General features: G+C 46.3%; 2 protein-coding genes across 6 annotated transcripts; both read right to left on the reverse strand.

Moving 5' to 3' along the window:
- Window positions 1–2,298: 2,298 nt before the first annotated feature.
- tet3 (tet methylcytosine dioxygenase 3) lies at window positions 2,299–35,399 on the reverse strand. Of its 4 annotated transcripts, XM_076151138.1 has the most exons (11): window positions 35,185–35,399; window positions 34,468–34,527; window positions 18,587–21,494; window positions 15,634–15,724; window positions 13,051–13,144; window positions 11,045–11,253; window positions 10,757–10,907; window positions 10,516–10,605; window positions 10,133–10,270; window positions 9,656–10,007; window positions 2,299–9,108 (listed from the first exon to the last, which is right to left on the reverse strand). In XM_076151138.1, exons 3-11 carry the CDS (start codon window positions 21,444–21,446, stop codon window positions 7,370–7,372), a joined length of 5,724 nt encoding a protein of 1,907 aa, XP_076007253.1. In that variant the 5' UTR covers window positions 21,447–21,494; window positions 34,468–34,527; window positions 35,185–35,399; the 3' UTR covers window positions 2,299–7,369. The 4 variants fall into 4 exon arrangements, with proteins under 4 accessions (XP_076007253.1, XP_076007250.1, XP_076007251.1 ...); XM_076151135.1 differs by lacking the exons at window positions 34,468–34,527; window positions 35,185–35,399 and adding an exon at window positions 28,613–28,794; XM_076151136.1 differs by lacking the exons at window positions 34,468–34,527; window positions 35,185–35,399 and adding an exon at window positions 24,819–25,401.
- A 12,307-nt stretch (window positions 35,400–47,706) lies between these two features.
- ap3m2 (adaptor related protein complex 3 subunit mu 2) lies at window positions 47,707–53,390 on the reverse strand. 2 transcript variants are annotated; one of them, XM_076151003.1, is made up of 9 exons: window positions 53,299–53,390; window positions 51,301–51,585; window positions 50,777–50,948; window positions 50,234–50,371; window positions 49,613–49,698; window positions 49,305–49,438; window positions 48,977–49,184; window positions 48,688–48,832; window positions 47,707–48,142 (listed from the first exon to the last, which is right to left on the reverse strand). In XM_076151003.1, the coding sequence occupies exons 2-9, from the start codon at window positions 51,571–51,573 to the stop codon at window positions 48,042–48,044; spliced, it is 1,257 nt and encodes a 418-aa protein (XP_076007118.1). In that variant the 5' UTR covers window positions 51,574–51,585; window positions 53,299–53,390; the 3' UTR covers window positions 47,707–48,041. The 2 variants fall into 2 exon arrangements, with proteins under 2 accessions (XP_076007118.1, XP_076007119.1); XM_076151004.1 differs by having other exon boundaries at window positions 53,288–53,390.
- Between the last annotated feature and the right edge of the window lie 284 nt (window positions 53,391–53,674).

Consider the following 53,674-nt stretch of genomic DNA (forward strand, 5'->3'; position numbering starts at 1 on the left):
ACAAAACCCATTGCTTATAGAAGAAGAATAGAAATCATTTTTCAAACTGAATTTTATGGATTTTAACAAAACGCATACATTTTTGTGAAAATAAAGTCCTAAATCTTAGACGGTAAAAATGTTCACCCTTTCAAAAAATTACTTTGGACAGAACAGAAGTCGCCATGGAAACGTTGATGGCATGATGCTCTTTGGACCCTTATGCCCTAATTAACCACACAACCCTCACTTACTGCTTGGGTCACATTTGTCCCTTTTTAACTTTTCAAATTGGTAAATACACTCTAAAAGACATTCTGTGAGCCTAAATGTTTAACATTTTATAACCCAAATTACACACAAAAAAAAGTATCCAAATTAAAATTCCAATCAAGCAATAACGCTGGAGAGCAGAATGAACCCTGCCCGTTCCCAAGCAATATGTAGACTGACTACCTGAATGGCAAAAATCACAATGTCACAAAATTAAATTAAGTACAATTGTATCATGAAGTAACAAAGTAGGCCAGTCTGTTCCACTTGCAGTCACAGCACTGATGAGACTTGTGCCACAATCTGTCACTATTATCATTACAATTGGCTGAAATGGTGCGATATAACTCTCGCTCTATTGATTGAGAGATTTCAAACACAACCAGTGACACGGCCTAAAAATAGAAACAACTTGGCCTCTCTTCACTGAACTAAGACGAGCACCTTGTTAACTCATCGTATAAACACTGGCAAAATACAGAAAGATAATTAAAATAATGTTCCAACAAATACACCCTTAACTCGCAGCATAACAAGTGACAGTAATATGGACCTTCATGCTGTGTCTCTCTGCAGGGTGCTTGCAGCAAACAAGACAAGAGAAGGTAAGGTTATCCTAAACATACAGTACATGCATGTTTTAATCATTGCACAAGGGTACAACTGCATTATTCTGTGGCATTATGCATATGGTTCAGTATTGAACTGTATTGCACATAGGGTGTCATTATGTAATTTCTGCACGAATAGATATTGATGCTGTTGTTGGGGATATTGATAATAATGCGTTTAAGGAGTGTAAAGTTTTCTTACAGTTGCTGGGCAGCGGTTGCCACTCATTAGTAGCTGTTAGAGCGAATTTATCATAGACTAAATGAAATGTTAAGTGGGTAGTTAGGATGTCCCCAGCTTACCTCAAGGAAATGACCCTGGAAATAAAATGCTGCAGTCAGTTTGTGTGACATCTCCATGTTCACAGAGCACAAAAAATGTATTTAAGTCAAGCCTCAGTGTTTCTATTAAGGCGCCATTAAACCCAAAGAGAAGGAATTTCATGCCTCATCTTGCGAGAAACACTTTAAGCCATCTTGTGGCTCTCAGGGGAATTAATCATCAAATGTCTCCGTCTCTCACAAGAATGGACGACGTTCCCCCTAAATTTGGAATAGACAACAAATTACAACCTGGACATCAAAAACTACACATAACCTATATCTGTTTACGTTACTGTCAAGCAGAAAGCAAACAGGAGCCGCATGAAGATGTTATTTTTCCTTTTACATTTTTCAAACTTCAGTTTTCTTCCTCAACTCAAACGCTAAAATGTTTGCAGCAAAGACCAATAAAGGCCAGGCTCCTGTTGCACAATGGTGACAGGTCTTGGTTCTGGTCTCTTTATTTCTCTTTCTCCCTGTCCTCTTTGTATGTCAGTGTGTGTGTGTGTTTTTGTGTGTGGGCGTCTTATATGAGATTGTATGAACAGCTCATACAGTAGTTATGGAAACAAAGTGCAGTGAGGAAACCATGGAGGTGAAATCCAAGTAGAGAAAGCTTTTATTGTGAGTTTAAACTTAAAACTTTGAGCTGTTTAAACATATATCTCCACTTACACAAGGCCTGAACATCCGTCTATCACATTGCATTTACCTTTAGTTTGACACAAATGCCATGATTGGCTGTTTTTAAAGATCTTCTGCTTTTCAATACAAAAGTGTTACATCTCATCAAAGGGGTCAACTACGGTCAACAACCGTGGCCGAGCCTAAACTCTAAAGGCTTGTTTGGATTTGGTGGCAGTGGCTGAATGAAATCATGCAGCTGATTGAATGAAAGGTTGCGTTGACTCGCCGGGAGACAAACCTGATGATTTGTCTGCCACAGCTGATTGGAGGTGAGTTGAAGGAGGACAGACAGCTGCTCCTCCGTGTCTCTGCTGATTGTCGGCCTTCTTTCAAGGCAGCAGGTGAGTGACGTGAGTGGAACTTTAGTTTACGCTTACAGCTCCACAAGAGAAAGGAGAAATAAGAAGTGGAGCCAATGAGCAGATTTCACTTCAACATTTTTATTTATCGCGAAACATAAAACAATATTGTGGGTCTTTGCCACATACACTATGTATTCACATAATACACCATACAGCTACAAAGAGAGAGAGAGAGACTGAACAAAAACACTTTTTACATACTGCATACTTGACATGAAAAATAAAGAACCAAGAACAATCCTAAAACTCAAAGAGGAATGTAGCTGCCAGTCGTGTGGGTGTGTTTTCATGTGAGCCAGCGTCCGAGTTTGAGGAAAGAAACCGAATCAGATGTCACGTCGTCCACTTCTAAAGTGGGCCGGAGAGTGAGAGACGCACGTGTGTGTGTGTGTATGTTTGTGTGTGTTTGCGCCTGAGGGACAAGATCTACAGGGTGATTAAGGTACAGAAGAGGGAGGCAGTACACACTTCTCCAATCGTTTCAGCATCTTGGCATCCCGTGAGCGTGAAAACAAACATTTCAGTAAGATTCGGTACTTGAAGCACCAAAACCCAAACCCGGATAACAGTCTTCATATAATATGACGCTATCGCAGTCCAGGTAAGAATAAAATACCTTTTCACGTACAATATGGAATGAATATTTGTAGAGAATGTGTTCTACTGTTTGAGCGTAGAGCCCCCAACCCCCAACCCCCCCCGTGAAACGAGATGATGGTTTTTGTAGCGTCGTAACAAAAAGACTTCAGCACCAGGCAGCTTCACCTCACGCCAAACTGCTTGCATCCTAATGCACAATTCTCTAACATTCTCAGAAAAATATTTGTGTTTTCCACAGTGACCTGAAGGTGTCGCATCGTCGCATCGTAGCATCATAGCACCAGCGTACCGACCGCCCCCGTTTTCACTGTGTGTACAATGTATGCTTAGCATCCTTTCTTAGGTACATGTGTGTGTTTGTGTATGTGGCTCCTCGAAAATCGACTAAACCGGGACCTGTTTGACCACACGGTACCAGTCCGACCCCCCTGCAACGGTCAACCTTAGGCCGGCTGGCACGTGTGTGTCAAAGACGCAACCGTTAAAGTAAATAACCGCCGCCCTCCAGCGGGGCGCCGTAATTCTGCTGCCAAGTACAAACTTCCTACTGTGATAACTAGAGTACATAATATTGATAGATACATTTAAACAAGCAGGGAGGCAATCTCTTACCTGATAGTCTAGCACAACTGACAAAGATTGCAGGGCTATTCCTCGTTAAACTCTGCCTGCCGGAGAACGCCTCAGACTGATTCCAAGATTGTCAGAATGTTCCGACGCGTCCCCCCGCGCACATGCTTAACGGTCGGTTAAGCTTTCAAGTGCAACTCTACTGATTAACATTATCGTACAGTATATACCACGTTTATGGCCTTTAAATTTGTCCGCAGCTTACTCACTAATTTTTCTGCTGTTGTCCGAGAACCACATAACTACTATGTTGGTGAATGAACTGAAATGTTGCGTTGTCCTTTCAGAGATCGATTTATCTGAAGCTTTCTCCATATGAAAGTCCAGCTGTTCTGATATTTGCTGCCAATTTTTAGTGTCTGAATTATCTGCAGTTGTTGGATAATTTGGTGCATGGATATGAGGGCAGATCCTGGACCAGATCATTTCACTTCAGGATGAGGTCAAATCAACCTATCAAACCCAGAAATGGGGACGTTGGAAAGTTTGAAAATCTCCAGCAGATGTACAAAATGATTCCAAAATGCTAACTTGAACATCTGAGCGTGTAAAAACATCTGAGGATTCTGGATTATTCCTACAGAAGGCAGAAAGAACCACAGCGCTTCAGGATCCAGCAGGCCGAGCCGGAGCGCCGCTGTAATCTGTCAAGGGAAGTTGAAGTGCAATCACTGGACTGGAATATCAGCCTGATGATGCAATGATGTTTATCCGAAAAGTCACAAAAACATCAAAACATCTTGGTTCTGATATTCCAAACTAGTGATTGCACTTCAGCTTCTCCTAGCTGACTCCCTACTACACACACGTTCACCTGGAGCTCAAAAATGAACTCTTGCTCGAGCTTTGGATGAGTTTGGGGTTTTCTTTTGAGTGAAAAGACGATCATAGGTTCATCAAGAATCTCTTCTAATGCCTGAATGGACCCTGAGCATCAAACAGAAAATTCTCTGACATTCCCCAAATTTGGAAAACGTTTAGTAGTTATGTGGTTTCGGAGGAATGGCCAGCTCTAGCGAGTCACAAAGTGTGTCTGACGAGTGTAGCTTTGTTGGGGAGATCACTTTGTGTTAGCAGGTGACCGGTGTCTGTGTGTCTGTGTGTCTGTGTCTATGTCTGTGCGTGTCAGTTACACACTGACAGTGGGGGTACAGTACTTCTAAAAGCAAAACAGCAGTGTTACTAAGCACACATTTACACACAACACATTGAGACCACGTGTTGTTTACTGTTTGTTAAGGGCCGTCAGAGACTTCAAAATACCCCCCCAGTCATTCATGATTTTGTTAATATCCCTCACAAGTTAAATAATCTTACCTAAATATTTTAATATTTACATTTTTTATCTCTCTCGTGAGAAAAAAAAAAAAAAACTAAGCTTCAAGTTGTCAATAATCGGCTCTCTTTTTGACATTAAAATCAAGATTAAAAGTGCTTTTATAAATCTTTTCTTCTATGTACAATTTGTATTAACTATATCAAACAGAAGATGAAAAAACAATCATTATCATCACCACATAGTAATAAATAAGAGTAAAAAAGCAGGTTAAAATGAGTGTGGAGAACTAGAGCACACAAATGGACATATGCATGATTCTCTGCCCTCAGTAGCAAGTTGTGATCGTGACCAGTGTCTCTACAGCGTGAGGTAGAGAGCTGGAGACCCTCCCTACAGGTTACAGGGTCTTTCACAGACGACCAGGGCTTCGATCCAAACCACCACCCAGCAGCCGGGATCCAGTTCTGGAATTTGGAAGTAAAACCATGACACCGAATGTTTGCAGTCAGTGGTTGGTTGGTGGAGAGTGAAAGGTAAAGTCACAGGACTCCAGCCGGGCTACGGAGGAATCGCTCTCTCTTTGGTCTTTCTTTGCTCACACACTGTTCCGTCGTTTAGAAAAAAGAAAAAAGAAACGACACACACGCACGCCCAGTGAGAGAGAGAGAAAGAGAGAGAGAGCTTGTTCAATGCAAGCTGCTTCTCCTCTCAGTGTGCAGTTGTCTGTGTACTTACAAGAACTTGGCTCCAACAATGCATTGAGCAACTGCATGGGTGGTAAGATGTCTCAGCCCTGTACAGTGTACTTTGATTAGGACAACGTTGCCACAATAACTGCAAAAAACACCTCTGACTGAACCAGTTCTCCTGCTTAGCGGCGGTGGTTGTTGTTGACATGCCGCCACTTACGCCCTCAGGTGGCAATTTTTGATTTTGCTGGCTCTGTAGTGACGAGGTGTTTGGTGTGAAGGACACGCCTCGCTCTGCTTAAAGATGACAGCACCATGCAGAAAAAGGAGTGGGCCCTTCACAGTAAATCAAGTGTTAAGGGAGAGCACCAGGATGTGTGTAGGAGATCAATGTTGTTACACCACCGTCTCCACCGTCACCCTCTCATCCCAAAGCACCTTCAGACTTTGCACGTTTCTGTGCCGTTCACTCACAGTTGGACCAACATGGACTCTGCCTTGAGCTGCTTTGGTGAGACCCATCGACGGGCTGTAAACAGGGTACAAGCCCGTCCTCTACTGGCTTAATGGAGCTCAAGTGCTTGTAGGCTTGTGTGTGTACATCTCTAGAAAAGGCGGTCACTGCCGCCCTCTAGAGTGTACACAGGGAAGTGCTCTCCACTGTTTTGAAGTAGGAAGCTGACGAGTGCCACCCGTTCCTCTGTATTAAAAGCAGATCTGGGTCAAAAGGCATTTGCAATTGTTTTTGAGCTTTCTAAAGCGTTGGAGAAGTTCTACAAATGCACCAGTTTGCTACACAGGAAGATGGAATTCATAAAAGCGAGAAACGTCCTGCCTACTTTTTGGATCGAGTTGATGTAACTAAATCCAAATATTCCGGTACTGCACCGAGGTGAAACCAACACGTTCACTTGCAAAGACCACTTGAGCCAGATTTGACTTCGAGCACCCAAGTACAGCATCAAGTGCCATGAAGAGTAGCGGAATGAAAATTGATCAGAGCTGGAAGTTGAGCACCAGTCAAAAGCTGGAGGGGTGTAGAGGAGGAGGAGGAGCGCATATCTCCGCACCACAAGAAAGGGATTTGAACCTGCAACTTGTTCTGCTCCTGTTTGCCATCATTTGGTTGTTTTCATAATTTAGAGTTTAGATCTGTTTGTTTGTCTGTCCAATCGTAAAGGAAGTAGAAGTTAATTTCATGTCTAATGTGACCATCCTATATTGTTCATATCATATTTATTTATTGCAATCTACCACAAATCAAACACAACAGATTGGAGTCAGGGCAGGTTAACTATGATTGGAGCCTTAATGAGTGTTTGTATAAAATGAGATTTAAGATTCTTAGTTGTTCTCTTGTGAGGTAGATGTGTGCTCCTCCTCTAAGTACAAGACTGACAAAAAAAACAAAAAAACAAACAAAACAAAACAAAAAAGAACAAAGGTTAAACATTTTCCAAACATGGAAAAAGCAATCATCTGAGTCTGATCGACTCCTGATTTCAAAATATAGATAACCTAAAAAAAACAATCACATCATTAATAACATTAATGAAAACAACAATAAAAAACCCAACAAGTCTTCATTATAATACCTGTAATAACAAGATTGACAGTAACGATAGCGATCATAATAATATTGATAATAGCAATAATAATAATAATAGCAATAATAATAGCATTAAAATTCTATAAACAAGGAAAAGCAATGGAGTTCCTCTCAAGGGAGGAGAGAGGAAGAGCACCACAAGCAGTGTGTCTGTTGGCATAAATCCCAAACCACTGCCTGACATGAGGTAAAAACAATAAAAATCTCGCCTCCTCCAAGTGGACTGCGGAGGAGGCGAGATGCCAGACTGAGGGACGGCTGAGAGACATTCACCCTCCTCATCCCTCTCTCCAGCCCTCCACTGCACCACTGTGTAGCTAAAGGTCTCAGACAGACACTCGGTAGGGCCCGGTGAGGTTGGTGAAGGCATAGGGAGATACAGTAACAACAGAGTTGGTGTGGAATGTGGGGGCTAGTCGAGTCGCCGGCCCCTCCCTCTTGTCTATAGATTGTCCGGGTCCTGGACTAGCCCCGGCCAACGCCCCCCACTTGCGTTTCTTACTCAGGGCCTTGATCTCCTCCTGGGAGAGGCCGAAAGCGCTGGCCTCCTGCTGCCTCTTGAGGGCTCGCTCGGCCAGCAGCTTCATCTTGGCCTCCCACAGAGCCAGGCCGTGCATGGGCTGGTTGAGGTTCTTGTGCTGGTAGAAGACCAGGGAGATGCGGGAGGGGTGGGAGCGGTCGGGCCTTTTGAGCGGCGTGGTGGCATGTAGTTCCCGCTTAGCGCATTCGATCAGGATCGAGCCGTGGGCGGGCGCAACTGCTACTCCGCCGATATTGGGATCCAAGAAGTTGTGCTCGCTGTCTGACCACACCTCGTCCTCGTCCCGACTCCTGATGCTCTCTGCGTTGCTCATCCCTTGGCTCGGGTCCCAGCAGGCCTGATCCGACTGCTGCAGGGCATCGGGGAACAGGCGGCCTTCGGGAGCGGGGGATGGGGTATTTCCTGCCACTGAACCTCCACAAGACCTCCAGGCCTTCTCGTTGAGCCCAAGGGGAGTAGAACACCGACTTTCACCAGTTTTGGACCACATCTTGTCAGGGTAGGCTCCTGCAGGATTGCTGTGCTTCAAAACAGGACTATAACATGCAGGCACCATGCCCCAGGGATTGGGCTGTGGACTCGGAGCAGGGCTGGCCCAGTGCCTCGGGGTGCCTGGGCCTGGGGTGCCTGGACCGGGTGTGACAGGCCGTGGTGTACCTGGATGAGGGGAGCTGGAGCGTGGGGTGCCTTGGTGTATGCTACCTGGGAGCATGGTTCCTATATTTGGGGATGGACAGGGGGAGGGATGTCCCTGCAGCGACGGTGACGGTGCAGGCGAAGCAATGCGGCCATCTGAGCCAGGGTAGGACGTCCACTGCTGGCGGTAAGGAGAAGGCTGCTGCCGAGAATGCTGGTGGAACTGCTGCTTATCTGGATTCAGAGATGAGCCTTCAGAAGTTGGTTTTGGGTTCACTTGCCCGTCCCAACCCGTAGGCACAATACAGCCATTGTGTTTGTGCCCTGGCCAGGGAGCAGGCTGTGGTGTGGTGCAAGGTGTGTTGCCGCCACTGTGGCTCGGCGCCACGCCTTCGTTGATCGCCATGTCCATCGGCTCCTGTTTGATGACCGGGGTGCCCCTGTTGGACGTCTCAGAGGACACGGAGGAGGGCCGTGACTGGCTGTAGTCTGGATGGGAGTAAGCGCTGTGTTGCTCAGGGTGCTCGTGATAAGCATGCGCCAGTCTGGCCTGAAGGTTCTGAACGTCAGGCTTCCTGTCTACCTCAACCTTGCAGCCTGCTTTGGACAAAGCACCATTTCGACCCTCGTAGGTCTTCAGCTTCGGTGGGAAAAGTGCATTGGGGGGGTAGTTGTAGTAGCCATAGGGCAGAGTGGGCAGATTGTGGTGGTATCCATTTACTGGGCCTGGAGCAGAGGGCTGGCCAGGTGGGGGGAGGCCTCCCCTTGCATAGTAAGCAGGGTGGGTATACATGTTGAACGGGTCTGCTGTTTGCATGGGGTAGCCATCCACTGATCCATTAAAGGGCTCCTTCTTAATGTTGGGCTTCACTTCCTGTTTTACAATAGCTAAGTGTTTGAAACAGAGGAAAAAGAATCGTTAGAAACAAGCCTGTGTGCAGTAATGTTACCTAATCAAAATTCGATACTCGTGTATTGAAATTTAATAGAAAAATAAAAGCCGGGCGGTTTGTAATCCACTCATATGTTCGTCCATTCACTCCTCACATCCTAACACCCATTAGCGCCTTCACATGGAGGGTTCAGTCATTACAAGTTATGGTTCCATTCATGTGACCTCATCTTTTTAATGGTGGATTTAGATAAAACAATCGATACAAGTGAAAAATTAATTGACGTTTTCCTTACATACATAATATAATATATGACTTCTATGTTTTGGATTTTGAAAGTGCAGTGACAGCAGAATATAGCAAGCCTTATGTGCTTTATAAAGGTTGTTGGCCACTTTTATTGTCCACTTTCCCGCCTCTTTTGTATGAACACGCCGCTGAAGCTTTTCATTGACTACAAGCAATTTAAGACTTATTTGAATCGATATGCATCAGCTGAACACAAACAGTTGTGTGACTCACTAAGCTGGACACACACTCACCTTTATTGCCTTGGGGTTGAGGTGAACCTGTGACACAGACCTCAGCTTTCACCACCACTTTCTCTGGGGTCTCTTCCGTCTGATTAAGTTTAGTTTTCTTCTTATCTGTAGCCGCCTTCTTGGCGTCCCGGCGGCGTTGCCGGCAAGACTTGGCGGGCTCAGGCAACTTGCGCACCTCGCGTCGGAAAGCCTGAAGCACCTGGATAGCTCCCGTCTGCATCTTGAGGCGCTGGCCCTCCTCGCTGCCAAACTCATCAGTGACGGAGACCTTGTAAAGAGGCAACACGTGGAGCTGCTCATCCTCAGGAAGTTCGCCCACCGCGCGGTTGTCCTCCTTAGTCAGAGTACACACCTGGGAGAGGGAGGGGGGTTAGCAGGTTGTGCAATAAGCACAATTTGTAAGAATGATTAAGTTTAGTTGAGTTTGCATTTCTGATATTTCGGCGCGTTTGAAGCGGCGGCGGCATCTCTTCTTACCACAGTGCAGCCGTTGTGGAGGTTGTGTTGGTCCTTGTGAGCGTGAGCACAGAAGTCCATGCAGGCGGTGACGCCAGAAAATGGCCGACCCTCCTTCAAGCCCAGACGGCACTCTGGAGCTTTCGACTCCGTCTGGCACTGAGAGAGGAAACCGACATGGAATTAAAGCAGTTGGAACATAGATATCATTTCATTCATTGGAGACACACATAATATTGCCTTAATCACAGAACAGACAATAGACATTTTAACCAAACCACAATTGTAAACCCTCCCAAACTGTTTAGGACACATTTGACTTCATTCCTTGAGAGCTGTATGGACTGCACTTCTAAAGCGTTTTGTGTATGTTTGCATGTATATTTATGTGAGTGTGTACTAACCTGGTTACTGTAGGCCTGCGGGGCCAAACGCTTGTACAGGGGAGCCACCTCAGTTGCCAGTTCCTGGAAGTTATCCCTGAGTTTATCCTCCTGACATAGAAAACACAGGTCAAAGTCAGAACAGAACCCAGAGATAGCAGCTCAGCCTCAACATCCATTATAACAGCTCATATCTGCTTTAGGCCGAGCCAAGAAACCAACAAACTCCTCAGCATCATTAAAACCACAGCGCCCCCTGTACCTCTTCAGGTCGATCTCCTTGGAGCCTGAACTTTCGCGGGATTTTGCTGCGGGCGTACTTGCAGCCGTTGAAGTACATGCTCCAAGAGCAGCCGAAGGAGAAGGACGCGCCGCAGCTGTCGGGGTCCTTTCCCTGACAAGCACAGGTACGACTGCAGGGGGAGACAGCGAGCATGTTCTTACAGACGTGTAGACTCACAAAGAGGTTTGTGTGTTGCAGCATCAGTTTGTTTGTGTTTTCTTTCACATTTGTCTTTTTTTTGGTGTGACGCTGGGATGTGTGACTCACTCGTCGTTGAGGCCGCAGCGCCGGCTGGTGGGGTTTCCGAACTTGGTGAGTGTGTCGCTGACTTCGCGGTACAGCTTGTCGGCCAGCGCCTTGGGCACACCTTCCCAGGCCATGATGAGGATGATGATGACAGCATTGGCGCAGTGGTGGCCGGCTCGATGGCGCACCAAACACAGCAGCTTCTCCGTGTCGCTACCGCGACGGATCACCTGACAGAGAACAACAAGGCTCATCGTTATTTAAGCTTCACTCCGCGGGAAGCTGCTTTCATCCAGCCGTGATGTTTCACACAAAGCCACCACTTATTTGTTAGGAATTACGATCTTCAAACTTTATGTGGCACACACACACACACACACACACACACACACACACACACACACACACACACACAGGCTCTCTCTCTCTCTCTCTCTTCCTCACACACACACACACAAACACACTGCACTTGAGCTTTTAGAATGATGACATAATGCTTAAAAAAGCTTTTCAGTGCGATATTTCATCTGTGCTGATGCTGAAATTTGATCTCTTGATGACTTGACACCAAGTTTCCAAACCTTTCTGGATAAACTTTGTTGTTTTGGTCTTAAAGGGAAAATCCATTTATTCTATACAACATTCTCACATTTTCACCTCTCCTTATTGTTTATTGTAACACATTTTCCTGTAACTGTATACCTGAATGAACTATGTGCATTGGTCCAATGGTCTCCATGGTTACACCTTAAACCTATGTTAAATTACTCCTGTTCCTGTTGTTGTCATTGTGATTAATTTTCTCGCCATGTTCGCCTATTATTATTGGTCCAATATCATTCTCTATCAGCTATGTTGTCAAGCAGGAACAGAAAACACTTTGAGCTGCAGTTGTGTTAAGGCTGTGCACAGTTAATGTTTGTTTAATTGATACTGTTATATATTCCTCACATTCATTTGAGTAGAGAGATTACACCTCAAACACACACACATACACATACACACACACACCTGCATACTCATAACCAAGGTCAAAGTCTGAGGGGTCAAATCAGGTGAGATGGTTGGTGCTGAATGAGGAAAACACAATCATGGCAGGCAGCCAGCCATGATCACACACTTGTTATCCTCGTTTCTTCATCTTGCACAACTCACAGAACCACGAGTCACAAAAATACACAAATACAATAGGGTGTACTCTGTGAACTCATCTAAGTAGTATAGTATCAACAGTGTGTAAAAACAACCTCTTCTGGAATCTGCACTAATTTAGCGTTTGTGATGTTGCGAGCTGAGGACACTCCAGCTTACATACAGTGGGTTCACCTCACAAACTACTCAGTAAAAAGAAGTTTTTATTACTACTACTTTTGGATCCAGCACCTTTGGAACCTGTGATCTGCATTGATTTTCCAGATGGCAATTCAACCATCAATCAGCCTCAATCCCAAAAGTAAAAATCGCTAATTAATAATAATAGTGATAAATTAATTTGAATAATCATAATCAAACTCAGGGTCTCAGGTTTGGACCCCAATAATCAGGACTCACAGCCCATATGCTCACATCCTTACACATGGGGCTCAGAATTTATCAATCACCCATCTGTCTCCTTTTGCTTTGTGGCCCATTTAACATCTTTGTCATTTGTTGCCCTCCCTTACACACTCACTTTCTCTCTCTGTCACACACACCCACAGCTAACGACTTTATGGATTCAGAACAGCCAGTGTGTGGGGGTGAAGAGGGAGGGGGAGACCTCCTGCTGTTTTACTCACTGTGGGTGAGAAAGTTTGGTAGGAGTCTCCACATCAACCCTCGTTACCAAAATACACACACACACACACAGGGCATAAATCAGTGGCTGATTGGCTGTCACTGTCGTCAGGTAGGACAGAGGCCCAATCAGGCATCTCCCTGGCCTCCCTCCTGCTAACTTGCCTTCCTCCTGCTCCCTCGTGTGAGCAAAACAGGTATTTGACTGAAACAATGTCAAACTACAGACTGAAGCTCCAGGTGTGACTCACCCATTTGGCGATGGGACATCCCTGTGCGCTCTTTCCTTCTCGGCCCGTGTACACCACCTTCTCGATCCGGACGGCTTCGCCCTTCTCTCCATACCTGCACAGAGGGACAGAGTGTAAACCACACAGCAACTCCACACTCACCAGTTTTTGTTTCAGAGGAGGAAATACACAACAGAAGGTAAACGGACCATGAATCTCAATTGAACCTCACAAATGACCATATTAGAACAAGAGGGAGCGCTGCTCTTGTTGAAACCAAATGTTATCTAACTTATCGTGGGACATTCCACAGTGTAAAAGGGGCAGATAATGCCGATTTCCATGTTAGGGTCCGTTTTGGAACCTTTATCTGTACACCCAAACATGGATCCACTTCTTGTCTCCTTTGTACACTGAACACACTACAGCCTGATATATATTTGATTGTGTGACTATTGAACTACTACACACATGTAAGTATAATAATTGAGACCACAACCACTTTGTGTTGTAACTTTCATGTTTGAGTCCAGAAATGGCACAAATTCTCACTTGTGACTCTTTCAAATCACACTGTTGATATGGACAATTGTTAGCACATTAATGGAATACATGTTTGTGACAGTCGTATAGGTCAACTTCAGTGGTCTAAGCTGCTGGAGTGTTAACAAGGCGCAGCTGAGATTCACACACACACACACACACACGCGGCAGATGAACCAGCTACCGGGGGTTTATTTACATGTGTGCGTCAACAAGTCCCGACTTATTTTGTGGACACATTTCGGTTTGTTTGGTGTGCACATCTGTGTATGCCTGCTCGTGTTTGCAGATAATTAAAGAGTGTGTGTTTGCGTGTGTGTTTTCCTACAAGTCCAGACTGGGAGAGCATATAGGAGGAGGGTGGGATTAGAGTGCGTGACTGAGTGATGGGGTGAGGGGTCCTGGGTTTGTCAAATGTCCTCTCACGCCTCACGTCAGGCTTGGTAACCTGCCTTTGTGAGACCCTCAGCCCTGAGCAGATTTGGCGTGGTGGCGAACACACGTGGATCCTGCTGAATAGGAGCACCCCTAAGGTAGCTGAGAAAGTGGGAGGGGAGTGGGCTCCTTCACCACAGGGTGGCCGGGCCAGGGTCAGAGGTGAGTCAAAGGTTAGCTAAGAGCTACAGGGTCCTTACATCTTACGTCATCTCTCGAACAACAAAAAGTAGGCTCTGGCCTAACAACCCTGCCCCCAACTCAACCCCTGGTCTCCGGGGGACAGATGACTCATTGATCCTTTAGAAACCCAGCACCCCCCAGTGAACAACAGCTACAACACAGGACTGACAGCCTGTATGTGAACACACTGATTACTGTGTGGATTCCTGCCGTCACCATGAGGATGAGCGCTCTGACCGTCATGGCCGCCTCCACTAAGCCCGTCGTGTTTGTGCTCCTGTTTGTTTGTCTGCAGCAGGATCACCAAAAAAGTATTTCAAGGAAACTGTGGGCAGTTTGGACAGGTTCTAGGGAAAAACCTGTTAAATGTAGGTAGTAGTCAGCCTCATGGTGGCACTACAACAACAACAGCTAACCTAACATGGTGGAATCAAAGGTTTGTTGATTTGTCTCAATTTGTTGTTAAATTTTAAATCTTAAAGAGACATGACTCGGCCTCACATTACCCCTTCATGTTTAAAGCTCAGGGCCGTTCCTGCACTGACGCAGGTATTTCAGCTTCTTCACATTCAGGCTATTACACACAGTGCAGGTGAGCACGCTTTGCTTCTGTGAAACTTAACACAGGAAAAGACAGAGGAAGGGAGACAAAGATAAAGACAGAAAGACGCAGACAGGGAAAATCTGTTGACTACGCAAGACTCTCTCTCTCTCTCTTTAATAATATTTCTGCGTAAATTGAACAAACATTCAGTCCACGATGAGACTGTAAAGACTGATCTATCTCTTTATCAATAAGTGATGATGATCCTGATGCAATGCAGAATGAATTTGCATTTCTGTTCATTCTATTGAATTGGCACCGTATGCATTAATCACCAATATGCAGGCGGCTTATTAAAACGATTTGCTGATGCTGTCGGACGCTTTGTCATGGTAAATCCCATCTATCATATTGACTTTGAGATTATTTATCATTTTAATTATCAGCAAAGGCAAGATTGAAGACTTAAATACAAGTGACTCAGTTTGTTGTCCTTTAATTGCGAATAAAATCATTCAATCCCGCATTTGTTAACAGAAATAATTTATTTTGATCTCAGTGCACAAACCGGCACCATTTAAGGTTAACATCCGACTCAGATTTGAATTCCTCTCTTCCCCCCCTTTTCTCTTTCTCCATCTCTGTGATTCGATCTCCATCCCTTCTTCTTCCTCTCACTCTCACCATTGTCTGCTGCTATCCCTCTGCTTTTTGTTGTGCCTCTGATATGCTGACGATGCCAATATTTCCTGTTCCTCCAACTGGATTCTAGGTCACAAATTCCCTCAGGATAGAATGTGAGGAGGGGGGAAGGGGGGTGAGGAGGGACAGAAGGAAAATGCAAGGATATGGAGAGGGGAGAGTAGGAGGAGGAGGAAGGGGTAAGAGAAGTGTCACACCTCGTCTCCATCAGGTCTCGTATGGAGGCCACATTGGGTCCTGATCCCAGGTGATTGTAGTAGGGTCCTTCATCTTTCTCCAGGATTTGTTCTGGAAATGGAAAAATTGGAGCATGAGAACCCAGAACATCACAGATCCTCAATCTTATCATTTCCAATAATTCATTTCAGCAAAAACAACATGACGAATGAGCCAGTTTACTCACTGCATAAACACACAACATGAACTGTGTCCTTTGTCATCATGTGTGTCATTATGAGCTAATACGAGCATTAATACAGCACTGCATCAGCATTAGGATTAATTCCCAGACTCATACGCTTATCTACAGGATGTGAGGTGTTGACTTAGCATGGCTGATTCTATTTGATTTGGTTTTGATCGCATCTAATTATCATTGCTGCTTCTTTTTGTCTGACATCGTTTCTCAGAGATCAGAAATTATGTCAGCAGCAGATTATTTGTGGTTTTGACCTGCAATGAACTTACTAATGTACTATACTTAACTTCTGGTGCAGCTACAGAGACACGGTTGCAGCAACAAGTATTTTGTCCAATGTTGGAACCAGCAGCAGTTATACGATAAACTTATTGTTGGGAAACTTCAATGTATATTTTGGAATTGTAATTAACATATTGTATATGTTATATTTTGAAAGCAACTATGCTTTAATGTGCATAAACACATTGATCCGTTTCTATCTCCCTTGCTGTAGCACCACTTTGCATGATGGGTTGACATGTTGACCATGTGCACGTAAACGACGAATCAGAAGTTCATAGAGACGACTAAAAACGCAGAACCCACTGTCAGAAAGCTACAACCTTCTAACTTTTTAAACTTGTGACAGCTGCAAAGACCAACCAGATGTTGATTTCTGTGTGATGAGGGATTCTGAGCATTTTATATGCTTGGAGAAGCTATACCCATTAATCGCAAACGTAAACAAACAACTTGTGGAGAGTTATGAACCCTCATAATTATCTGTGCCTGAATTTCCGCCAAGATTGTTGGTTTATACAGAACACTGTGACGTTGAGGTTCTCTGCCAGTGGTGGCTCTAATCCTGCTTGAATGACTACATACTGTATATTCCACAGGGATCTGCCGTCTATGCCACCAGCACAGCAGGTACTGTCTCTCTTTAAGGCCGCCTTAATACAAAACTCTGCTCTGCTGTGATTGGCTGGCTGCTTCATGCATGAACTGGTGACAGCAGAACAGACTGAAAGAGATTCTGTCCAGACACTGTGTTATGGGGTAGTAGGCGGGTAAATTAACGTGTTGATGTTGATGTCAACATGTTACTGGACCAATCAAAAATAAAGCGCCCAGAGCCTTTCGGGACCTATGGGTTTATTTATTCAGTGTTTGTCTATAGGCACACATGGCATCTACCACTCTGTATTTGCTAGACCACAGTGGATTTCCCATGATTACACTGTGTCAATTAAAATGTGTTTGAGCGTCATGGTTACAGCTGCTTTAGGACAAATGAGAAGAGTTCCTCTCTGTAAATGATCAGCAGAAAAACATTCATGGTAAGCACAACTACATGCAGGTTATTGCAACATCAAACTGACACAGAAAACCACTCAATACACACACACACACACCCGAGTATGAATGTAGGGTGTGGTGAGCGTATGAAGTCACCAAAGGAGAAGGATTTTGAGGGAGTGATGAATGAGTCAGGATGTGTGGAGGATTAAAGCTGTTGGTGCACTGTGTGTAGATCTGTGTTTATGTTGTGTTTGTGCAAGTGTGTGCGTGGGTCTGGATTTGGATCCATTGTGGACAAGTCTGTGTTACAAATCATGATTCTGTGCAGCTAAATGTCCATTAAATGTTGACGCACTGCAAATGTTTACATTTTGACAACTAAATTTGTTAAGTGTAGTATGGAAAATAATCAAAAGAATAATCTGTAGCCGGTGTGGATGTATACAATACAACTTTCCTCATTTCCACAAGTACATTTGCTTTGTGTTGTAAGTGGAAATATTGAAAACTGTCAGCTGATGCTCCAAAGAGTGTATGTGTGAGAGTGTGTGTCTTTGTGGTTTAGAGGCAATATGAGGTCACATTCCCATGTTGGTGTAGGGAGGAACCAGGGCGTGGCTGAGGGCAGGAAGTGGAGAAGTCAGACCAAATTCTTGTGTGGGAACTATTTGTGTGAGAGTGTGTACGTGTGAGTATGTGGTTAGGTGAGTGTGTTCATGATGTGCTATGTGAACAGTATTTAAAGGGATGTTTTTCAGGGCAGTTTAATGAAATTACTTCCACATTCATGGATATCTGTTGCCGCTTTAGTTCAGCCTGCAGCTTAGAAACACAACTACAGCACAAATCCACTTTTGTAAAGCAGAAGTTCTAATATAGAAGTGGTTCTTCCTATAGTAACAAATAAAGGGAGTGTCTGACCAAAAAAAGACTGAAGCCTTTTCTGTCTGACAAAGAGTTGCCCGGGTGTACTGTTCAATTTTGCTTCCCCGCCAGACCCCAAAATCAGCACAAAGGCTCCTTCTGCCACCATCACTATTGTTCCTGCCGGCTTGTGTGCAGTGCCTCTCACTGTAGCAGACTGCATTGGATGTCTTGGCCACACACCCCGGCAACACACAAATTCTCTGACACACTCAACAGGCGCCCAGACAGAGGAGTTGGAGCAGAGGGAGACTGATAGTGGTCCTGTGTAGCTTAGTAAGTGGAGTAAAAGCCCTAACGCTGATAATGTCATGTATCATTACTGTTTTATCTCACTAGATAGAGCACCACACTACAACAAAGCGTTGATTCCCAAAGTAGACTGGTACAAACTATTCTACTCGACTGGAATATATGAAAACGCATCTTATTCAATCTACATGCAGTGTAGGCACTTGGAGATGAATGGCGATATTGTATGTGTTTGAACAATACTGAATATGAATTCCAGCATTCTGACTTACCCACACAGTCGCAGGTGGGAAATTCTGCCTGAAGGTCCTTAGACGGAGTATCCAGCAGGTTCTTGGTTGGGGTGTCAAGGTAGCGGAGAGGAGACTCCAGGAAGCCTCTGAGAGATGGAGAGGATGGAAGACTGTCCTTAGTAGGCGTGTCCTCCTCAGAATAACACGTGGTAGAAAGCACCGCCAAGCCCCCTGACGTCTCGATCTTCATGCGTTTAGGAAACGGTGAGCACGGTACGCTGAAAGGATCTTCCAGTATACCCGGCTGTTGCTGCTGCTGCTGCTGCTGGGCCAGGGGGTGTTCCTGACGCAGGGAAACATAAAGGGGAACCTCACTCTGTTCCTCCAATGAGCTCCCACAGGAAGTCTGGTTCATGGGTCCACCATTTTTTCTCTCTAACTGACCATCCTTATTGACATCAGTGCTCTGATTGACTGGAGCAGAAGTGGAGCTGGAGCTTTGAATGGTAGACGTTACAGGAGCTGTAGTGGTAGATGATGTGGGGCTGCTGTCCTGAGGACTGAGCAGGGATCCATTCACTGGCTGAAGTGCTGTGGGGGTCTCCCTCGTGGGCTGATTAACAGGTAGGTCTGGGGGTAAGTCCCCAAATTCTGCCTCAAACTGGCGGATCAATTCTTCATACTTTGGATCCACATTGACAAGGCTCTGTATCTGTGAGGTGCTAGATGGAGATGTGGAGGTTAGAGGTGTGGTGGTGCTGGTGTTGCTGGATGCCAGATTGACTGCTCCCTCTGAGTTAGCATGGGCTACAGGCACAAAAGGTCGGTGCTGAGTGCCCACGTGGAATGGAGTGTTTTCTGACAAGGCCGGAGTAGTGGAAGAGGGAGTCGTTGAGGAGTTTGACATGGATACCTGAGATTGGGCTGGGACAGGGAGGCCTGCAGCAGCAGCCTGAGTGGAGTTACTGAGGAGGGGCAGAGGAGGGAGAGGGAGAGAACCTGGTTGCATGCTGGCCAGGGCTGGAGCTCTGTCCATTATGAGGGCTGATGGTTTCTGTAAGCTGATCTGAGACTGAGGCAGGAAGGTTGGCATGGAGGCTTTCTGCTTAGGCTTCTTGATGACTATCTGTTTGGGTTTGGGCAGGGGAGGGCCTACTAACATCCCACTCAGAGTTTTGATGGCAGGAGAACCCTGACTGCTTTTCCTCTTCTTGGGTTCCTTGGGCTCCTGCTTGATGGCCAGAAGTGGCATGCCTTCCGCTTCCATCTGTGGCCACCATTTCTTCAAATTTTGGCAAACCATGGGTGCACGGAGGCCTGGTGATCCAAAACCAGAAGAGTTGTTAGAAAAGAGGTTCCTCTTGTAGTGAAGGTGCTGTTGCAGAGCTGCCTGAGTGGAGTGACTGATGGCTGCTTGGCCTGGAGACAAGGGAGTGCCAAGATAGTGCTGACCCTGCTGCTGACCATTGGCCATGCCGTAAGCGTGCAGGTAGTGCTCTGCAGAGTCTGGCTCCTGCTTTATCCTGGCCAACGGTAGGTTGTCCTGGGCCTGGATACCTCCATTCTGATTCAAGCCGAGATGCTGCTGGCCCGGTATTTTGAATGGAGCATTACTGAACTTTCCACTGGTATCCCCCAGAAGCTGTTTGAGCTCCGACATGGGGTCTGAGCTATTGCGAGTCGGAGCAGGACTGTGAGACTGGGACTCAGACTTAATACACTTCAGCCACTGGTTTCTCTGGTCAGAGCCTCCACCTGCGACCTGATGCCACTGCTGGGAATGGGGCCCAGTGCCTGAAGGTTTCCCCCTGCCTGGAAAGGGAGAGGTAGGGGACGGGAGAGGGGAAGCGTGAGGTGGCTGGCCCTGGGACTGAGGCCTGTGATGCTCACAGGACACTGGGGCCTGCTGGCCAGTGTGTAATCCTGGAGGGACGGATTGTGAGCGTATTGAAGATGAGTGGGGACTGGGTGAGGACGGGATCATGCAAGTGCCATTTGGGGCTGGAGGGGGAAAATTCTGGACATGTTGATGGTGATGGAGGTTACTGTTGTAGAGGGGCTGGCCTTGGGAGCCCACAGCCTGGGGACCAGTACCAGATAGCTGGGTCAGGGCTTCTATGGCAATAGCTGTCTGCAGGCTTATATTCTTCTCCTTGGCTATGGAAAGCACCTGGGGAGAGCAGGGGATCGGGGGCTTGGAACAGGACACTTTCTCTGTGTGAGGATTTTGAGATCCCTGGTATGGAGTAGACAGACAATGACCACCATTCACCTGTGGGTAGGACTGAGACGGTTGTTGCAAATGGGGCTGCTGAATTTGTGGCTGTAATTGCAAGGCAGGATCAGCCATCTTGCAGCCAGCCGGATCCCCACTGGCTGCCAACTTAATCTTCTTCTCTAGCCACTCAAGGTAGTCTGGACAGTCAGGCCCATCACAGTTACAGTTGGGAGGCTTGTGTCCATGCTTAGCTTGGCTAAGTGCTGTCTGTAGGGTGTTGAGATCTTCTGGAGGTTGGCAGCGTCCCACAGCAACGTCTGCAGAGCGTCTGGCCTGAGTTTCCTCAGCACCCGTCTCCAGGGTGAACTTTTCATAAAGCTGGGCTGTATTAGGCTGCACCTGGATGCAGGCGGAGGAGGAAGTAGGGGGCAAGGAGCCAGCGATTGCAGAAAAAGCCACCAAATTGTGGGCATCTTCCATGTCTGCGTGGTGGACAGCGTGTTGGGTGTCACTGACCTTGACTTGGCCTGGCACCCAACACTGCCTTGGAGGAACACTTCCTGCCCTCTGCTGCTCTGTTTCCATAGATGCCTCCTCATCACTATGGTAGCGGTTCACCCCATTGGCCAGTTCCCGGCTCAGGGCGCCTTCCTGGAGGCGGTCTTGTGACCCAATTTCCATCTGACCTCCTCTTCTGGGGCCATCCACTGGTCCGACTTCCAAAACAGTCTGAAAGAGAAACACAGAAATTGATTAATAAACGCAAGACTAATAAGCAAAGCTACAGTGTCCAATGTGCATTAAGAATGATCTCACAGGGATGCTCCAGAATATTCATGTGAACACATGTGAGTCAGCACTGCTCCTTGTAGGTACTATATTCCATTAACACTGACATTTACTCTGAAACGTAGATAAAAACAATTCAAGAAATTCCAGAATCCATTCCATTCTTCCCCACTCTCAACCAGGTTTCTCTTACACCCTTCTGACACACTGAACATACACACTGAACATACACACTGCTGCAGAGTCAGGTCAGGAGCACCCCAGATAACTCGATCAACTATTGCTTCAGTGGAGTGATTTTACAAAAATAAAATGTACTTGAAGTCACAAGTGTATATCCAACTGGTGTATTAATATGTATACTCAGTAAAACAATACACAAATCTGAGTGTAAGCCAAAAAACTGTTGTCCTGGGTTTATGAGCCTGGCTCATTTCTCTTTACTTAAATCACTATCATTCAAATAGAAATACACAATAGTAGGCTATCATTTAGTAGTATATCGCCTATATTACTATTATTAAATTGCTCTCATCTTTCTTCTACTAGTGCAGACACCAACTTAATATAGGTGACTTCCTGTTGCTCTTTGTAAAGGGCATGGGGGACAAAGTGTTCTCAGTATGCTGAAAAACGTCTTCAGCAGCAAAATGCAGCTGAAATGAAGGTTTCTAAAGATGCAGCACAATGTTCTTTGGAGATATTTTCCATAAAGTAAGCAACTTTCATCCAAAACAAGACCTAAAGTGACACCATAAACATTAAGACATATGCTTGTGAGAATGGAACAAAGTGCACCCTAAACCTGGTAAGTAAAGTTATAGCCAGATGAGGATTAGCAAACTGTGGCCTTAATGGGGGAGAGAGAGCGCCGCAGACTTGGCCAATTACCTTTTGAACTGGTGAGTTCATATTCTGCCACAGCTACAGAAAAGAATGTTCACATTGATTTTGCGGCTATGTCAATGAATGACACCACCTCGCAGCAACATTTGCATTTGTCATGGAGTTATGGGAGTAGCTGATCACAAATCTGCTTAAATAGCCAGTAATCCAGAATTGCATATGATGAAACATTTGAGACATAGAAGATCCATTCTCAAACATCACAAGACACTGTCTGGGATGACTCGATGCAAAAGTGTGTAGAACAGAGAAGCCCATATTGAGGATGTATGGATGAGTTTTGACGTGCTGTACATTGAGTTACCTCCACTCCACCGGTTTTGATGCCCAATGCCCAATATTTGATTTAGTTTAACATATGAATGTTAGTCCGAAACAGATCTGTCTGTATTCGGTATTCTGTATGCTATTCCTACGGCCACAACATCAAACCAATATCTTCCAAATACATGTCACTTGTGCTTAAATGCAGCCTGAGTGAAAACTTGTGTAAAGTTGTTATTGTACTGTTTTTTTACAAAACAAGAGTAGGCAGGATTCAGGCTTGATGGACCTCAAAATCTACACAGTACAGCCTCTGCATTGCACCTGTACATATATTTTGGCCAAGCCTGAAGCTCCAGGTGTGTCTGACCGCGCTCATTTGAAAGTTATTTTGTTATATTTCCCTGCGTGCAGACGTTGTTTGCCAAGATATGCAAACCCGGCTGGCTATCATAGCTTATAATTAAATGAGACTGAGGAGGAACAGCAAACACAGATAATCCAAGGGCACACTGAGAAATCATTGACAGAGTTCATGCTGTGTCTAAACAATGTGTCCCAACAATTCTAATAACCGTAATAATAAAAAAAGGGTAGATGTATAACTGAAAGGACTGCATTTGTGTAGTAGCAGAAAACAGCAATGTTCTCTGTATCTTCTACCTGTTATTTACTATTAACAGACTATTAAGACCTAAATCTGTAAGTGTGCTCCACCAAACCTTGAAAAGGACATTTACATCCAAAAAACATACTCAAGATAAAATAAAGCCTCTGCACACACAAACAAACCTCATAGCAGCTCCCAAGTCTGCCTGAAAAGGAGATCTCACACACCCACACAAACCTGATCCAGATAAACCTGAACTACCCGGTCAGAAAAAAAGAAAACAACTCCTGTTTGTAGCTCTGTCAGCATTGGACGGTGGAAGCGAGCGAGACGTCCGGCCTCCCCATCATTTGAATATTATTGAAATAGGTCTTTGAAGTGGCTAATTACTGGACAGGCAGTATGCTGAAACCTTTTGAATACACCTTCTGCGCCGGGTGTCTGGTGGAGGTCCCAGGGGGGTGGCGGCGAGAGGTGGTGTGTGTGGGGTTTCTTTTGGGGGGGAGGGGGGGATGGGGGAGGGAGGCAAACAGCCGGCGTGTAATACGTGAGAGGCCCCATGTCTGCACTATCGAAGGATCAGACGAGAAGGAGGAAGAGGAGGGGGGGGGGGGTGGAGTTACACACGGCAGTTATGAGAACTGCAATGTTGAAACAGTGTGTCTACAGCGCTACAAAGCCGAACCTACAATCACACACGATCAGTCACGCTGTCACACGCTTTTCCTCTTTTTCTCAGAGTTGCACGTACTAAACGTTGACCGCGACGCCATTACAGACGTCGAGCAGGCGCCTATCAACAACAACAACCCGGCTGAGGACTATGCTCCACTTAGCTGGGGCAGGAGCTCTGGAGCCAACATGGCCAATGACAGCTCCTTTAATAACAGAATAATCTGGGCTTTATTTTTGCACGAGTGCAGTCTGCTGGTCCGGGCGGACTGCGCACTCATACCTGTAGGTGCTTTACAGCTCGCCGGCTGCTTTTGACGGTGCAGACCACGTGCTTCCACAAATATTTACACCATGACGGAGGGTAGTTAGTCTCTTGCCAGGAGCCTGTCTTTCTTCTCTCTCCCACACACACGCACATACACACATGCAAATAGTACAAGCTTGACACACACAAGCGCACCCAAAACATTGAACACGCTCAACCAGAACAGACCTCACTGAACCTGCTGTGGCAGTGGCGTCGGCGTGGGAGCCCTTTAAACGACATTTAACACTGCAACTACAAAACAAAGCACCAGGGGATTCTGCTGCTGATCGTAGTAGTGAGGAGGTTCACTTTGGGAGAAGACAGCTGAACCTAAATCCACACACAAATTCACAACTACCCCCCCATCCTCCTCCTCACGCCGTCCCTCCCTCCCTCTCTCCCTCACCCCTTCCTTTGCTGCCGTGCCAAGGAGGAACATGAGGCAGAGGCTGTGACAATATGAAGCCGACCGAGAGTCCGACAACCGGCGGCTGATACTCACACGGTCCTAGAAGACGTCCAGACAGAGCGACCGGTCCGATAGCAGAGGGCAGAAGAAGAGAGAGCGAGAGCATGAGAGTTGTTTGCCGGCAGCACCAGGAGCAGTCTGTCCTCGGCGGGGTTGTGGACCCTCGCTATTCCTTCCAGTCCGTGCGGCACACGGACAGAGCGAGTGCTGGAGCACGCACGCACGCACGCATTCACGTAACACACACTTCCCCCCCAGCAAAGCGCACGCTTTGCTCCTTCCTCTCTCTCTCCCCGTCTTTACAGCCGGCACTCTCTGTTCGCTCCTTTTTCCTCTCTCATTATCTCCCTCTGCTCCTCCCTTCCCTTTTTCAATATCCCCTTTCTTTCTCTCTCCTACACATGCAGTCGGCTTCTCTTCGCAGCCCCCACCTTCCCCTCTCTCTCTCTCCCTCTCTCTGGTTGCTCGCTCGCCCTCCCTCCTCTCCCCTCCCTCTTGCACGCAGCCTCTCTCCCTCCATCTCCTCCCCCCGCTCTCTTCAGTGTGTGCAGAGCGAGAGGCCATTATCTGAGCCACAGTGGGCACGTACGATGGAATGGAGGAGTGTGCAGTGAGCAGAAACAGAGAGAGAACTGGGGGGGGGGGGGGTGAGCGAGCAAGTGAGAGAGAGAGAGAGAGAGAGAGAGAGAGAGAGAGAGAGTCGGTAGTGGCGGCAGCCTAGGAAACAGCACAGTGCAGCAAAGCTATTACCAATAAGAAGCCTCTCTCTCTCTCTCTGTTTCTATGCATACCCTTCAGCTGCATTGGACTCCATGATATGTAATGTGTCTGCTTTGCCAATGGAGGAACGTCCAACAGTGGTCATTAATGTGACAGAGAGAGAGAGAGAGAGAGAGAGAGAGCTGTACACGACCAACAGCTATGAATCGAGCGAAACATATTTGCTCTCGAACAGCGTCAACGGGAAATTAAGAAGGTCGGCGTTAAGTTGTCAGTTTACGCCTCCTGATTTTTCTTTACGACACTTTGTTTCCACGTTTGGGCGTCCGGTTTCGGTTTCAGAGGAGATTTGAGCGACAGTGGCTATCCCGTCGCCATCTCCACTTTCACACGCCTGTCACCCAACAAGCGTGGAGTCGTATCACCTGTGGCTGATGATCGCTCGCTTCCACCGCAGCAGGCAGAGAGAAAGAAGGGTCAGCGGAAGGAAGAAGAAGAAGGAGAAGAAGAGGACGAAGACGACGCCGGCTCTCAGGCCACGCTCACTCTCTCTCTCACCGGCACATTGGGATCCAAAGGATACAGACGAGGATGGAATAAATCATCCATCCACAGTGCACAGCGCCCCGTATGCATCCACCTCCCAGCCGCCGGCGAGTGATTGCGACAGAGATTACAGCCAAGCTAGGACAGTGGGCGGCTGTATGACATCGACGAGGGAGAGGAACAGGACGGAATCAGAGGAGAAGTGAAAGGAGGAAGACGGTGAGGACAGGGAACTCTGGAGGAAACGGTTTATGGCCAGACAGAGAAGTTCGGTTCATTCATGTGACTTTGGTTCTGTAGTGAGGGAAGAAGAAGGTGAAGAAGAAGAGCGTTTGGGGAGGAAGAGCGAAACCGGTAGCCAAAGTCATGGCAGGATAATTTGCAGGAGATGGGTCTCTCCTTCCTCTTTTCCCTCCCCTCCTCCTCTCACCGGTCTCGTTGTGCCGTTTCCTGCCCGGGCGCCACCATCATTATCACCATCACAATCATCATCATCATCATCACTCTCGTCACAACCGCGGGATCTCGCCACTCGCCGGCCAGTCGGCCTCCTGCTGTCTCTTCTCGTCTTTGGGACATTGCTGTGGTTTTGGAGCAGACTGAAACAGGAAGAAGAAGAAGAAGATGGGGAGAACATGGCCGCTCACTCGCGCGCTCTCCCCGTGCAGATCGTACTCAGCTCCTACGCAGTTTATTTTCTGATGTTACCGAGCTCGTTTGCGCGATGGCTGGATTACCTTCAGCAGCTTCTCTGCGTCTCTCTCCTTCTCTCTCTTTTTGTCGATCTCTCTCTCTCTCTCTCTCTCTCTCTCTCTCTCTCTCTCTCATTCTCGGTTTGTCTCTCCTCTTTATTTTCTGAGCTTATTGCTCTTCCGTCCCCACTCTTCCAAACGTACATGCTCTTCGGCCCCGTGAATTCTGTGTTCCGCCACTCGCTCTGTTTCCGTTGCTTGGCGTATTCATATATACACACACGCACACACACAAACGCACACGCACACCCCCGCGCAAAGATAAGCGTCAATCCCAAAGAAAAACACGGCGCAGGCTAAGCGGTCTCAGGCAAGCAGAGGAGAAGTAGAGCGTTGGATCACATGACCGGCGGGAGCCAATGAGTGAGAGTGAGAAGTGAGAGCAGTAGGAAACGCATGTGGCGATGACGCAGTGATGTCATCATCAGTGTTTCCCCCCAGACGCCCGCCTACACTGCTGTGTGGGCATGTTTTATTTGAAACTACACTACTACCACACACACACACCAACACACACACACATACACACACACAGTGACACAGCTTTTCTAACAGGAGACTCGACTGGACTTAACCCCTGAATCACAAGCTTTCCATACACGCTTCCTCTTTTCAGTGAAAACAAAAAGACTTTTCTCTCCGTCGCTGCTCTGACCAGAGACGAGGCACATGGAAGCTGTTAGCGCTCTGAAAGCTCCACCAGTAGACCAACACACACCAACTTTCAGCTTTTCATATCAATATAGTCACAAACAGAGCAAGGGTTAGGGAACCAAACCGACAACCTTTTAACTCAAAAGCTATTGAAAAAATTGTTGTTGTTGCAGCGCCACCATCAGGTCGATTCATGTTTTGAGCGTATTGTAACATAGCGAGGTCGATTTCAGCCGACTGACTCATTCAGGAGATAAAGCAGCTTTAGAAGAAGTATGAATCATTCAACCGTGGGAGTCAATTATCACACACAAAGCAAGGAATAACCTGGTTGGTGGCAGCGGTGAATAAATGACATCATACGGCCAGGACCTTACGCAGCAAAACCACAAAAACAGTCAGTACATTGATTTTCCAGCACAGTTGAGTCAAACAGAGACAGAATACAAACCTGAACCAACCTGAGAACATGTGTGAACGTTAAGAGGAGACGTGAATGTAATCACGTAAAAATAAAACACATCTTTATCTTTATTGTTACACAGCTTTAGTTTGGGACACGAGGTGGAGCTGATGACTTGCAGCAGAGAGACGGCGCCCCCTGTGCTCGCCGTGTTTGCCACAGCCACGTGCGTCCGTCGTATTTATCCACAAAGAGAAAATGTCAGAGAGGAGCTCAGAGTCGTAGCTGAAGCAGAGTGTTTGAGTGTTTGAGTGTGTGTGAGTGTGTGTGCGCGTGTGCGAGTGTCGCTCTCACACATTAACACATTACAATAGAACCTAAAGGTACAAAGTCTGTAACCTCAACTTTTTCCTATTTTAACTCACTGAACAACAATTATTAACTCATACTCAAATCATTTACTACTTTTAGATCATTTTAGAATTCATGTGAGTCTTGTTTTCACAAATTTCACAGAATCAATGAATAAAAATCAATCAATTCTATATTTTTCCCCAGTTTCTTTTCATGATTCTGGCTGAAAAGGCGGTTGTTACAGACACTAAAATAAAAGCCAAAATCAACATCATCAACAGCAAAACATGACTTCAGAGCTTCGGGGCCAGAGCTCACACCACATGTAAGCCTTTGTATCTTCATTGGGAGACCAAGACAGGTGAAACTAGAGCAGAACAAGAATCTCTCACACTTACGGTAAACCTGCTATAACCCGGCATCGCCTCAGAGAATCCAAGTCACACACGAGCGCTTCATATCCACGATCCAACTACACACACACACATACCGAGCACTTCATAAGCATGTAGGCAAATTATCCCCAGCCGTTTCTCTATCTGTGTGTCTCAGAGGAGGAGGAGAAGAGCTTTGGCTGTAGGAGGGATGACTGACAACAAAAGTCCATCCTCAGCTCTGTGTGTGTGTGTGTGTATGTGTGTTGGCTGGGCTCGTTATGACTAAAGCCTGACTCATCTGTGTCGTTTCTTCCAAACAATGAGCTCTGACACACCATAAACGGAGCAAGTGCACCATCAGCAGGCTGCGACGCATGAAAACACACACATTACAACACAAAGAGTTCTATTTCTCCAGCTCGCCGTCGTTTCACCGTAAAGTCTGATGTCATTTCACCATCTCAGCCATTTCTCAGTTTGTATGTGGGAGGAAAAACACATGAAGCAAGCGGTCACATGACCTGACAGGCGCCGTCCTCGCCCCTCCTCCCAGCTCTTCCTGTCAGCCACTGACCCCGCCTCCAGACCTCCAACCCCCCTCCCACTCCCCTCTCTGACCGCCCCACACACACACACACACACATTACCCTGCAGCCTAATGGCATCAAGGTCATCTGATCTGACACACATTGTGACTCTCTCCCTTCCTCCACACTCACACGGAGGCAGAGAAACACACTCGCACACACTGCTGCAAAATCACGCAGGGCAGCACAAGCAGGCACGCATTAATGATTTTTCCTCACACACACATACACACACACACACACACAACATGCTACTATGCATACAGTATTGGATTGTTCTTTCGGGGTCAGTGGGTTTAAGGGGGGGAGGGGCTTGAGGCTGCAGAATAGCACTCAGCACATTATATTACACAGTGTGTTTGTTTGTGTGTGTGTGTGTGTGTGTGTGTGTGAGTGTGTGTGTGTGTGTGTGTGTGTGTGTGTGAGAGCTCTGTTTAAAATCAGACTCAAAGCTCTGATTGGTTGTTTCATGTCTGGTTTGCTCATTTTATAAACATTGTAAAGGTGTGTGTAAAGGTAAATTAAATAGCTTAATAAAATCCATCAACTTTGTATGGAAACTTTAATATAAGAATGCGTCATGATATCAAATACATTCTACAAAATGCCCCCAAGAAGTTTGTACGCTGACAAACATTTTAAAGAATCTCATATATGAGAAAATCAACAATGACAGACGTTAAATCGTCCACATGTGCTGAGGAGGACGCTCCAAACTGCAGGCTGTTTAAAGGCACAAATAGAGTCTGTGCAGCAGCTACACTGCATAGAAGCTGAACCCACAGCAATATAAAGAACATGTTTCATTACTTCCACTTCATGGAAGCAAATGACGACTTTCCAGTATTCTGACATTCGCTCAGGGGTGTGTAAGTCTGTAATGAGCCCAAAACTGCTGGAGGCGTCACCTTGATGACCTCGCACCTGTCCGCCTGGCCTTTAAGGTTTTCATCTTTCTCTCTTTGTGTCTTTCTGCCTTTGACATCTGACCCCCTCCCCCTGGGCAGGGTGGCGTCAGGTTCGGGGTGTGTTTGGGTGTGTTTAATACTACAGAGTGTAGGGTATCCAGCCTGAGTCACAACTCCTGACACACGGCACGTGCAAGTCAGCACGAAAAGCCCAGCTGGGGAAAGGCCCCCCCCCGCCCTCGCCCCCACCACAACCACCCCTCCCCCATCACCGCTCTTCTCCTTCCTCACAAAGAGAAGGGGAGGAATGGTTGGAGAGGGAGGGGAGAGAAAAAGGGAAAGGTGGTGGTGGGTGGGCAGGGTGGAGCCGCCAAAAAACACTCGACGACGACGCAGAAGGAGCAGGAGGAGGAGGAGGAGGGTGCTGCTTTTAAGAGGCAGCTCTTTGTGTTTGTGGTATGGGACATGAAAAGAGGAAGAGGAGGAGGAATGTAATCAATATACAGTATAGGAGAGACAAAGACGGAGGGAAATGGACTGAAAATGTCCGAGGTAGAGAAAGGAACATTATGTACCACTGTGCAGCAGGTTGACATGAGAGATCAAATCTGATTGGACAGTGAGCTGACCATTAACAGATCACATAATAGAGTCAGGTGAAAGGCACTAAAGCCTGAATAGAAACCGATAGAAACCCAGAGAAAACCTTCGTGAGCTCTGCACAGTGGCTGCTTGCCAGTCTCGTCTCTCACAGGAGATGGGCTAAGATTAGCTTCCCATATGTTCCAGTCAGGCGTAGCCAGGCTTAAAGGGCCAGCGCACGCCTGTGTCAGTGCTCAAAAACATTCACTCCAACTAGAAACTCACGTGTGGGCTGCGTTCTAAGTGCCCAGCGAGGCGCCGCACGCTAAATCATCTACCATCCAGGTCAAGAAGCCTGTTGAATAATTCACAGAGGAGGTGGGTGTATAGAAGATGGAGGCTGGATGATGTGGGCTCCATTAAAATGTGTTTTTGTTACTGAGCAATCCATCCATTACACTTTGTAACACACCAAAGCCTCCTCCTGCACTTTAGCACTCTCCTGGTCTTCACCTTTTTAAGTCATGAGCCTCGTCTGCCTCTGAAATTACTGTTTTCATGTCTGTTGCGATGAAAACTCCAGCAGCTGTAGCGCTGTGCTCCATAAAACCCGGCACAATCCGGATTCCGGACTGCGTGAGGCGAGTTCCCAGAGGGAGCGGCAGAGAATCCGGCAGAGAGGTGAGAGTTAAAGCGCTGGAGCAACAGCTGAGCGCTCCTCCCCTCCCCCTCTTCCGTCCATTCATTTTTTATTAACTGCGGCACCGAGCGGCTGACAGCCTCCTCTGACATCAGACACCAGGCCTCCAAACACCCTGTGAGTCCAGGCCGGGACTTAGTGCAGGCTGGACGACGAGCAGCGCGGTGGACAGACGCTTGTTGACATTTGTTAGAGATAAAAGAGGACGTGGATCTGTGCTGATATCGGCTAATGACTGAGTAATATCGACATCTGTGATCGGACGTATGTAAATAAACATTGCGGTAAAGAATTGATCTTATTGGCTAGTATTTAATGTATGTTTGAGCTGTTGTATTTGTGCTTTGATTTGAGTAATAATTAATTATTTTCAGTTTACCACTCAGGATTTAATGCTATTCTTTGTTAACTGTCATCTTTTCTAATAAAGTTAGAATCAAATCACAAGGACATTAAAATCCACAACAAGATTTGGACATTTTTTTAATTAAACTTCCTTCTTGCAACACTGAGTTCTCTCTTGAAATATTATATGACTATTACCTCATACATCTGATATCATATAAAGACAAAACCTTTATTGCAGTTGTTTAATGATTTTGCGCATTGATCATATTTCACCTGAAGTTGTTTCATTAGCACAACAACTTCAAATAAGTTTTATTATGGGGGAAACAATGTAATGGTTATTGCAAAGTATTAGGGCTCAGACCAAGACACAAAAGTGAGATCTTGGACCCCCAAAGCAGGAAGAAGAAGATCTGTCTGGAGACCCGAGCTCTGGTTTGTCAGCTTTGCGAGCTGAAGTTCAGCAATGAGCGAGTGGAAACACACGGAGCCGTAAATTAAAGCCACGCTGAGTGAAAACGGTGATGTCAAAGCCTCCACTTCCTGAGTTTCAATTACACACACACACACACACACACACACACACACACACACACACACACACGTGGGTGCCAGCCAGTGGGTCATGTGACCAACCTCAAAGGATGGGTCTAAGCTAAAATTAAAGCAATGATGTCATCAGTCATTCAGTGTTGCCACGGAAACTAGGTCACTGTTAACCATTTGTGGGGATTTCACACAGCGCTGTGTGCCGCATGTGACATATGATCATGTACGTGACAAACTTCAACCTGCCGCGATGCCTTCGAGTGTTTCTGCTCTGATTAGGTGTTTTTCCCGCTTCATGTTTACCGTTTAACTTCATCTGATACACGCAGAGGAAATCCTGTGCCTGAGCGGTAAGGCTAAATCACGTCAGAGCACTCTTGACTCGCATCCTACTGCGGTAACCTTTCATCTCGCCTTCACTTCGCGGGAGGAAAGAGACTCACGAGACAAACACGGGGAAGAAACGCTTGAATAAAAATAGATTTTAAAGTAAATCAGTAACAACTCCACATCTTTATAGACCTCAAGGGGTGGACGTCCACTCAGAGGACAGCTGGGTGTTTACATGGAGCCCACAGCTGCCAGGGGCCCAGGTAGCTCTGAAACTTTAACCGATCACAGATTTAGCCCAAATAACAAATCTCTCCAAGAAAGGAGAGAAAGAGCGTCTGATGACCTGTGATGGGTAAGCCACCTTGAAACCTTTTCAAGCTACAAGCTACTCATGATTTAAAGTACTTCAGCTGTGGCCAAGCTACTCTCTTCATAAAGTAGTTACAAGTTCACACTGATTTTTGTGTGTGAAAATGAGAACTTTACAACAAAACAAAACATGAACAATCTTTGTTACAAAATCATTGAATTCAGGGAGGTGACGGGAAGGAGTGATGCATGCTGGGATATGTTCAATCCTCAGACAGTTGGCGTGTGTGTTTTGAATAGTATAGAAACAGTAGCTGAGTAGTTTTCACCAAGGGGAAAAATAGTAAGCTGCTGGAAAAGCCACATTGTTATGTAATAGTTGAGCTACTGAAAAAAGAAGTTGAGTTAGTAGCTTCACTACTTGCTTGAGTATTATATAACCGTCCAACAACTACACATTTAGAGGCGTAACAGATCACATGCCATCCATCACCCTGTTGTGTGTAAATGGTGAGTGTGTGTGTTTCTGTAACCAGGGACACAAAGACGCCGCAGAGTACAAACACAGCAGCCATGACCCTGGACAAACAGCAGCTCAGGACGCAATGCAAACGTGCTTAACACACATACGGCGCAGCCAGGCGATTCCTTTCCCGCTCGCACCAGATGGCGGTGTGCAGCTCTCAGATAGAGCTGCGACCCAGACGCGGCGGCAGATTAGCGGGAGCTTAGAGCCCAGAGACACCGTACATCAGCACAACGCAGCTCCGTCAGCCTCACGTTTGACTGACTAACCTACATTTCCAGTCCTCCTTCCTCAGGCGTGCGTCTATGTTTAGCCAGCGCGAGGCGAGCGAGCAAACGTGTACAGTCAGATCAAAGCCTGTCCTCATTCCCGCTCGGTCAGTCATTGCTGACTTAATCCTCTTCCTCTCAAAATCTTCACCGCTACAACGTCCAACACACAGAAACACAAGCGCGCTGGAGAGCAGCAGGTTCCTACGCATGCGTGACCCACTAACTTTTACTCCCTTTACCTCATTTGACTCCAGTACATGGGAGAAGAAGGACACCCCCCGCAGGCTCCTGAGCCGGCGCGTAGGCTTCCTCCTCCTCCTCTTCCTGATCCCACCTCTTCCTCCTCCTCTTCCTGGCCTCTACACATGCCTGGCTCTGGCACCAATCAGCGGGCAGCGTGGGACGCTTTAAACTCGAGGACACCGCCACTTCACGGCTGAGGCTCTACTCACCGCGGCTCGTGGTGGGAAGCTCGGGAAAGAGGAAGACAGAAGCCTGTCGCGCCATTATTCCTCTCCACGAGGATACCGGGGCGACTGTCAGGGGTGACTGTTGCATTCACCGGCAAGAGCGAGCGAGGTAACTGATATTAGAGCTAGTTTTTGGTGAACGCGCGAAAACTCGTAAACAGAGGAGCCTCCCTACATGTGAGCATCAAAGCAACCATGGATACGGACAACACACACACACACACACACACACACACACACACACACACACACACACAGAAGCTCAGTATAAACCCAACGCCCTCTCTCTTACCTCAGTTGCCACTTGAGGGTTTGCCAAGCCGCCTCTACCGTCGTCTTCAAAGTGTCCTACCTTTAACGGAAACAACAGGGAGGGTGAGGAAGGAGAGAGAGATGGGAGGGAGGAAGAGGAGATGGATAACAATCAATAGAATAATGCGACAAGATCGAGCTCAGCAACAAGCACGAGTCTGGAACGCAGCACTCCAAACACACGTGCCAGCCTACACGCCGCCTTGGCTAATACTCAGCAAACGCACAGGAATTCAACATTTGTCTCTTTCTCGCTATTTCGCCGGCGCCGAGCACGAGCCGGCACTTCTCTCCGCCTGCCGGGGGGGTTGGGTAGGGGGGGAATTAAAGAGACGGCGAGGGGGTTAGATTTCAATTATGAGAATTATGTAATGTCTGTGTGTTCCGACTTGGCCCCAGCCCCCCCCAACCCCCACCCCCCTCCTTGGTGCACAAGGCAATTTGGTTAAAGGGAGAGACCGGGAAGCGCTCGGCGGGGGGTCAGCGGGCGGCGAGGCAGGCAGATGACTGCTGCAGTAAAACAATAGCGTGATCGTATCTGGCACAGCGTGAACCCTCGCCTAAGGTTGTCTGTCCCCACTGTTTTGTCTTCTCGACCTCTTCTCCCACCCACCCATAAATCCCAAAATAGTCTTCCTCACGTCTCTCTCTCTCTCTCTTGCTCGCTCTCTCGCTCTCTTTGCTGATGGATATTTACCCTCCAAGCCTCTGAGCCACCTCGGTTTGTACTCCACCGTCCGCCGGCCAAATCCCCATCAGAAGACTCCAGCTCCCGCTCGTCTTCACCTCTGTCCCCTCTGTCCCTTTCTTCTCTCTCTGGCTCTCCCTCTCTGGCTCTTCCTCTCTCTCTCTGCGTCTCTCTCGTCTGTGCTCCAGCAGCCCATTCAGGAAGCCATCTTGTGTTTTTAATCCTGTTTTACATGAGCTCTAGTACGCACATCTCTCTCTCTCTCTCCCTCTTTCTCTCTCGCTCACTCACTCAACCCCCCCTCCTCTCTCTCCCTCCCCTGCTAGTATGCCAATAGGTCTACCGCACGCACACACACACATACACACAAACACACACACGCAAGACAGATTTTTTCCTGTGATCGCTATCACTGCTGCTCTACACACACACACTCTCTCCCTCCCTCCCACTCCCTCACTTTTTCTTCTCTCTTTCTGCACAACGCGAATGCTTCCCCCGCAGCAACCCCCTCCCCACCTCCCTCGTCAAACATATACACACTCGCCAGCAAATGTACACACACACGAATGCACACAGCTCGCCGGGGAGACGTCACACTACAGATAGCACACAAAGGCAGCGCCGTCCAACCAATCAGAGGCTGGCCTGGACTCTGCTGCTAGGGTGAAATTGCAGGAGAGCGTGCTAGCGAGGGAGGGAGAGGGCGAGCAAACGAGAGAGAGAGAGAGAGAGAGAGAGAGAGAGAGAGAGAGAGAGAGAGAGAGAGAGAGAGAGAGAGAAATACAGCTCATAAGAGGAGCAGGTTTAAAACAGGAAAGGTGTGTGTGCTTGCCTCTGTGTGTGTGTATGCAGCACTATAAAGATAGGAGTGAAGGTGGATGGGATGTGTGTGTGTATGTGTGTGTGTGTGTGTGTGTGTGTGTGGGGGGGGGGAGGTCTCCTCCATGCCTGTCAATTATCTCCTCGAACTCGCCTTCCCTAAACAATGCCTCTGGTATGTGGAATCACTGTGCACCATCTGTGTCAGGGCTGCCTGCAATAACTGGACTGGACTGCATGGCGCTCTCTCTCTCTCACACACACACACACACACACACACACACACACACACATACACACAGCTTCAACCCTGACAGGCAAAATGCACAATTACACAGCAAAGCTTGACACAGAGCGAGTGAAGGCGCCGAGGCAGAGCGTGGCCGCACTCACGTTGGGACATAACGCGACACAGTTACATATTAGCGACACGTTTGCCACTGTCGCTGGGTCACAAGATGCCAAACTTTGGCCATCCTCCGCCGCGATGATGGCGTACGCATCTACAAATAGATGATTTATTTCTGGGAATAGTGATCTCCATCGTTCACCTGCGGTCGGTTCAGAGAAGTGTACGCGCCTGACGCTCTTGTTGTTTACATGCATAGAGTCAGAGATCATCCCCAGCTCGCAACGCTTCAACTGCACGCCCGCACGCATTCTTCCCAGCTCTGAACATCTTCAGAGGAGCCGAAGGGAAACACTTTGGTCCCAACGTGCAACAGAGTGACGCTGGTGTGGTGGAAGCCGCCGACCAGCTTTGATGAAAATAAAAATAAAAAAATAAAAAGTCTGTCATGTTGTGAAAAACAAGAGAAACGGCTGCTGAGAGGAAACACCAAGCGACGCGTCCACCAGACAAGTCAGCGAAGGTTCAGGCAGGCTGGCGAATGAATTCAGGGCGAAGTAGAGAGAGAGAGAGAGAGAGAGAGAGAGTAAGAACCAGGGAGAGAGAGAGAGGCGAAGCAGCTAAGCAGTGACACAGCGTTTGTAGCGTCTGAGGCTCTTATATGGCCAGGAAATCCCCTCTGCTGACATCACGGGGGCCACGTGTGTGTGAGCATGTATGTATGTGTGTGTGAGTGTGTGTGTGTGTGTTTGACAGCAGGGGCGTGTTTGTTCTTAGGTAGGCATTCACAGCGACTGCTGGTGGTGGAACTCCACGCTCACTTGAATGCCTTTTTGATTCAGGCGACGGAAGAGCAAAACTATGCCGCTATAGATTAGAGCTCAATACTTTTCATTCATGAACGCGGGAGCAGAAGCTGAAGGACGGAACAATGCATCTGAAGAGGAAATGACTCGTCGTGTCGGCCATGTAGCAGTTTGTTCTCCCTTGAACAGTCTAGAACAGTCTCTCTGTTAAACAGCTGATTCTTCTTTACGATGTTGGTCTGAGTTTGACAACATTTATGTTAAATATCGTTTAAATCAGCGATGAATATCAGCCAGCGTCAGTGAGGCTCTGATCAAACTTAATGATACATGGAAGCGTCTAACGTCCTCATAGCATGAACGCAGACACGCACGCGGGTCATTGGTGAAGGAATGGGTACGGGGGTCAGTTTAAACCCGTTTATATCTGCAGATTTCATTCATACAACAAGCAGCATGGACCTAATCAATACATACTAATCAACACATGTGGGCTAGAGGTTACAGTCAAGGAAAACAAAGCAGAAATAGTGATATTCTCTTTATATTATTGGTAGTATTTTACTACTATCAGTCCTCATTATTTTAGTATTAAGGCCACAGAAAATTTAAAAAGAGACATTTCGAGAATCAAGTTGTAATATTTGTTTTGAACGCGTCTTGGGTGTTATTTTTACACTATATTACTTTGCTGATGCTTGTTGTTAGTATCCCCTTGTGTTTACGGTGTTAAACATCGTCAAAGTGTCAACATGAGGTCAGCGCCTATAGGAAAGCATCAAACCTATCCATCCTGGTTTGTGATTGGTCCAAATATTTTACATTTGTGTCCGCAAAGTAACGTGTCTCTTCAGGCTCTGAGATCTCTGCAGCGTCTCCTGTGTTGACCGGACAGCCTGAGCGGAGCTGCTGCTGATGTTCTTGCTGAGCAGTGGCCACAGGAGAAGATGGAGGATGTGGTTGCCAGGCAATAGGGACTCAGCTGCTGCATCCATGCGAAGGTCAGAGGGCAATCAAAGCAGGATGTTGGGGGAGGGGCACCGATGGATGTGTGGTCAATTGGTAACAGGGCGGTTGTGAGACGCAGCTACACACACACACACACACACACCTCTACATGTTACAATAAAGCTGGAGGGCCACGTTGGTGTTGGATTTGAGCAAAGTGGTGTGCTAGAAAATCATGAAATTCTGCAACATCATCTGCGTATCGTTACAAGATTCAGAAACGTTGAAAGAGAAATATTGGATAAATATAAATCACAGGGAAGCGGCGAAGCTTTCAGGTCGCGCTGGGATTTTGTCATACACGTGTTGTTGTTGTGCGGTGACGTTACAAAGATCCAATAAAGAAGCAATCTTTAAAATGGCTAAACGTTCTTCAGCAAAGAGCAAAGAGTGAAAAGGAGAGGAGAGAGAAAGTCTTAGGGTGAATGGGACAAGAGTTCTCCAAGAGTTCAGTGGGAGGAAAATGGAGGCTGTAAACTTCTATTACCTTTGCAGAACAATGCAAGCCTCAGGAAGAGACAACGGTCACAATTAGGAAGCCTCATTAATCTGCTGCAAAACCTTCACTGCCCCTCATCATCACAACAGATACACCTCAAACTCCTCCAGGCTGCTGTCATCCTCCTCTTCATCATTTCTTATTTGATTTGAAGAACTTTGCTATACGTGATTAGCATCATCTTTCTATAGGTGAAATAGAATGTCTTTAGTCACTCGACACTTCAATTATTTGTCTGAACTGTATGAGGGAAGTGACGTCTTACGGCTAATACGAGTCAGCGAACAAGCTGACATCATGTCCTTAATGAATCCTCACCCACGGGTCACCAAAGATGGAGACGTCTGGTCACATGACCTCCGTCCTCACCACTTTATTCATTCAACTTAGCTAGCAAGCACTCACATTAGCTGGCTAACGAGCTACTTACACAGACATTGTTCCTAAATAAATAACATTAAGCTCTTTGTGTATCTAGAACTTCAATGTTTTCAACATTTACTGCCTGCCAGTATAATTGAAGTTTTAACATGCATGTAATCGAGTAATAAGAGTTTTCTTAGACAAGGATGAACATCAACATTTAGCTAAGGACAAGAAACGTTTCCTTTTTTAAAATCAGTTACCTCTTCGCCAAAAATCAGTCAAACCAAAACCATGTGCCTAAACTGTAAGGATATATACCTGTACACATTGATGTACACTTATTTATACATATTTCAATTCTCAATCAATATTATTATTATAACAGTTGAAGTGTCTATTGTGCTACATTATATTTTAAAGGCTTCGGCGTCTCTTTTAATGTCACCAATGTTACTTTAGTATTTGTAATCTGTGTTACAGGACAATAAAACTAATGAAAGGCCTCAGTCTGCGTCAACATTTACTTAATACTTCAAATCCTTACTGACATAAAAGCAAAAAGTTTAGTAAGACACATCAAACCATGTCCTTGGTTGATTGTGTGATCACACATTAAGACGTTTACATGTTGGACTGAATGTAGAACAATCCATTTGCTGCATTGGTGGTGGTATAATTGCAATGTTACAGTGTTTCTGGAGCAGTTAGTGTGACTGATCTCACAGGTTTGTCCTCCTCCCTTCACATCAGCTTCAGGCTGCTTCCCCCTCGATTACTGCACTTTCCTCTTTGACTCACTCACCATCCCCCCACTTCTTTAAGACTCTCACACTCACACACATTTCTATAAACACACAAGTGCGCGCTTTAAAAACTCAAGTCACATGCACTATTCTCCCTTCACCAACACACACCCACACACACACACACCCCCCCCCCCCCCCCCCCACACACACACACACACAAAGAATAGTTAAGGGTTAACCCCCCATCCTCACTCAAAGCCTCAGGGGTCAAAGGGCAAAGCCCAGGCAACTGCAGGAATTCTGCACTGCTGCTGTTTGGTGGCTCTGTCCGTCCCTGCAGCCTTACAAACACATGACCTGCAAATACAAGAGCTTTGCCTCCAGCGTTTGGCCTCACAAAGGCTGTAAAGTCAAAAGCAGTGATGCGTGCAGACGATGGAAGCAAAGCACCCAAATAAAGTGATGAAAATCAGAGCAAAGTCAGCACTGGTGACTTCACCATGAAGCTTCACACATTGTGTGATTTAAGAAGAGAGACCCCACCCAAACTCCCAGTCTGAGTTTCTAACACTCCCCCGCCCACAAGCTGGTAGGAGCCTCTGAAACCGTTTCATCATTCAGTGTGTTTTCATGCTCCTTAAAGCTGTTTCATATATGGCAATTAAAGCTCTAAATCGGTTTAATGTGATTAAAATGGGCACAAATTCACAGACTTAGATTATGTGTCTGTAAATTGCTTTATTCAGGCATGTGAACATCTCAGTTGGTGTGTTCTGCATCGGAGTGCGTTTCCTCGACATACCGTGATTACGCAACACCTTGTGTTTACTCAGAGAGGTGAACTCCCGTCGCCTTAATTAGGGTCAAATACTACTGCGAGTGTGTTAGCATACCAAGTGATAGAGAACAGTTTGAACACGTCACTAGACAAGAATCTGTGCACCTGGTTTTGTCAGAGGTAGTTCCATCAAAAAACACAAGAATAATTTCAGAAATTGCCCAAAGCACGTTTCAAAGCGACAGACACAGAGCTTTAGATTTACACAAATGTGAACGCCTTCAAATTTGCGGACTCACTTATAAATGCACTGTCATGCAGTCTTCTAACTCCCCCCATCCAACAACTTTATGATGAAGGGGAACACCGAGTGTGAGGGAGAGCCCAAAATCTCAACCTCACCGGCAGCAGAGGTTGTTCTTCAGAGGTCTAGTGGAACCTTACTTACAAGCTGAACTTAGGGTCAAGATTGGAATATTTAAGCTTTGGAATTCAGTGCTCGGTGCAGTTATTCGCTTTACTGACTCACAGGGGGGCTGACTGACCCCATGAGATCCAGCCAAAGGACACACATATCTAGAGTAGACAGCTGAGGAATGTCAAACGCAGATGAATGAATGGAGAAATGGATTACTTATAATCAAGAAGATAATGACTTGAGGCATCCAATTTTGGTTGATTAATTACATATTACATCTTCAGATCAGTGCTGCTCCCTGCCGGCCGTTTCCATGGACACAATATGAACCTCGACTTACCTCCCAGTCGTCTCTTCTCTTCTTCAGCTGATCGCATTTGCGCAACTTGCAAATTTGCTTCCCGGTCCTGCGATTCATGCAGTTGGCGCAGGCGCCACAGTTTTCTTTGCGCAGACAGGGAACGCAAGCGGCACACTTCCTCCTCCTCTTCTTCTGGTCGACGCCGGAGTCCAGGGTGGCATCATAATTGTCGAGAGAGAAGAGGCCCGCCTGCTGGTGTTCAGCCTGGATGTACTTGCTCAAAGGCGAAGTCTTCTCAAAGGATTTCCCAAGCACGTGACGCACTTGAGCCTCGTCTGTGTCCACAGGGAACTCGTATACGTCCCGGGGAGGTGGGCCCGGCCCGGCTACAGGCCTGGGCATGATGACTGTCTCGCCCCGTCTCTTAACTAGAGAGGTCAGGGAGCTCGTCTCGAGTCTTTCCTGTCAACTGGGTGACTTGGTCGGGGTTCACCGGTCTGACAAGAGCGGCGGGAGTGCGGAGAACAAGGACTGCATCTTCCCAGCCTTGGCTCAGTCTGGAAGTGAGCAGAGAAGGCAAGGGTGAGAGAGGAGAACACAACACACTTTAAATATAAAGATCTCCCTCTAATTAACACAGTATTAACCAAGAGTTACGTTGGTGAGAACCGCTGAAAGGCAACCACACCAAAATTGCAGGACAATCAGATAAACAAGCAGAATAGATCTCCTGTAGAGTTGCAGAGAGGATAAATCTGTGTAAAAGGATTCCCAACACAGGTAGAATAAACAATCTGAATTTTAAAAATGGTAAAAGGATCATTTCCTGAGAAATTAAGGGATTTTTGAAGCTTTCTGTGATTGATTGACTCACTCATTCATGGGTTACAAGTGTGAAAGAGAGACCCATTTAATCTAACAAAGTCCAGTTGCAGTTAAATAAACTTAAAATATTCTCAGTTTTGCAAAGTACTGTCCCGTCAGATGTAAGTTGCCCCTCCATGGACCATGGAGGTATTGTTCATGTAGCTGATGTAATTATAAAATGTTTGGAGGATCTTAGTGGAGTTGATTCAGTGTCTGCCCCTGCTGGCTGTCTGGACCCTGTCTGGTTTCCACACACAGCTGTCAGCGGCAAGCGGTGAGCCGGCTCAGGCCGACGTGAGCGGTTTGAGAAGATACTGCCGCCTCATAGCAGAGCGGTGGGCTTTGTTAAGTCTCCCTGAGTGAAGGAGGGACGGATGCCAGGGACGCTGCTCTTTGTGCTGCGGCCACACGCTCAAGCCAGCCGTCAACAAAGTGAATTGTGCCAGTATAAGAACCTCCACTCGGGCTACATCCATGCCGGTCAGGACACTTTTGAAAACAGTGTTTAGCTGGGAAACAATCTGGTCTCCAATGGCCTTATTACAGCGCTGAGACACATGAGCAAAAGGGGAAGATGTTTCTTGTTGTGCACATGTGAGGCCTTTAAGGTATCGTGAATGTGAGAACAGAGATATACTGTATAACTGAAAAACAGGAGGTAAACATTAATGTCTGAAATTTAAAAGTAGTTTAAGTTTAACTTAATGGGGAAAAAACTGCCATTTCAATCAATATGTGATCAGTAACAGCATGGTCTGATTCTGTGAGGTCCTTGTGTGTTACATTTGGATCACACTGTCCCTTTTTAGATTTTAAGATTTAAAGGGTCCAGCGGGACTTAGACCAGACTGAACTGGATTCTGTCTGTGTTTACACAGGGTCCAGTTCCTGCAAATAGCTTTAACTGATCTGGATAACTTTGCTGACTGAAGCCCCTAAACAGGTCTGCCATTGTTCCCGCGAGCAGGAGGTTGCAGGATTTCCTCAACAAAGTGAAGCAGACAGACCTGCTCGTGGAACAGGACCCACGCGTCCCACAGCACCACATCACACACCGTCCACACCACAGACATGGAGATGATTTACAGGAATAAAAATCCATCCCAAGAGGAAACACATCAGTAGATTGTTACACTCTGTTACTAACTAGGTCTTAGGACAGGTCAGGTCTCAGCTTTTAATACAAAGGTGAAGATGAGACAAATCTAATGATTGATAAGTTCTGAGCCAACTCAAATTGCTGTTATCATTCTTCAGTGTAATCTCCTCCCAGCCGCCTGCAAACACTGCCTGAGGGATTTGTTCCCTGTTACATTAGCAGACCTATTCATGCTGCTCCAAAATCCTCCATTGCTGACGACGTCATGGTCCAGCAGTGTGCCAAAGCCAAAGCCCTTATTCGTGTTTGTGAAAAGCTGAAAGTTTAATGGACACCAGCCAGCGAGAACATAATCACCACACCTTGGCTGAGGTTGTCCATTTTGTACTGACGGAGACTAGTGCAACTCTGGAAGGAGAAAGCTGGAGTCACTGCGCCCACATAGACGCTGGATAATGAGGAATGAATACGTCATTTGGCAAAATACATTTCCAGCATTAAGAATTTGAAGATTTTCATTGATATTGATTTTGTTTGCCTATAATGAGAAACAGATGTGGTAGTTGGTGCTGTTGGTCCTGAGGGTTCATATTGAAAACTCTCCACTCAGCATCTAAATGAACAGGCAAGCACCCGGTCATAGAACATGGGAGGAACCATGAGTCAGCAATCCTTCTAACTTTAAGAAGATTTACACAAAAATGTTTATGGAAGCTCATAATGAATACATGTAACATTTTGTTTAAATTAATAAATATTTGCATGGGTTTCATCTCACAGTAGCCTAACAAGCCGATTGATATTCAGGAACGCTTTTATTACAGAATATTTATAGTGAATATTCAAGCATTGTGGCATAAAACGCTATAGTAAGAAAGTTATCATGAAAACAAAGTAATGTGTGACAAAATGAGTCTCAGCACCTTTATGCACACTGAGTGCAAGCGCGGGAGATTTAAGGGTTAATGGAAACCAATTTTTCTTTACGGATGTGCACGTGGTTTATAAATGGTTTTGTCACGCGCGACTTTCAACATCCAACAAAGTTTTGTCAAGCAGGTAATCGATCCCTTAGTGATCTTTAGCGTTATTTGAAGTCCGCGTAAAAGCACTAATTCCCTTTGATGTTCCCAAAACATCACCGCAGGAACCCAGATCAACCAATACACATCCATAGATTTACATTAAGATAAACCCCCTTATCGCCCCGCACGTGGACACACAAACACACATATTAGGGCTAATTGTTTTAGGTGACAAACGCACACACTCTCACTGGGTGCGAATACACACGCGGCAGATGCGTGTGACGTCCCGAACTGCGCTGCGGCGAGATGAAAGTGTGAAAACGGCCAAGTTATTACACGTTGATGAGGCTGTTTGCTGTTCTTACTTACTGTGATGTGATGAAGAGGGAAATGTGCGCTCAGGAAGCTCCAACACCCTGCAAACACACACACACACACACAGCTTCACCTCTCCATAAATTCACTTACAGCAGAAACTCCGAAAAGAAACCGAATTGGAAAGAAACTTACCAGCGCGTCCACGTTATTCCTCTTCACTGCAGCTTAAACATCGTGAAAGACTTTTGCTAAACACCAGCAATTAAAAAATATAAATATAGAAACAATTAAGACCTAAAATAGACACACGCTTTTCAAAGAGTGTGTGCACGCTGCAAACACGCAGGAGGGGGATGAAACTTGCAATGATGTAAAGACTCACTCAAAATTTGCTGAGTGAGAGAGAGTGAGAGAGAGAGAGAGAGAGAGAGAGAGAGAGAGAGAGAGAGAGAGAGAGAGAGAGAGAGGGGATGAAAGAGTCAAAGTATTCAGTAAATTATGGAGTGGAGTGCAGCCAGCTGGAGGAGGGTGTGTGTGTGTGTGTGTGTGTGTGTGTGTGTGTGTTTGGGGGGGGGGGTTACTGGCCTGTTTGACTTCCTCCAGTGTGTCTGCAGGGTTAAACTGGACAGACTGGACTGTTACCTGTTACCTGTCAGGACATGAGCTGGCTATAGCTCTAAATGTCCCTGTGTCCTTTGTTGTACCTGAGGGTGTGGACAGCTGTCTGTGACCTCTGTGACACACACACACACACACCTTGCATTTAAATGGGATGTTAGAGTGTTACTCCCTGCTCTCTGGATAAAGGTAAAGATGGGATGTGATTAGACGACATGATTGCACTCCAGCCTGGATGATCTGATTCAGATAGAAACACTGACATGTTGCAGGACTCCCTCTGTGTTTACATGGACTTTCAAACTTTGATTATGGCAATAAATTGATTTAAGCCACTGACTGACTGACGGAAGTTAGCACAAAGTATGTTTACTCAGAGTGGCAGATATAGAAAATGTGATTGTAAATCCATTAATTAGTGAGGCGTGTAAACATCTTAATCTGAGTATTTCATACTTTTATGGGTCTCACATATAAAAGACCATAAACAGAGAGAACAGGTGGTTTAAGGTGTCACGCTGTAACACTGGGCGACTGACAGGGACAGGAAGGGGGTTAGTCAGAGTCCTTAACCAGAGAATGCACCTCCCTTCCTCATTAAACGTCAGATTGGAGTAAAAATTGATAAGAATGTGCAAAACACCCACATGTAACATTTTGTGGTTTCTGTGGAGCCATTGAGGATGAAGTTACAATAAATGATTCAAATGTTTCCGTCTCAGTTTTTATCTGTCAATGTACATTTTGCACGTTTCACATTTATAACCTTTATAATGTCCTCCTGAAAGAAAAAACCCCAGATGCATCACAGGTGAGGCTAAATAAGAAGGAGAACAGAGTTAAAGTAATATTTCCCCTCTGGGCTTCACTGGGTTAAATGGTTCCTGTTGGCTTCACACTGGTTTTTATTCTTTTGAAAACTTTCCTAATTTTGGGTATTGGCCCAAATCTCCACGAGTGTGTAGCTGCACCGCCCCCCTGTGGACAGACAGCACAGCGCGAACATCTGTAACCTCCGTCCGTCAGGTAAATGTGCTCATCACGGCTGAGACAGAAACACACATGTAGCGTTGTCCTCGCTCAGATAGAACACATCAAATCTTTATTTTTATAACATGGTCACACTCCTTTGGAGGTCGTTCCACAAACACACAAAGAAAACGCTGTAAACATAAAATTCAAACCTTGAACATTCGACCGTTTCACCGTGACACACTTTCGTCTCACACACACACATCAGCAGCTCGCACGGTCAGCAGGCCGGTCAGCATGCCCTCTGCCATCGCGTGCTGGCCCTCCTGCCGCTTCATCCCGACTGGCGCGGTTGCCGTGGTAACATTGTTATATTTACAGGATGTAGTAAATACATCGTGTAAACATATCCACAGTATTTGGGATGAGGTTTGTCTCAGCGCAGGAGTTGGTGATGGTTGAGATGAAGGTGTGAGCTCATCTGACAGACGTTCATGTTGTCCTACACACCATTCACACAAAGATGGAGGAGGTGATTCCTTATGGAACAGTAACTTCAATGACAGAAACACAGAGAACACTTGTCATATCATCATCAAGTATTACATTCTCTTTTTTAATTGATTTCATTCAATTTAAAATCATTTAATCATTGTGTTAATTACAGTTTAATTACACTTTATGTAACCAATGATGTGACGACCTTGCTGTCTCTGCTTGCGTACAGGATGATCAGAACACAGCGCAGCAACAGGAAACGCTGTGTCGAACAACATTGTATTCAGCTATTGGATTGTAACGATCACATTCTTATCATAAATAATTAACTGGTGAAACGTTTAAAAACAGGCAAACCTGAAGTAATTCCAGAAATCAAGTTGACAATAAATAGCTCAGTAACTCTTGTGTTTGATGTGCAGCGAGCCGAGTCGTTTGTACCTGCAGGTTTGCCGACTACACCGCTGCTCACACACACACACACACACACACACACACAAAAATAAATCACGGAATAATCGGAATGGGAAGAGTTTGGAGCAGACAGGAGTGCAAACAGAGGAAGAGTGCAGGAGCGGTTTGGAAGCAAACGAGTAGTAGAAGAAGAAGGGCGGGAGGCCGTGAGGACAAACTCAACATTTATGACAGGAAGCTGCAGTGACTTCCTGTCCTCACGAGCGCAGAGAAACAAGGCAGGAGTGTGTGAGGCTCGGGGTGGACGTGTGGGTCCATCCAGGGTTAATGCTGCACAGTGGAGGCTCTCGCTGCTGCACGGCCACCTGTCTGTCCTCCACCAGCACCGTCTCACTCGCACGGGAGCATAATTTAGATATTTTCATCTGAATTTCACAGTTTCTGATCAAATCTATAGGATATGTTGTAAGGAGTGGAAATAAGAAGCACACACACACGCACACACAGGCGCACACACACGACTCCAGACCTAACGGGGACTGTGGAATAAAAGTGGGAGGAGTTTAAGAGTTGAAAGTTTCAGTGTTCAGCTTGGTGTTGAGTTTCACGCCGGACTGGACGGCTCGTGTGTGTTTACGTCGGGCTGGAGAAGAACACGCCAGGTTTGGTCTTCAGTTGTCAGAACGCCGGGCGGGGGCTTTAGGGATCGATGGGACTCGTGGAAAGCTTCAACCTGTCCACTTTATTTTTGACTGGGTTGTGTTTGTGACGTCACGAGGTTTCTCCGTGCCAAAGGTCAACTCTTAAGTGCTACAAAGGAACCTCCCAACCTGTGTGAATCAAACCTGAAATGCATCTACAGTGCGCCGGGAATGTACCAACTTCTCACTTCCCACATCCTAACCCTCCTCCTGACTCTGGTGGTGGTGGCGGCGGTTCTCGGTCCCGGCGGTCTCCCTCTATGTCCGGACCTGGAACTTGCCGGCCTTGGTCATGTACTTGATGCCTTTGAAAGGTTTGTACTTCTCTCCGTACATATCCAGCCGATTCACCTTCAGCCCTGTGGAAGGAAGGAGAAGTGTTACTTTTGTCATCAAGAAAACATTTGTGCTTCACTCCTGTGTGGGATGTGGCGCCATCTACTGGTGGTGTGCTCGGGCTCAGGGCATGACTGTCAGGTGGTTGTCAGCTGAGCGGCTATGGTATGTGCATATGTGTGTGTGGAGGGCGGGGGGTTGGTGGCTGCTTGGGTTCGCGACCTATAACAGCAACTCGAGCTAAACCTGAGCTCATGTCTGGGTTATAGCCTGAAAAAGCAGAGGAAGGTACTTTACATTCACAAACCCCCATCTGTCTGTGATGCAAGTGTGCGTGTGAGAGAGTGAGTGAGTGAGTGAGTGAGTGAGTGAGTGAGTGAGTGACCCAAGTCCCAAGCAAGACTTTTGCATGAATACGCCCGCATCGTTGTAAGTTCAGGCTTTACAACAAATATGTGAACTTTAATCATTTCTTCCATGTTCTTCCGTATTGATGGTAAGTATATGACTCGCCTGGCCCTCCGTCACGTGGGGCCGCGGGTCGGAGAGGACAGAAGTGCGTGCGTACCTGAGATGGCCATCTGCTGGATCTTGAACTGGATGTTGATGGTGGGGTTCTCGTCAGGTTTGGAGGCTCCGGCCTGCAGGCTCATGGTTCCTTTCAGACTGGGGAGCTTCTGAGGGTTGATCTTTCCAACCTCCCATGACAACATCTACAAAGAGACACCAAGAGATCGCAGAGACGTCCCGCAGTTAAGGAAACATACATTACAGGATAACAAGATGGTTACTGCAAACTGTCAGATTAAACCACCTTCATGTACACAGAGATACATGCGTCCATAACTCTTCCTCACCTTAGTGACGGGGTCAAAGGTGTAGGTGCCCTGTGAGGCGTTGAGGTTGGCGTTGAGGACGCCCCGGGGCAGCTGGCTGCTAACCAGCACCGACTCCACGGCTTTGCCCATAGTCTGCTTGGGTCCCAGCGTCAGGTCGAAGCGGCCCTGCGAGCTGCCCTCTCTGAAGCTGATGTTGTGCTTCACGTACACCGGGATGGCCACCAGGCTGCAGGGAGAGCAGGGTCAACACACAGCAGGTCAGAGGTCACACAGGGCCACTGAATGAGCTCATCCCTATTTTTATGTGTTAATGTTTCAGTATTGTCATGTTAATAGTGTCATATACTTTTGAGAGCTGACGTGGTACGACAGCAACCGGAAGTTTCCGTCAGGAGGGATGAAGGAGAGGATCCTCTCGGCCTCCCAGCGCTTGAACCGAACACACGGGTGGAAGCTGACGTCGTCCAGGAGCCGAGGATTCTGGGTGAGACAGGGAAAAGGTCGGGCGGGTGAGCAGGAGAAGGTGACGCATACTGGTGCTTCTACGTGCGAGCTGCCTGCTTCTCACCGTTGTGTGTTCAACTTTTGTGCCCAAATAAACACTTTCCAATTATTCAGCCCAGGACAAAAAAAATGCAGAGAGAGTCAACTGACCATGAAGGAGAGCGTGAGGTCGGGCATCCCTGTCAGCTTCACACAGGCATCAATGACTCCCTGGATTTCTGCTGTGATGGTGGAGCCTGTAGAGGAGGAGGAAGAGGAGGAGGAGGAGGAAGGGTGAGTGTCAATCTATCTACAAGATAAAGTTGTAAATGAAACAAACTAACGTGACATTGACCAAAACTGACTTCTAAGTTTGACATTTCTCAGGTGCTGAAGCTGCTGATCTGAGTTTGTTCATCATGCTGATGCTCAATATCTTTACTTTTTATAATTGCATACTTCTTGCAAATAAATTCCCAAATCAAACTGTTTTGCTACCACTTAACATTTTTGCGGGGGTAAAATATGTAAACAGATAAAATAGATGAGTCAGCATTTTGACTTGTGGACTCTGCACTAAAACCCAGTGAGTGAAAACATCAAAAGAGATGAAACATTAAAGCAAATGTTGCACTGAAATTGAACTTAAAGCCTGAAGTTGCGCTGCTATGTATTATTTATCTATTATATAATAAAGATGAAATGTGGGACGACCAACAACAGAAACTCCATGATAAACTAATATAAACACAGTGACTCATGCAGACGAGATGAATGAAGTCAGATCAATACCGGATTTATCAATGATGGCATCAATCTCTTCCACCACATCAAAATAGGCTTCATTGTTGGTGTATTTCACGCCGGTGCGTCGCCACGGCACCACGGACAGCTGACCGGTGGGGAGCTGCTCGCCCACGTTGGTGCTACCTAGAGGACAGACATGAAAGAGACACATGAGACACAGTTACACCTCTTTGTTTTGACCACCTTCTTCTCTCCTTTTCTCTGCAAAGTCTGAAGAAGAAGATGAAGACCAGTATGTTTCTTTATTTGTAATTTGCGCTAACCTGAAGTTTTGACACACACACACACACACACACACACACACACACACACACACACACACACACACACACACACACACACACACACACACACACACACACACACACACACACACACACACACACACACACACACACACACACACACACACACACACACACACACACACACACACACACACACACACACACACAACCTACTTTAATACACTGCAAACATCAGGGGGGAGAGCAGCACCCCGTCCCTGCGAGGAACACTGCAGTGTACCTGTGATGGTGTTGACCATGGTGCGCAGGATGGTGGGGGGCTTGATGAGCTCCTTGAGGATGTTGGACTCTGTTGCCAGGGGGAAGCCGTTGTCCAGCATCTCCTCCAGCAGCTCATACACCACCACCACGTTATCTTTGATGGCTGCTTCTGTACACACGCCAAAGTAGTCCTGTGGGCGAGAGAGTGGAGAGAGATGAGCAGGGAGGGCGAGAACAACAACCACAGCAACACACCTCCATGAGTGCTTCATCTACGCTTATTTATTTGTTCTTTAGTGCATTACGCCTGTTACGAGCTCTGCAATCCAACCTGATGGCTTCAAACTGCTGATTTTGAAAACAAAGACATTTCATTTACAGAAAATCATTAACAGGCAGCAAATCCTGTGGGCATCAATCAATCAATGAACCAAATACATAAATGGATTCATCCAGAATCACAACATCAACTGATTTCAACCCTAAACATCTGATCAACAGTTGAAGGAGATAATGTAGCTGGAAGTAAAACCATGAGCGGACCTGGAAGGTGTCGACGACTCTGTGCAGGAACTCGATGACAAACAGCGGCGGCACTTCACTCTGGATGACGGCCACGAAATAGATGCGGTGGCGGAGCACGCTGATCAGGTAGTGGTGAGGGGTGGGGATGACGGGCGGCACGTTCTCCGGCTCGGTGGCTCGCTCCTGGGCCTCGAAGAAGTAGTCGCACACGGAGCGGCTGACCACGCTCTTCCAGTGCTTCTCCAGGAAAATGTCCCCTGAGGAGTTAACGAGGAACAGGCTGTGGATCATGATGGCTGGAGGCTGAGAGGCAAAGAGAAAGACAATCAGTAAAGTCTCTGCATTCACACACATGTCCATATGTCAAATACTGTATGTTTGGATTATTTGTCTTTATGTACGAGTAATGAATGCATGAAAGCACTGGATTCTGTAGAGAAAGAAAAGACAAATCCAAATATACAATCTGTGAAAACAGAAAAAAACCCCCCACCAAAATAAAATGACCTCAACCCAAAATTACTTTGATTTCTCATTTTAAAAGTCTCTGTGGAGAGTTCATTCACAGAGCTGTCAGAGCGTCTGTTCAGAGGGTCCATCCATGTGATCCATATGAATGAAAGCCTTTATTCGAGCACTAAACGCCCAAAGGTGCCCTGCTCACGTGGGCCGTTTCACCAGACACTATTTACATTTCATACGGGTGCAACAGGGGAAGCAGCAAGATATAAAGGGTCTGTGCATTCCTGAGGAGAAAGAAAAGCCTGCTCACACCTCAGAGTCAGAGTCATGGACCCGACCAGCCAGGACTTATTTGATTCTGTTTTGAGTCTATTTTGTACGTAGTTGTGATACTAGAATGAATGACCTCACCAGTTGAAACTAGAGACTTCTAAGAGTAAACATTTTATGCAATCACATTTTTGTAAAAATGTATTTGTTTGAAACTTTGACAGGTTCCAACTTTCTCCAGTCCGAAAAAGCACCAATAACATCATTACAATGGTACGCAACCCTACATTCTCTTTAAATATGGACTCAACCTACAGAATATGTACAATCTACCGTAGCACGAAGCACTGAGCTTGAACCTGGAGCGCCAAAGACTCAAGAGGGGGATGTTGCTGACACACCTGGTCGTTTGTCTTCCAGGTGTGGCTCTGCGATGGACAAACTTACACCTTCATCTTCTTTTCTAAATTTTATCCCACATGAGCAACACTGTCAATACTCCAAAGACAGCTCTTAAAATTATAGTTTAGTGAGATTAGAGCTAATTACAAAACCAGGAAATTTAAAATAGCAAAATAAAAGCACTACACAATTCAGCAAAGGATGAGTGAGCTGACTGTGTATGTTTATTAGACAACTATAAATTAAATAATCAGACGAATGTTACTGTACATGAAACACAGATATATATAAATATACGTCTATATATGTCCTCTAATCAAAATGTTGATTCAAATTAATTCATCAGCACAACGAACTGCAAAAACTCAGTACATGTTTTTAACAATGAAGGTATCTAAGCCGTACGACAAACAAGCCGTATGATAAACAAGCACCTGAGAATTCAAGTTATCATCTTTACATAGAGCGTGCGAGTCATTTTAAACATTAAAACGTTCAATTACCAAATAATATAAAGGAGTTTGGTGCGCTCTGCCCTGCGTTCTAACTGAGCGGAGGAAAGATGACACCAGGCGATTGCATTAAATATGCCGCAAAGCTATCAAGTTCGGTCCTGATACAAGCCAACGCGACAGGAAACCTAACGAAACTACTGTAACAAGTAAATCTTGGGATTAAACATTAAATACAAGCATTAAATGACGAATGAAGGGATGAATCCAGCCCCAGTCCCTCCTCCACTTGTCTTATGACAGAGGAAAAGCCCCGTCACGCAGTCACGGAATCAAAATACATAAAACCCAACATTCGTGCGCCAGTATTTTCAGATTTCAGCTTTAAAAATCTACCTATCTAACCTTCTAGAACTTACGTATCACTCACCGAAGACTAAAATGTACGTTTTCGTCTCGCCTTTCGCCTTTTTCAATGAAAGATTAAACAGCCTTCGTTCCTTCCCCGTTAGCTCGGGCCAGAGCTTGACGTGTAAATGACAGCGGCGCGAACCAATCAGAATCGAACGAATTATGAAAGTCCAGCCTATTTAACGCAGCTATTGGTCAATAATACGGAAGTTTGTGGCTCGTGACTTAGCTGTGATTGGTCCGTGGACGGAGACGCGCAGTAAACACCAGGGAAAACGACCGTTGATTGGCTACTACACGTAGCCGATCTGACATTTTGTTTCTGGTATCAGATTTCATTTTATGGATTTCCTCTGTTATAGCAAATAGAGCTCATAAGAACCTCCTCAAAAACA

The sequence above is a fragment of the Genypterus blacodes genome, unplaced genomic scaffold (assembly GCF_046128005.1).
Source record: "Genypterus blacodes isolate CSIRO-AG114 ecotype Tasmania unplaced genomic scaffold, CSIRO-AGI_Gbla_v1 ptg000053l_1, whole genome shotgun sequence".
Classification (NCBI taxonomy): domain Eukaryota; kingdom Metazoa; phylum Chordata; class Actinopteri; order Ophidiiformes; family Ophidiidae; genus Genypterus; species Genypterus blacodes.

What these genes read in the sequence shown, in the direction of transcription:
- tet3 (XM_076151135.1), bottom strand. Translation starts at nt 28,636, where the DNA reads ATGCCGGGTTATAGCAGGTTTACC. An exon ending in CGGGTTATAGCAGGTTTACC is followed by an intron (nt 21,495 to 28,612) that starts GTAAGTGTGAGA and finishes TTTCTCTTTCAG; the next exon opens with ACTGTTTTGGAAGTCGGACC. An exon ending in AAGGAGATCGACCTGAAGAG is followed by an intron (nt 10,606 to 10,756) that starts GTACAGGGGGCG and finishes TTTCTATGTCAG; the next exon opens with GAGGATAAACTCAGGGATAA.
- ap3m2 (XM_076151003.1), bottom strand. Translation starts at nt 51,573, where the DNA reads ATGATCCACAGCCTGTTCCTCGTTAACTCCTCAGGGGACATTTTCCTG. An exon ending in CATGGTCAACACCATCACAG is followed by an intron (nt 50,372 to 50,776) that starts GTACACTGCAGT and finishes TCTGTCCTCTAG; the next exon opens with GTAGCACCAACGTGGGCGAG. An exon ending in TGCCATCATTGATAAATCCG is followed by an intron (nt 49,699 to 50,233) that starts GTATTGATCTGA and finishes CCTCCTCTACAG; the next exon opens with GCTCCACCATCACAGCAGAA.